The sequence below is a fragment of the Homo sapiens genome, chromosome 7, assembly GCF_000001405.40.
Source record: "Homo sapiens chromosome 7, GRCh38.p14 Primary Assembly".
Taxonomy (NCBI): Eukaryota; Metazoa; Chordata; class Mammalia; order Primates; family Hominidae; genus Homo; species Homo sapiens.
The window spans coordinates 80275453-80347541 of record NC_000007.14 but is presented as its reverse complement, the minus strand read 5'-3'; the positions used below and the strand labels follow the sequence as shown (position 1 = coordinate 80347541).

Sequence of the window (72089 nt, the reverse complement as noted above, 5' to 3'; positions counted from 1 at the left end):
TAGCAAGAGGGAACTACTCCCTAGCTAACAGTCCCCAAGGCACAGCAGATCATAGTGGCAAGCAACTTGTTAATGACAGCAATGATAAGATGCATTTTCTGGGTCATTCTGAGTCTAAGACCAATGACTCTCAGGCTGGCTTAGTGCTATAAATATTTGGCTGGAGAATCAAACCAGCAGCCAAGGAGGAGTCCAAGATAAGATTCCTTAGCTCTGTCTTTTTTTTTTTTTTTTTTTGAGACAGAGTCTGGCTCTGCCACTTATGCTGAAGTACAGTGACATGATCACAGCTCACTGCACCCTCTACCTCCTGGGCTTAAGCAATCCTCCCACCGCAAGCCATCAGACCCAGCTAACTTTTAAATTTTTTGTAGAGACGGGGTCTGGCTTTGTTGCCCAGGAAGGTCTTGAACTCTTGGGCTCAAGCAATCCTGCCAACTCAGCCACCCAAAGTGTTAGGATTACAGGCATGAGCCACCACACTCAGCCAGGACTCGTCTTCATGTATGAAGATTTCCAGGAGAACTGAGACCCAGACAAAATTTTGGGACTAACTCAGAACAAAAACTGTTAAGCAATTTGTGTTAAGCAATTCATTTGGCAGAAAAGCATTTAAGACTTCAGGTCAGCTCATAGGCAAGAGTCTGACTCAAACAAGTCTCATTTGAAAAGGAATAGGTAGATTACGTGTTTTAGGTGAAGACTTGATGACTCATTAGACTTCATGCATCCCTCTGACTCAAATCTGAATAAGTATACTAGCAGGTGGTGATACAGCTACTGGAAATGGCTAGGCTCTTGACTCTATTCCAATAGCAGTACTACGATTTCATGCCTACAGCAAACCTTTCTCCAAATTACACCCACACTATAATCAGCTGCAAAGGCCTTTTGTGACTATTTATAAAGGGCACTCTTTAATTCACCCTTATAATTTAGCTGGTAGCATTTGCTGGAAAAGTTTTAACAGCTATGCAATGCAAAGCCACTTCTATTAAGTGCACTGTCTCCGTTCTAAGTGTAGAGTACACCACACAGCCATGAAATGGTAACCAATACAACTTTCACCAAATTCTGATATGAGAGTCTAATATTCCTCTCTTCTCAGCAATAGCAAACATTTTGGAGGCGCCACAAAAAGAGTCTGGATTGCGTTGGTCTGTGCCTGCCCCAAACCAAAAAGCATAATGAAATTTGTAACCTTAAAGTCATACTCAGAGAATCCCCATTAACCAGTCTAACTTCTTATCAAAGAGGCACATGGGGTCCATCAAAGTTGCTCTAGAGCGACTACTGCTCACTATTATCTGGAGATCTTGTTAAAATGCAGATTCTGAATCAGTACGTTTGGGATAGGATGTGAGATTGTGCTTTCTAACAAGCTCCTAGGTTACCCCAGTGCAGACCGCACTTTGAGTAGCAACAGAATTGGTGGGAAGGATGGGAAGATTTAGGGAGCACTGTGGGTCTAATTGACACATATGTGAAAATTGTGTCATTGAATCTTTTTAGTGGTTATGCAATCCTAATGGAAATTGAGATCTATTGAAATCAGTAAAGCTGATCCTTACACTGTCAGTCTTTATGGTCTCATTATTTTTACCATCATCATCATCACCATAAAAACAGAGAAATAATACCCATAAATAGATTTAAAAAACAGGCCCATGAATAAGAAGAGGGTTTGCAATTGCACAGATGACATAAATGTGTATATTTTTGTAGCTCATCACTATATTAGGAACCAAAACTACTCTTCATTCAGATTTAAAATACAGGAAATCAGCTGTTGGTCTTTCAGAAAGTCACTCTTTTATTCCCCAATGTTCTCATTAATAAAGTGAAAGAACTTAATTAAACTATCTATTACTTTCTATGTGTAAAATACTGTGATTCAATAAATTTGATTTTTTAAATATCAATAGTTTTTGAGGAACAAGTGGCTTTTGATTACATAGATGAATATTATAGCAGGGAAGTCTGAGATTTGAGTGCCCCCTTCACCAAAGTAGTGTACATTATACCCAATATGTAGCTTTTTATCCCACACCCACCTCCCACCCTCCACCTTCTGAGTCTCCATAGTCCATTATACCACTCTGTAATCCTTTATATGCCCATAGCTTAGCTCCCACTTGTAAGTGAGAACATATGATATTTGGTTTTCCATTCCTGAGTTTCTTCACTTGGAATAAGGGCCTCCAGCTCCATCCAAGTTGCTGCATAAGACATTATTTCATTTTTTTAATGAGTAGCTTTCTATGGTATATGTATACCACATTTTCTTTATCGACTCTTTGGTCGATGGGAACTTAGGTGGGTTCCATATCTTTGCAATTGTGTTGCAATACACATTCATGTGTAGGTGTTTTTTTTTTTTTTTTATATAATGACGTCTTTTCCTTTGGGTAGATACCCAGTAGTGGGAAATCTGTTTTTTTAAATTCACATGTGACATCTGTCACATCTGAACTTGAATAACACGTTATACCACATACAACAAAGTTCCTTTTCACATGCCTCAAAATTGAGATGAATAATGACAAAAATAATTTCTTATCACTCTTACTAGTACATTATTCCAATCATAGTAACCATGTTATGAAATGAACAACCTCAAATACTTGAAGAGGAAAACTGCTTGGAACTGAAAACATTACTTGTCTACTAATAGGCTTTCTGGTTTATTTTGTGATATTACTTAAAATTTTTTATAGAAGCTCAATTCTGAAAATATATTTATTGCTATGAAAAATATTATATAGCTGAAATGAGCTTTGACTTTTGAAGAAATTCAATGCTATTTTCACGAAAACTTCACTAACTGTTTCAGCAGAAGTAATTCAGGATATTTATGGTAAAACACTAATTTAGCAACTATAGCTCCCCAAAACTTATACCAACTACAAGTCCTTTTTCAGACAACTTGTCTATATATTTTTTTCTAATAATTTTCTTTGACTTGCTTGCCTCTGGCTTGTGGGAAGCGGTTTGAAAAAATGCAGATAAATCAATTATTATGAAAGATCCCATGTAGTCAACTTTCAATTATGTAAATACTATCTAATGTTTAGTTTCAAGGATTCTACCTTCATTCCTTCTGCCTAACTACTTATTTACTTGCAAAGTAGGAAAAGACAAGAAGAAAGGCGAAAACTTCATTCAAAATAACCGTTCTTTTATTTCTATAATGTATGGGAGCATGTTAGGATATTAAACATAACAATTAAGTATTATTGTATTTACTTGCACAAATATTGCTTATTTTGATTTTTTCCTACTAATATTTTCATCTGGCAAAAGAGAATATTTATAATAATAATGATGATGATGGAGAAAGAGTATAAAAATGACCAATTGTAAGACACTTTAATCCTCCAAAATATCATTGTTTTATAGAAGAAAAAAAACAAATCTCCAAGTGGTTCAGTAACTTGCCTATGGTCAGGCAGCTAATAAGTGACAAAACTGATACAAACTCTGGTTTTTCTGACTCCTAAGCCCATAGTTTTTAATGTTTCATGTGCATTCCTCAAATTTGTGCCCAAAAATATTTGAATGGCTTCTTACAACATAGAATAAAAAGAGAAAAGCCCTATTTAATAGAAACTAAGAGATACAGAATGCTTAAAACTTTGGTCTATTCTGTGAAAGAAAATTTAAAAATACAACAAAAATACCCCCTTTTCTTTTTAGTTATTTGTTTATTTTTATTTTTAAGAGAAAATATTTACTTTAGAAGGGAAAGCGAAAGGAAGAATGTTAAATTACTAGATTTTCTTTCTATAAAAATTGCGGAGCTTGCAGTGAGCCGAGATCGCGCCACTTGCACTCCAGCCTGGGCGACAGAGCAAGACTCCGTCTCAAAAAAAAAAAAAAATTGCCTGACATTTCTCAAGATATTTACAAGGTAATCTCTCCAAGAGATTAATTTCAGGTTCATGTGAAAATACAAAGTGAAGAAAGTGTTTCTGCATCTGCCCCCCATGCCCTCACTCCCTCTCTCCCTCTCTCCCAGACACAATGTTGCATTCTAGGACCTGGAAAGATACTCAGCATATACTAGGGCCCTAAGAATTATATATTTCCCATGGTGTGTGCACACCCAAATAAGCCTACCCTCACCTTTAATTGCAAGGAAAACTTTTGGGTCACCAAGTGTAATGTATTCCTGTCAAGCATTTCATCATCAATGCAATTCAACAATGTCCATGGTGTGTGCATACCCAAATAAGCCTACCCTCACCTTCAATTGCAAGGAAAACTTTTGGGTCACCAAGTGTAATGTATTCCTGTCAAGCATTTCATCATCAATGCAATTCAACAATGTCCACCTCACCATCTCTTTAATGTCAATAAAATGCCTTCAGTTCAAACTTTTTCCTTCCTCTTCTTTTGAGAAATTCCAATTGTTGTATCCTCCTTTATTCTTCACTGTAAATGAACTTCATCATATTTATTGACACTCAGAGGGACAGCAAGGTAACATCTTAACTATGCAAGCTCCTATTACACTTGCTAAAGTTTTTGCAGCATCTGATGTTCCTTTCGCTATAAGAACTTTATTCTGATCCTTTCTTAGACCACAACATATGCTATATGTGATTTGGTTAATGAAGCTATACTGCCAACATCCTAAGCAATGTCTACATTGGCCCCTGGATATTGTTACTCTGTTCTCTTAACACTTAAGCCACAGCTGACTTCCGCAGTGTCTTATTGTAATCATACAAACATATTATCCTAAATAATTAAAATTTTACATAAAGACTAAATAACTCCCATGATATTCCCCAAGGACAGAAACCTAAAAAATATATACAGTTAAGCTCAGAAAGGATATATACACTGAATTTACATAATACAATTACATGTATATTTTTCACAAATTGTACTCATTTGAAATTTTTCACCAAAGGCAGTGACCATTAATCGTTAGCAGTGTGCAGAAACACCTGCTTAGTTCATATTTAACAGTTTGCCTTAGGACTTGGTTTCTAAAAACACAGTGGATTTCAGTAGAGGGAACTATTGGGTGTTTTTTACATTAAAATGGCTCTAACTTTTGATACCATTAAACTTTGACTTTTAACTGACAAATAATAATTGTATATATTTATGGAATACAATATTGGGATACATTATGGGATACCGTTATGGGATACAGTGTTTCAATTGTGAAATGATCAAATCAGGCTAATTATCATAATGATTACTTCATATATTTATCATTTATTTGTGGTAAGAACATTTAAAATCCTGTCTGTTCGCTGTTTTATTACATTTTTACCATCTCAGAATCTTCTTTCTAGTTTTGATGGAGAAATTTTTCAGCAAATTTCACATCTTTCTCTCTGTGACACACTCACACACACACACAGACACATACACACGAGCTATAATGAGATAGCTTTCCAAAAAATGATATTAAATGGGAGAACATCACCAATGAAATCATCACCACATAAATCTACCTAAGAGTCAATAGTTTTGGTTTTTACCTGCCATAATATTCTTATGGAAAGCCAATGACTGATACAGTATTTTGGGCATAGAAGTTATATAACTGAAAGGACATGATATTGAGAAAATGAGTTTAATGTATCCCTCAAGGATGACAAAAAGCATATTCATCTAGTTGAATTGAAATAAAAAATAAAACAATATATGAAAATATAGATAATCTCATAACTATTATCTCCATGTAGGCTGTAACCTACAATTTATATGGAATTATATATTTATATACAAATTAGCCCCATTGATGTGAATACCTCAATGTATTGTAATGAGTGGTGAAGCCCAGATAAGTCAATGATTGAATTAGGCAAGGGGTGTATCCACAATACCTTTACTATATATTGAGCCAGGAGAATTAAATGTACTATTTTCATTTTCTAACTATAACCATTACTTTTTCTTTCCAAATGCTCATAAAGAATCTATTAAGGGAGCTGAGTTACCATTGAAAATTATGGCAACATCCATCTCTCAGATTCACTTCTCACTTTGATATTATATTTGGATATTTTTCCTTTAGGATTTCCAGAACCTTGTCAAATACTCTGCTCTTAAACTTGCCATTTCTACAAAGTAGTTCTTAGTGGAGTTTTGAAGTGTTGTGTTTTCTCACCACTGTGTTCCTTAAAGAGAGCTGTAACTGACATTTTGAAAGCAAAATGAAACACATATATCAGTTTTATTTTAAAATTTGACAAAGCATATTTCTTTTCTTCATATAATTAATTGAGTTAGATTTTAAATGCATACATCATTTGTGCACCTGCAATAATTTTTTGTTGTACATGAAAACTCCACTCATCTCAAGATGATGTATACGGGTCAATTGCGACAATGTTAATTTATAACTTTTTCTTTCTAATCAATGGCGTTTAAAAGCTAAGAGTGCAATTTAACTGCAATAAACACCATTCCCTGATTTTTGGCTAAATATGTTTTGAGATAATGAATCTCCCAGATTTTCTTATCAGGAAGTGCTAGATTATAGTATAAGAAATTTGATACTCTGGAAAGAATATTTGTCACTGTTGACTCCTTCCAGTATTTTACCTCATATGCACTCCATCACTGTCTTAGTCTGCTTTGCATTGCTTTAACAGAAAATCACTGACTGGGTAATTTATAACAAACAGAAATGTACTTGGCTCATGATTCTGGAGGCTAGAAAGTCCAAGAGCATGGTTCCAGCATCTGGTGAGAGCCTTCATGCCCTATCATCTAATGGCAGAAGGTGGAATGCCAAAAGAGGGTGAGAAGAAGAGCAAGAGGGGCCAAACTAGATTTTGTAACAAACCTACTCTCAAGATAACCAACTCATTTCTGTGATAATGGCATTAATCCATTCATGAGTGCTCTGCCATCACAACCTAATCACCACTAATTGGCTTCTACCTCCCAACATTGTTACAGTGGGGATTAAGTTTTCAACACACAAACTTTGGGGGACACATTCAAACCACAGCAGTCACCAAATTTTTCAAAATATCTTGTGAGTACATTTGCTTTTCTCCATCACTGCTATCACCACTTTAATCCAGGCCACCAATGCCCTAAACTAAAATGCCATAAATGGTTTCCTTGCATGTCATGTGATTTACTTCCAAACCATTTCTCCATACTACAGCACAGGGAGCACTTTTAAAATGCATTTCAGATATAATGTTAGTGACTCTTTGTTGTCCTCAGTATAGAATACAGGAAACTAAGCATTAAGCCTACCTCTTAAGTTTTAATATTGGCCACATATTTACTCTCTAATAATAAAATTCAGCTGTGGCTCCCGCATACATCATAGTCTCCATGTCTTTTTTTATGCCATTGTTTGCGTCTAGAATGCTTTGTGCATGTACGGGCACACACACATGCACGCAAACACACACACCCCTCTTCAGGACATACTGTAGATGTTGTCAATACCAGAAATCTATCTTTGATTTCTTCTTCAATTCCGTTTTGGTTACACATCAAAATCACCAGGAAGTTTTTAAAGATCACATTGCCCAGGCTACAATATGATTAAATCAGGGTAGGATCCAGGCATTGGTATTCCACTGTATTCCAGGTGATTCCCCTGTATGACCAAGGGTGAGACTCACTACATAAGAGTTCCAGCTAACTATTTTTCCTAACAACAATCCAATCTATTGAATTCATCCCCTATATTTCACTGCCCAATAATTAATTCGAATCTCTGTTTCGTCTAACCTAAGCCATATTTCTCCATCTTGGCTCTAGGTTATTACAAGGGGCAATGTCAGTGCTTTGTGGAAATCCAAGGCTTTAGTTATTTGATCAGTGTTTTATTAATGTGCTGAATTCTTTCAAAATACCTATTAATCTTAAATTATATGAGATTTTTCTACATTCAGTAAAACATCTCTACAAATCAAATATTTTTTCTTTCATATTAATATTAATATAGGTATAAAATAACCTATCCAAACCATTAAGGACCTGAAAAGAAGCCTTTAAAAGTCAATGAATTTTATGTGTAAAATATATTCTTTCATGAATATGTAAATGTATGCTAATAAATTTTCCACTTCTCATCCAAAATCTCAGAAAATGACAAAATACAAAAGGACCTCCACAATATTCACATCACTTTTTAAAATTTGTTTTTTTTAATTGGCAAATAAAATTGTATATACTTATCATGTACAACATGTTCTAAAATATGTATACTTGTGAAACGGCTCAGTTAAATTAGTTAACATATGTATTACTTCATCACTTTCTAAATTATTCAGTTCACTTACAGACTCACTGTTTCCAAAATAGATAGTTTCTTTCTTATTGATTTTTTTTTTTGCATAATAATGAACATACCACACAATAGCAAAGCATTTTTCCAGATACTATTGTGCATGGGGAGATGGCTATACAAGAAGTGAAGACCCCTAAGTCCTGATTCTTATCCCTGGCTCAAGATATATTTAGTCTGTGATATTGGGCAATGTTTTAATCTTCCCAAGCCTCAATTTTACCTTAATTTTTAAACATAATATAAAATGAGAATAAGTTAAGTCTACAGGCTGGAATTTCTAACAGTATTGTAAAAATTCAATGAAATAGGTGTGTGTTCTTTCTACAGAGACAGATGCAGACTCAAGGGGTAATTGAAAAGAACTTATTGAAGGGTCTATTTACAAAAGTGTGGGCAGCATAAAGAAACTAACAAAAGATGGTAAAATACCCAAGGACTAGTCACAACAGGAAGAATTTACCACCCCTAGACCCCAGAGGACAGAGGAAGGAGCTGTTTCTAGAACCAGGTACGAGCCGAACCTGTGGAAGAGGGGCTTGCTGTAGCTATGGGTAAAGGAACACAGTCATTGCCAAAACCCCAAATAGTTCTTTGTAGATTCTGGATATTAGCCCTTTGTCAGATGGGTAGATTGAAGAAATTTTCTCCCATTCTGTGGGTTGCCTGTTCACTCTAATGGTAGTTTCTTTTGCTGTGCAGAAGCTCTTAAATTTACAAGAAAAAAACAAACAACCCCATCAAAAAGTGGGCAAAGGATATGAACAGACACTTCTCAAAAGAAGACATTTATGCAGCCAACAGACACATGAAAAAATGCTCATCATCACTGGTCATCAGAGAAATGCAAATCAAAACCACAATGAGATATCATCTCACACCAGTTAGAATGGCAATCATTAAAAAGTCAAGAAACAACAGATGCTGGAGAGGATGTGGAGAAATAGGAACACTTTTACATGGTTGGTGGGCATGTAAATTAGTTCAACCATGTAGAAGACAGTATGGCGATTCCTCAAGGATCTAGAACCAGAAATACCATTTGACCAAGCGATCCTATTACTGGGTATATACCCAAAGGATTATAAATCATGCTACTATAAAGACATGCACATACGTTATGCTTATTGTGGCACTATTCACAATAGCAAAGACTTTGAACCAACCCAAATGCTCATCAATGATAGACTGGATTAAGAAAATGTAGCACATATACACCATGGAATACTATGTAGCCACAAAAAAAGGATGAGTTCATGTCATTTGCAGGGACATAGATGTAGCTGGAAACCATCATTCTGAGCAAACTATCACAAGGAGAGAAAACCAAACACCGCATGTTCTCACTCATAGGTGGGAGTTGAACAGTGAGAATACTTTGACACAGGGTGGGGAACATCACACCCCGGGGCCTGCCACGAGGGTGGGGGACTGGGGGAGGGGTAGCATTAGGAGAAATACCTAATGTAAATGATGAGTTAATGGGTGCAGCACACCAACAAGGCACAAGTATACCTATGTAACAAACCTGCACGTTGTGCACATGTACCCTAGAACTTAAAGTACAGTAAAAAAAGAAAGAAAGAAAGAACCCAAATAGACAGGGAAGGAGCAGGGAGTAAACACCCTGACCTCCCTCTCCTCCCCTCCTCTGATCACCTGCTGATAATTTTCACTGAGTAAACTACCCAAATTCGGCAGAGTCCCAGTAATGCATTCTGTAGAGGTCACCACCAGGGGTACAGAGCAGGATGAAAGGAGATAAATGAATAATCTGGAAGAACAATTGGAGAACTTTCAGCACAACATGAAAGCTGGTTTAACCCAAAATGTGTTCAGTAAATTGTTTAAAAAATATTAAATGAAAATGCAATATAACAGTGAAAGCTATCATTCTGTATGATACTATAATGATGGATACAGGTCATTTTACATGTGTTAAAACCCATAGAATGTACAACACAAACAGTAAACTCTAGGCACATTTTGGCTTTAGTGAAAGATAACATATCAATATTAGCTCATCAACTGTAACAGATGTACCACACTAATGAAAGGTGTTAAGAACAGGGGAACTCGGTGGCAGTGCAAGGGGTGTACGGCGCTCTCTGCACTTTTTGCTCATTTTTTCCCTACAGACCTAAAACTGCTTTTGAAATCTATTAATTTTTTTAAAAGTTATTTTCATGACTAATACTCATTGAAAAATATCTAATCATACCCAAATTTCCACCAAGTTATTGCATCTATGAAGATGAGGTGATGATGTAACCACCATATAACACTGACTTACAAGAGGTTGACTCTCAGGCCTGGGAAATACATTTCCCAGATGTATTTCTGGGAAACCTCCAATTGCAGAGAATTAGTGTGACTTTCTCTTCTAAAATCTCCATTTTTATCCCTTGGTTCACTAATTTAGAAAGACAAAATCCTTCTTTGCCTCTCTCTCCATTTCTGTCCCTTGATTCACTAAGTTAGAAAGACAAAATCCTTCTTTGTCTCTCAGTGAAAAGTTCTTCTTAACATACTCTGTATGATCATTGCTCTTGAAGTGGTTAAGTTTTCACTTAAAGCTAAGCAACTTTGTTTTCATCATATTTTAAATGTGAATGTTCTTTGCCCCTTAAAGAGATTGGCAAAATAAATTTGGAAATGTTTTCATGGTTGTTATAATAACAGTAGATATATTTTGCTGATAATTTTTCACTATGGTGACAAAGGAAATAAAACATTTTAGGCAAAAAAAATACAATATGATTGAAATACACTTAGCTTAAAATCATATGTCAATTTCTCTTAAAAATCATTTATTTCAACATGATTTATCATATTCTTATGGTAGGTGCTCTAAAATGTACATTACATACCAAAATAATGAGAGTCTACATACTGATATCTAATATAAAGGTCTTAGTATTTTATATTATTTTGATATAAGACAGAACAACAAGTGTTTGTGAAATCCTGTTACTGTTCTCTTTATGTGATAATTTACACTTTAAGCGCAAAATTATAGATGTTATTTAACATCAGATTAGAAAAGAAATCAAACTATGTAAACAAGCAAACAAAAAATTAGACTCCATGTCTCAAAGCAGATACTAGATACGCAGCAATAGATTTTAGAGATTGTTCCTGATTGCACTACCAGTAGGAACAAGTGTGGTTGGAAAGAATATGTAGCCAGCTGTCTCTTCTCTAGAGCATAGGGTAGACTTATCCTTTCTCTCCTTCTCCTCCATCTCCACAGCAGTCCCCTGAAGTCCAAACACCCTGCATCCCTGTGTCAAAGGAGGGCTCTGATAAATGGCTTTCTCCAATAGGCCTGTTTTGTCCTCAAGGGTTGTCACCAGAGAGCACGGAATCCCCAATCTTTAAGGTGCTGAGGTCTAGCAGCAACAGCTGAGCTGCTTGGTGCTTCTGAGAGATTTAGCATAAATTAGGGCAGTTCACACAGTTTATTACTTTAATGATAAGACTAAGTTCTTAGTCACAGAGCAATGTTTCAAATATGTTTCTATGTCACCTTTTGTACCCTCGTGCACATAAATGCAAACATTGTAAGGATATAAACGACTCTTTCTCGTGTTATCTGTGTTGTTTGCGTGCACACCCTAATCCTAGGAAGGCTGAGGAGCAAACTGTCACACAGGGATATGAATGCTTTCCGGTTTGCAGCTGCAGCTGTTGTTTGCAGTGCCTGATGCCTTTCACAAGCTTTTTTCCTCATCCACATCTATTCAGTGACTTTGTTTGAAAAAGCTTACCCCAAATTCCGAGTTTACTTAGCCCTGTGACCTCCCAGAAATCCATAGCAGGTTAAATCTTCTACGGGATTTTATCACAGAAGAGCAATAGCTCAACAGCTGTTAAAAAAAAAAAAAAAAAAAAACTTATAGGCCCTCTTTAATTTGTTATGCAATAAATAATTTTTAAAAAGATATTTCAAAAACTCAATCCAGGATTTGCCCCTCTGGCCAAAGGGAGTCTATACAGTTGAGCCTTCTAAGAATTACTTACACAATCTCTTGTTATTTAAGGAAGAGAATGTTTTGGCCAAGAATGGACATTTTGTAAAATTAAGATGAACAATAAAATCTTAGTAGGTAATGGGTTCAGAAGCTACTTCACAATTTGTTCTTGGCAAAATTACCAAGGGTTCTGTGGCTCTGCAACACCCTGGAAAAACATTTAAGGGAAAGGATGCAACAGGAAAACAGATTACAGCTCCCTCAAGTGAGGAGTGGAATATTTCTTCTCCTGTAGCCAATGTTTGCATTTGTTCCTGCAGATCTTGGGAGAAAATGAACAAGGACATCCAGTGGAAGTTTTGGAAATATGTCAATAACTTTATTTTCCCCTGCCCAGGAAAGAGAAAAAGAAGGAGGAGAAAAATTAATTTATTCATAAAAATATATGCAAAACAAAGCAGGGAAGAAAATATGCATACCTACCATAAAATCCCTCTTTGATATTTTACAACTAAATTAGAAGGATCACCACCAGCAACAGCACACATTATATATGCAATGGTAAGGTAAGAGAGAGGAAAAAATGTCATTTGGTTAATATGCATAAATTCAGACACATACACAAGGAAAACAGGTTAGCCCCAAAATCGTAGTGAGGGTTTAAGCTTTAATAATTTCAGAAGTGGAAATGCTACAAACTTTAAAAACAACATTGTTTGAAGGCTTAATTATTTAGTTTCTTTTAGACTTATTCAGTTTTATGCAAGTCAAATAATATCTTTTTAATCTTAACTTTTTGTTTCAGTCCACATTTGCCATCATGTACATATGTAAACAAAGCAGAGTTGAAAATACACATAGCAACAAGCCATGAGGTTGGAGTTGGGTTTTACAACTTCCTTCTTCCAGTATCTAGTTCTTGCCCCTTGTCTCTCAGCTGGCATTTCTGGTCTGGTTGCAGTTCTTTACCTGGTTGGGTGACTAAATATTATTCCTAAAGTGTTCCCAGTAGTATTAGCAGCAGCAGTAGCAACAGCAGCAATAGGCATTAGTAGTAATGGCTAAGAGTGCGTAAAAGCAACCCTAGCAACCCTATTTTCCCCTAATAATCAGAATCAATCATCTCAGACCTTTAACTCTTCCCTTGTCCATTGAGTCAGTGGTATAAGGAGCTCAAGGTGGTTCCATGGAATTCTCAGTTTCCAGTTGAATAGAACCATTTTTGTGTGTGTGTGTGTGAGAATTAAACTCAATAATCCAGCAGAGTTCAAAGTTACAGAAAGAGAAAACAAAATTTTTACTGGGTGCATTGTTGAGGTAACAGGGCAGGGAATATTCCCACTCCAGCCCCTTCGTTCTCAAAGCCATGTGTCCTGACTATTGTAGAAACAGCATCATGTATTTATTAGTCATTATTGCTATCAATTGCTATTGGAATATATTGTACATCTTGTCAGAAGATACCTTGGACTTGCAAGCTTTTATGTGTATGTGTTGGCTCTTCTTGTCCTCCCAGCAGGTGACGTACTGTTTCTTCAATAGACCATCGGGCTATTTCATTAAGACAGCATCTTCAGACAATGTGGTACATGGTAGCACCAGTAAGTCTCACTGATATGAGTGACTACTTTCACTGTAAAATGAGCTCTTTGGTCCGAAGCCATATTATGTGGGATACCAAGTGAGAGAATAAGGTATTATACGCAGGTGGTGATGCTGGTGAAAGCAATGTGGGGGAAGAAATACAAATTTATATCCAAATTATCTTTTCTAAAGGCAATGTTTTCTTCCCTTCCAGAATGGCGGGGGTCCAAAGTAATTATTCTGCCACTGACTGGCTCACTTGTCACACTAGGAAATGGTTCTATATCAGGGCCTCGGTTTGGTCTACACTATTGGTTGTTTCATTCTTTGGCTGTCATGATTGCCACATGAGCTTTCTCAGAATAAAAATCTTTGTTTAGACTTCATCTTCATAATGGCCATTTTATTCATGAATCCAGTGATGAAATGACTAAGAAAAGAGGCAAACTGACTTGCACAGAATGGGTTGTGTACAACTATTATTGAAAGCCTTCTCTGGAATGTTTTTGTGAGCTTTCACATACACTTTCACTAGATATCTCTGTTACTAAGCCTCCTACTTTATATCCTGTGTGATGGTTTCCTGTAGAAACTATTGTGAGAGAGAAAGAGTTTATATAGTCCTTAGGTAAGATGATGAAGACATACTACTGTCTCTGCCAAATGAAAGCAAATTGTTTTCTGTTGTTTTTCACAAATTATATTAAAAAGTTCCAGATAAATACCCGAATATTAACTATATACTGGATAATAGGAGCTAAATTGATTTACTCCATTAAAGATACCACATCTGGAACAGCAACCAAAATTAGAGTCACCACCTGATTAATTTCATGACAATCAACAGAGATTCTGCAAGATCTGTATGTCTTCTTCACAAAACAAATAGTTGAGTTAAATAGGAATGTGATATTTAAAAATTTACTCTGCATTTTCACATATTTGATAGTGGCAGTAGTCTGCAACTGCCCTTGATTTGGCCTTAATTTTCATTTATTGCTTTGCTAGAGAGAAGCACTCCCTCGGCTTCTATTTTTCCCTTCCTATTATAGTGGCTGTCTTCTAAAGGGCAGAAACCCAATGTGGGGACTCTGTCAGTTGCTGAGTATGACTATTACAACTTAATAGACATTAGTACACATTCCAACATGATAGACATTATTGGCAGCCAAAATCTCACGTATTGCCTGATCACAATAAGACCAGTCTCGCCGTAGCAGTTTGAAGCTCCATGTTTTAGGGTCAGTTTGGGACTTACGTCCAAAAATGCCTTAGAAATCTGGCCATTTGCATTATTCAATGCATGGTGTCCCCTGGGAAATTGCCATAGTTTAGTTGATGGAAGGCTAAAAGGATTATTCGTAGTACCTACTCATGGTAATTTTGTTGGGGTTCTCCCAAAGGGAATCTGCTTGTTCTTCATTCAAAAAGTTCTGGATCTACGTACTAGATTAAATATGGCATTTCAGTGAGAGGCTGTGACTCTGCTTTGTAGTGACTCAATTCAGATCTCTAATCACTAAACCTATAGTTTTATTTTTCAATCAAATATCCAGATCAAGTATATATTATACAAAATGTTAGTAGGCTGCTTAACTATCAAGTCCTAGACCCAGCCAAGCCACTCTGCTGTACCCTTCTTCCCTTTATGGTAATTGAACCTCCTTGTGTCTGGCAGTTGGTAGTGCTACTATTCGGCTTCTGTCATTCTGAGATCTTTTATTTCTTTAAAATCAATGAGTCCATGTAAGAGGCTTAATCTGTCACAGTCTTTCCTTGCCTGCAAAGAACAGCCACCACTACCTTTGCAACAATGCTGGATCTGCCTTCCCTGGTATCTCTTAAAGCTTTGGTGAAGGAAGTGTTCTCTAAATCCTCCTCAGGGACACAATAATGGAAAATATGTGAGTTTCCCATGAAAACACCCTCCATCATTCCTATTTCCTTAAGCTTTTAGATTCATTAGTCTACATTAAACTAAGGACATTCTGGCACCTCAACCTTATTTAATTTAGGTCACTTCTATGTTCAGATTTAAATCAACAGACTGAATAAACTACGAGAACCACTCCCACCTGCTTGAGGTCACAGTCACACCAGAATCTCCGGTAAAGGTACCCATATCAGTAATCTAATGTGGTACCTGGTATGGTATTTTTGTGTGTGTGTGCTGCTTCAAAACGTTTACAGTCATTCCTCCCTACATTCCTCCCCTGGTTTGTGTGAAGGTAAATTTGAAAGATAATGTTTCTGTTTTCGTGTATGTGCTATCCCTCGGATTAGACTTTGTAGTTATTCCCAACTTGTCTTGTTTTCATCCTCTAATTATAGATCTGGAAGCAATGAGTGGTAGTAGGTATTGAATAAAATTGTCATTGCCTTACAAGAGGACACATCATTGAGGTCATTTAGAATCTTCAGGTGAAGGAAGACTGATGTTCTCAAACAGAAAAGATGGGCTGTTTCTGATGGAAATTAAGGATCAATGAGGTAGGCAGTTTGAAGTCCTCAGACTTTTTGGAATTCATCAAAAAGTTTTCATCCCAATTCCTGGAATTCTACTCTTTCTTAATCAATACCCCAACTTTTACATTGAAGCCCTGGCATAATTAAGAATTTAATTTTCCTTTTACGTTTGCAAACCACATGATCAAATCCTATTTCTGGTTTAGTATTTCGTACCTCTGTAAACACAAGTTGTTTGCCATTGTTTTCTTTCAACTACTAGTATCCTACTTTCCACTGATGATGGGGTCACTATGGCCTTCCAAGGGCAAATCACAGATTCCCATCTGCGAGAATCTGTTTTCTGAACCACATCCTTACATTATCTATCATATCAGCCAGAGTTTGGTCAGAAAAGTGAAAGACACACTAAATATAATAAGCCAGAAAAAATTAATAAAGCAAACTATAACCTTACAAAACAATTTGAAAACCTGGTTTGGAAGAGACAGCAAAGATCTGTTAGATTCAAGAAATTGGGAAGTAAGGAATTGCAAGAAACCACTACTTATTTCCTCAGCTGCCTTCAGCATCAAAGTGGGTGATTCAGCTGGATAATATTGGGAAAATGCAGGCAAAAATTTCAATCTGCTTTATTATAATCCTACAAATCTACAAATCAGCTGCTTACTCACTAATTGTGCTTCCTTCTCTTTTTTTCTGCTAGGAGACTGTTTTCCATGGGTCTCTCACATTTCTGGACATCTTGCAAATGAAGGCACTCACTGACTTTATTTCAAATTATCTTTTGAAGGATGTTTATATAGCAAATGACAGAGAAAATGTCTCTCTCTAGGGTGAAGACCAGATAGAATTACTGCTCATTTTAAAAGATTCAGGTACCCTATGTTTAGAATTCCTCTCTTGTACCCCACCCCATTATGTGTGCAGGTATTACCCAGACTTCTTTGTATTATCCTGTAGATTTGTGTCTTCCAGAACCAATGCAAATGCTGATACTCTGGTTTTTGCTGTTCTGAATAATAAAGTCATTAATATCTAGCCTAAGAGTCTCATGTCTTCTGGCAGCTTCCATGAAGCAGTGGCAGACTAACATGATAGCTTGCAAGAAGGGTAAAACTTCAGATGTTTCCAGTTCTTGATATTGAATTTCATTAGTCGTAGAAGGACCTTTGTTTTCTGCAATATAGAAAAATATCACAGAAACAGGCAAACATAAATAAATATTGGCTGCCAAGCCCGTTCTTTAAAAATCATCTAACAGCTCTTTTTATTCACGTTAACTTTACAAATGCTATTGGTTTTGTTTTTTAGATCATTCATACCTCATTCATTTTATCTTTTATATTTATTAAATCCTTACTTATAAATTCTCATTTATATATATATGGAACAATTAAATTGTTACTCTCTACTTGGCTTTAATTTAAATTAGAAGCAAAAACATACGTTGTCTCTAACTGATAGCAATTTTCTTTTATTGTTTTTTCCTAACTCCTTAAGTTGAATGGTTTGTATATTTGAAAACTAACTATAACTTTAGTCGCATTTCATAGCTTTTTCTTTGAAGTATCCTTATTTTAATAAGTTTCCAAGTAATTTGTCCTGTATAATCTTATTTCTTCTTTTTATTTTATTTTATTTTTTAAGTTCCAGGGTACATGTGCAGGATGTGCAGGTTTGTACATGTGTCATGGTGGTTTGCTGCACCTATCATCCCATCACCTAGGTATTAAGTCCAGAATGCATTAGCTCTTTTTCCTGATGCTCTCCCTGCCCCCCTGCCCTCCTACAACAGGTTCCATTGTGTGTTGTTCCCCTCCCTGTGTCCATGTGTTTTCATTGTTCAGCTCCCACTTATAAGTGAGAACGTGCGGTGTTTGGTTTTCTGTTCTTGCATTAATTTGCTGAGGTTAATGGCTTCCAGATTCATCCATGTTCCTGCAAGGGACATGATCTTGTTCCTTTTTTTTTTTTTTTTTTTTTTTTTTGAGACGGAGTCTCGCTCTGTGGCCCAGGCGGGAGTGCAGTGGCGCAATCTCGGCTCACTGCAAGCTCCGCCTCCCGGGTTCACGCCATTCTCCTGCCTCAGCCTCCCGAGTAGCTGGGACTACAGGCGCCCACCATCACGCCCGGCTAATTTTTTTTGTATTTTTAGTAGAGACGGGGTTTCACCGTGTTAGCCAGGATGGTCTCGATCTCCTGACCTCGTGATCCGCCCGCCTCGGCCTCCCAAAGTGCTGGGATTACAAGCGTGAGCCACCGCGCCCGGCCGATCTTGTTCCTTTTTATGGCTGCATAGTATTCCATGGTGTGTATGTACCACATCTTCTTTATCCAGTCTATCATTGATGGGCATTCAGGTTGATTCTATGTCATTTTTATTGGGAATAGTGCTGCAATGAACATACACATGCATGTATCTTTATAATAGAAGATTTATATTCCTTTGGGTATATACCCAGTAATGGGATTGCTGGGTCAAATGGTATTTTGGTTCTAAAATATTGAGGAATCACCACACCGTCTTCCACAATAGTTGAACTAATTTATATTCCCACCAACACTGTAAAAGTGTTCCTATTTCTCCTCAACCTTTCCAGCATCTGTTGTTTCTTTACTTTTTAATAATTGGCATTCTGACTGGAGTGAAATGGTATCTTACTGTGGTTTTGATTAGCATTTCTCTAATGACCAGTGATGTTAAAATTTTTTTCATGTGTTTGTTGGCCACATTTATGTCTTCCTTTGAAAAGTGTCTGTTCATGTCCTTTGCCCACTTTTTAATGAGGTTGTTTATTTTTTTCTTGTAAATTTGCTTAAGCTCCTTGTAGATTCTGGATATTAGACCTTTGTCTGATGGACAAATTACAAAAATATTCTCTCATTCTGTAGATTATCTGTTCGTTCTGTTGATAGTTTCTTTTGCTTTGCAGAAGCTCTTTAGTTTACTTAGATTCCATTTGTCAATTTTTGCTTTTGTTGCAATTGCTTTTGGTGATTTCATAATAAAATCTTTCCCCATGTCTATGTCCTGAGTGGTATTGCCTAGATTTTTTTCTAGGGTTTTTATAGTTTTGGGTTTTACATTTAAGTCTTTGATCCACCTTGAGTTCATTTTTGTATAAGGTATAAGGAAGGAGTCCAGTTTCAATTTTCTGCAGATGGCTAGCCACTTTTCCCAGCACCATTTGTTAAATAGGGATTCCTTTTCCCACTGCTTGTTTTTGTCAGGTTTGTAGAAGATCAGATGGTTGTAGATGTGTGGTTTTATTTTTGAGTTCTCTATTCTGTTCCATTGGTCTATGTGCCTGTTTTTGTACCAGCACCATGCTGTTTTGGTTACTTTAGCACTGTAGTATAGTTTGAAGTTGGGTAGTGTGATGTCTCCAGCTTTGTTCTTTTTTCTTAGGATTGTCCTGGCTATATGAATCTTTTTTTGGTTCCATATGAATTAGTAAATAGTTTTTTTCTAATTCTGTGGAGAATGTCAGTGTTAATTTAATGGGAATAGCATTGAATCTATAAATTGCTTTGGGAAGTATGGCCATTTTCAAAGTATTAATTCTTCCTATCCATGAGCATGGAATGTTTTTCCATCTGCTGTGTTTTATCTGATTTCCTTGAGCAGCACCTTGTAGTTCTCCTTGGAAAGGCCTTCACTTCCCTTGTTAGCTGTATTCCTCTGTATTTTATTGTCTTTGAGGCAATTGTAAATTGGAGTTTATTCATGATTTGGCTCTCTGCTTGTCTGTTGTCGTGTAAAGGAATGCTTGTGATTTCTGCACATTGATTTTATATCCTGAGAATTTGCTGAAGTTGCTTATCAGCTTAAGAAGCTTTTGCGCTGAGACAATGGGGTTCTTTAGATATAGGATCATGTCGTCTGTAAACAAAGACAATTTGACTTCCTCTCTTCCTATTTGAATACCCTTTATTTCTTTCTCTTGCCTGATTGCCCTAGCCAGAACTTCCAATAATATGTTGAATAAGAGTAGTGAGAGAGGGCATCCTTGTCTTGTGCCAGTTTTCAAGGGGAATGCTTTTGGCTTTTGCCCATTCGATATGATATTGGCTGTGGGTTTGTCATAAATAGCTTTCATTATTTTGAAGTATGTTCCTTCAATACCTGGTTTATTGAGAGTTTTAAACATGAAGAGATGTTGAATTTTATTGAAGGCCTTTCTGTGACTATTGAGATAATCACATGGTTTTTGTCTTTAGTTCTATGTATGTGATGATTTATATTTATCGATTGGCTTATGTTGAACCAGCCTGGCAGCCCGGGTTGAAGCCAACTTGATCGTGGTAGATGAGCTTTTGATGTGCTGGTGGATTCTGTTTGCCAGTATTTTATTGAGGATTTTCACATCAATGATCATTAGGGATATTGGCCTGAAGTTTCATTGTATCCCTGCCAGGTTTTGGTATTAGGATAATGCTGGCCTCAAAATGTTAGGGAGGAGTCCACCCTTTTTAATTGTTTAGAGTAGTTTCAAAAGAAATGATACCAGCTCCTCTTTGTACCTCTGGTAGAATTCAGCTGTAAATCCATCTGGTCCTGGGCTTCTTTTGGTTGGTAGGCTATTTAGTACTGCCTCAATTTCAGAACTTGTTATTGGTCTATTCAGGGATTCGACTTCTTCCTGGTTCAGTCTTGGAAGGGTGTATGTGTCCAGGAATTTATCCATTTCTTCTAGATTTTCCAGTTTATTTGCATAGAGGTGTTTATAGTATTCTCTTATGATTGTATTTCTGTGGGGTTGATTTCTTCTTCGAAGTAATGGTTTTTAGAAAGCATATTTGTGATTCTTCCCTTTCATTCAAAATTTGAAGAGTATTTGCACAAAGTACTTGTTATGCCAAATGTTGAAGAGGAGAGAGCAGTTTATCTGAAAGAACTGTAAATTTTTGCATGTTTGAATTAAAAAAAGTTGATTTAATGTACAGTACACATCAAAATGCATAATGTTTTGCAAAGAGATAGTTCTTTTAGATCTTCGTACTTGCCCTAGATCTGTAAGATGTTTTATGTCGTTTCCCCCAACATTCTTTAGAATTGAAGTCGGTACAAAATTTCTAAAAGGTAATTTCATAGCATAAACAAAAAAACGTTTAAAATTTGATCAAAAAATTCTACTTCTAGTACTATATCATAAGGAAATAATTGCACATGTTGGCAAGGATATATTCAAGAGAATAGTCATTGTAGAGTTCTTTCATTAGTGAAAAATTAAGAACAACTCTAATATTCATTAATAGATGCTTAAGTGAAAAAAGTAATAAATCCACTATTTGAATTCTGTGTATTACTGAGAATGAAGACTTACATATCAAAAAGGAATGGAAATGTGTTCATGATAAAGGATTGAGTTATATGAAAGCAGATTTTGTTCCAACTTACAATTAAAATATGTGCATATTTTGTAGTTATGTATGTATGAGAAGTATGAAGACTCCACATCAAAAAGGTATTAGTTACTTGTCTCAGTGTTTTGATTATAGATGAGTTTTCTTCTTTTGCTTTATTTTCTAATTTTTTCTAATGAATGTATATTATTTGTGCAATATATATAACGTTAACAACAAAAGTTTTCCCTTTCTTTCTTTCTTTCTTTCTTTCTTTCTTTTCTTTTTCAATGCAGGATCTCACTCTATCACCCAGATTGGAGTGCAGTGGCACAATAATGATGCACTACCTTGATCTCCCAGGCTCAAGTGATCCTCCAGCCTCAGCCTCTCAAGTAGGTGCCACCATGCCCAGCTAATTTTTTTTTTTTTTGAGACAGGATCTCACTCTATTGTCCAGAATGGAGTGCAGTGGCATGATCATGGCTCACTGAAGCCTTGACCTTCCAGGCCCAGGTGACCCTCTCACTTCAGCCTCTCTGGTAGCTGGGACTACAGGCATGCACCACCACACCTGGCTTATTATTATTTATTTATTTATTTGGTAAAGATGGGGTTTGGCTGTATTGCCCAGACTGGTCTTGAACTCCTGTGTTCAAGTGATCTGCTCACCTCAGCCTCCCAAAATGCTGGCATTACAGGCATGAGCCACCATGCCCGGCCCTGATTTTTTAAAAAATTTTTGTAGAGACAGGGGTCTCACTATATTGCCCAGGTTGGTTTCAAACCCCTGGGCTCAAGCAATCCAAAGTGCTGGGATTACAGGCACGAGCCACTGCACCCAGCCCCTTTTCTGTGTTTTCAGTGTGTAAAAAGTTGCCAGCTGCTACAGATGTTTACAGAAGGTAGTTAAAAGAGACAAACTGTATGAATTAGAAATGTTCATTAAAACCTGCCGAGGCCTCACAAGATGAAGATTAAAAAAAAAAAATTTGTCCAAGCAAACTGCAAGATCACAAGCAAGATCCATGTCTTACCATTAGTATTACAAGCAAGATCTATGTCTTACCGTTAGTGTTAAGTAATCTGAAATGCCTTAAGGGTACTAAGGCAATCATATTAAAGAATGCTTTACTTTTTACTTAATTAGAGCCAGATTTTAATTATGGGGAAAAAGTAGGGTCATGGCTTTTCTCAGTACCAAGCTTCAGGAGGAGGGTTACATAATTTGGAAAACAGAATCTAAATGTTCTCTGTTTTCATTTATATAAGAAATTATAAAAATAAATAAATCAATAACCCAAAGAGGCCTCCATTGCTAAATAGATGCTGCTAACCTAAGATATACAACATAAAATCCTCATGGATGTTGCCCTTCTTGAAAAGTAGCTTTCCTGTTTTCCTGCAAATTTAGGAAATATCTGAAAGTCCCCATTGTGAATGAGGGTGCCTAATTGTCTGGGGCTTTTACCTTTGCAATTTCATCCTCCTAAGACATCATTTCCTTGAATCGTAGTCTTGGTTCCTACTGGGCCAAATTCCACTGGCATCAATCCAAATGCCACGAACATTAGAAACATTCACATGGATCCAACATTGTCTACATACTTTCTTAATTGGATAATTGTCATTCTGTACCTGGACTTTGATGTTGGCAAATTGCCATTGAATTTTTCTATAAGTATGTGTCCTCTGCTACCCATCTGTAAACTAGCTTCTGTGTTTCCATTGCGGTTATATTAATCACAGAACTCTATCACCAAGATCTAGCTCAATGCCATTACCATCTCACCATCTTACTAATATATTGGCTCAATGACCATTTTTCAGTGCCTCAAAAAACATTTAATCCATTTACATTGTTTCTCCTGCACAGAGACAATAGTTGAATCAATTTTAACAAATAAATTCAGAAGCAAAAAATTACATGGCATATCTTATTTCTAGTTTAAAACAACCAATACCAAAGTTATCAACCAAATACAAGACAGCAGACTACCTAATAGAAAATATATATTCTAAAGTCAGAAATTTTTTTTTCTAAAACAGAAACACAAGATTTCCCACTCTTCACCCCACTTTACTTTTACATAACAAAATTATTTCTTCCAAAGAGTCCTAAAGAATCTCTCTCCTTAGACTCTCTGTACAGCTGGTTCCCTTTGTCAAAGAAAAATGAGACCCTAACAATAGTTAAGGTGGTAAAAACAGGATTTACTTGGAAACTACTTCAACAGGGGAAAAGATATCTCAGTATAGAATTGGGCAAAATTATGAATACAAGGAAAAGTGGGAATTTATGGTTAAAGAGCGTGTAGTTGGTAGATGGAAAATTATTAAGAGGAACACATCAGAGGTAAAGATAGATTTTGGCTGAACCCACCTATTATGATTCTTGCTGAAGGCAGGCCAGGGGATCAGACATCAACTCAGGGATGGTATGGACGAAGAGTTTGGTCAGATTAGAGGGTAACTAGATATCAAGGGTGGGGGGTTCTGGTGAACTTACTTAGCAGAATTCTTGCTAAAATTAGGCTCTTGGAGGATATTCCCAAGGACAAGGCCTAGTGGGGCTCACAGCAGCCGACTAAAATTTGGTCCAGGGAAAAATCAATGTCAGTTCTTCCTCTTGTTAAAGGGAAGAAGATACATTCTTCTTTCCTTGGAACAATGTAAGTGCATTTCTTTTTTGGTTGCCTTTTATTCATTAAGGATTAGCTGAACCATCTCTTGGAAGCTGCTAGTAGAGGATATTTGCTGAATAGTGCTAACAGTCAGGAATACAATGAAAGGAATTTCTATGAAAATTAAAGTAAAACAAGGATAAGTAGTTGGAAACTTCGTTTGAGTCCAGGGACCAGCCAATTGAGAAAATTTCTAAATGTTTTTCTCAAGGACGAAAGTGGCAGTCCCACAGATGTCCTTGTCTGTGTTTTGAATGTCTTTGGTGATGGCATCAGGAGTTCTGATGAACTTTCTGAGTGGCTCACACAGAAGCAGGCACAAGGTTTGCCCGTACATGATCTATTGCAGTGATTTCTTCAAAGTTTATATTAAATCACCCAGCTTCAGAAAAGAGCAGTTTTATTTCTTAGTAACTCCAAGTCAGGAGGCTGGGAGAAAAATTGGAAACTTTAGTTTTCAGAATTGTAGCCACGTCAGAGGAAACCAGAAGAATTGAGAACCCACAAGGGTACACTATAGGTTTTTATCAATACATAAAATTTATCTCTACAGTTACTTCCATTTTGATTCTTGTTGACAAAATATGCCTAGTCTCATTAGATTTGGCCTGATTAATTACATATGTGCAGCAAAAATGGTACCTGATCACACATGCCTTTTTGAGTTTGTTTTGCTGAAAGTTTCATCAGGAATCTCAGATTAGACTTTTAGAAGTCTCTTGAGGCTAAGAAGCCAAGCCAAGAACTCACCAACAGACTTAACTTTGGACCTATAGATTTGGGTGAATTCCTCTCTTCTTGAGGTCCCCAAGATATTTCAATATTCCTGGTGCTGCCAGTAAATGACTTTCCTTATTCACCTCTGATGCTGGGAATCTTGTAACCCAGGTACCAGGGTAGCTTTTCAAAGAGACCATTGTAAATCTTGGCTTCATAAAGTCAACTTTAGTTCCTTAAACCAGATTCCATGCACATAATTCTCAAATATGGCATTCCAGTTAAAACCTTGGTAACATAACCAATGTTCCCAATTATGTCCTATTACAAGAAGAACAGATTCTTATTAAACTTATGCCAATAACGAATGGCCATGAAAATAAGAAAATTCAATGAGTTTCCAAATTCTGGAGGCATCAGTAGGGAGAAAGATAACTGTTCCATTTCTATTTACAAAAGTGTAGCAAGAGAAAAGGGTTCCTTAAATATGGAAAATAAAACATTTAAAAACAGCTATGTTCCAAAACAAAAACCATTCTGCTTGATCTTAGGTTTGCAGTTTCATTAAAACCTATCAATTTCTCCACTAATGTTTGGCAAATCCTTACTCAGTCCAGTGAAATGGTCTCAAAGTTGTTTAAGCAATGACATCAGGAATCATTCTGGGCAATAGCTGGTTACAAATGCTTTCAGAGAAGAATCAGAGTGAAACAAAAACTATACGGATGAGAAATATTTTATATGACCATGATTAAAGATTTTATAGGAATTAATTTGACAACTGGGTGCAGTGGCTCAGGCCTGTAATCCCAGCACTTTGGGAGACTGAGGAGGTGGGTATTGCTTGAGCTCAGGAATTGGAGACCAGCTTGGCCAACATGGCAAAACCCCATCTCTACAAAAAATACAAAAATTAGCCAGGCATGGTGGTGGACGCCTGTAATCCCAGCTACTCGGGAGGCTGAGTGGGAGGATTGCTTGAGCATGGGTGGTAAATGCTGCAGTGAGCTGAGATCACGCCACTGCACTCCAGCCTTGGCAACAAAGCGAGACTTCATCTCACAAAAAAAAAAAAAAGAAAAGAAAAGAAAAAAAGGAATTAATTTGAGAAGGAAATTTGGTTATTTCTGTTACATACAACATTTTTAAAAATAACGAATTATGACTGATGATAACATTATACCAGGAAATATGAATGGCAAAGGTAGTGACAAATTTCTATGAACTTTATAGAATTTCTGAAATATGTATATTAATAGTATTTACCCATATACATATAACATAGGAAAAGTGAAACATCGCTTCTTGTTTTACAATGTTCCCCATGCAATTTAACATATTAAATAAACCTAATTATTTTTAACATTTCTCTTTACAAGGGACCCACAAGTAAATCTCAGTCAGTTCTACAACAAGATTTCGTTTAGGATTTGATTTTGGGAAGGCAAAATTGTAAAAATGTAAAAAACCTTAACTCTTTTAAAACTGAGACATGTCAGTTCTCTTAATTAAAAGGCATGAGGGGCTTAACACCTGGGTGATGGGTTGATAAGTGCAGCAAACCACCATGGTACACGTTTACCTATGTAACAAACCTGCATGTCCTGCAAGTGTATTCCAGAACTTAGAATTAAATTAAATTAAAAAACAAAGAAAACATGATAATGGCCAAGCAAAGCGGCTCACATCTGTAATTCCAGCACTTAGGGAGGCAGAGGCGAGCAGATCACATGAGGCCAGGAGCTTGACACCAGCCTGACCAACATAGGGAAATCCCGTCTCTAATAAAAATACAAAAATTAGTCAGGCATGATGGTGCACGTCCTAGCTACTCGGCTACCTGGGAGGCTGAGGCACGAGAATTGTTTGAACCTGGGAGGCGGAGGTTGCAGTGAGCCGAGATCCAGCCACTGCACTCAAGCCTGGGCAACAGAGCAAGACTGTCTCAAAAAAAAAAAAAAAAAAAAAAAAAGACGTCATAAGACATAAAGCACAGCAATTCCGCACCACCCCCCAAAAAAAGCCTTTAACAATCTGTTACTAAGAACAGACCAATAATCCAAGAAAACTTTGTCATTTTAATTTTTCATCAATATGCTTTTGGTATTAAAGTTTTTTTAAAAAAACAAACTTATAAATAAATCCATTCAAATCTTTAGCCAATTTGACCACACATAAAATTCCTTTTTAAAAATTCCTTTACCACAAAACTTCTACAATTTTTATATCCATTAAAGATTTGCTTTCTCCTACATTTTCTTCTTTCTCATTCTGGAACAACGAGCCATTCTATTTTAGAATAAAAAACTTGTGTTTCATTTAACAAAAACACATTCTGCTTACTTCATACCTTTTTTAATCAAAAACACATCCCATTTTTCTTGCATATTTTGCATACCAAATTGTTTCTCTTCACCTTTATTGTTTCTGGTAGCTTTATTTCCAAATATTGATTATAATTTTTAACCATTAGTAACCTCCTTTTACAGAGAAAACTAGGAAGGATACATTGTGAATTGTCTGTCACATACAAGTATTCTGTAGCAGGCTAGCAAATTTATTAACATATTATTTCACTATTTTTGAAGGCATATGCTTTCTGATAGTATAATTTTTCATTAACAGACTCAGATGTATTTGATCTCTCTATATCATATAAAGATAAAAAGCTAAAAGCATATGGACTCAAACTTATGCTTAGTAGTGTGTGTTTCAGTACTTTATCCTACTTAGAAATTCTCAATGAATATCTATTGCATAACTCTAAGGCTGCAAGCCACCAAAAGGATTTTGGCAACTGTTTTTAGGCCGTCATACTATAAGAATAAACATAACTAGCCATCATTTCGAGTTGTTTCTCTGTTATTTTTACATTATTTGACTACTAAACCTAAGTAGAATAAAAATGTTTACTCACATATAATACTGAAAACTCAAAAGACTGTTCTTATTAAATCAACATATTAAACTAATCTTATTTACCAAAGATTTACTCAAGTCATGTGAATTTGAATTAGTTTCTATATTTCTAGGAGTTTAATGAGTATTCAATTTATACAAGTGCTCATTCATCTCTATGCCAAATTGAATAGAACTCCTTTAACAGATTTTATAAATTAATTTGGTAATACCATCCAGAGGTAAGAAAATGTTATGTGTATATAACATACATGTTTAGACATACATAAACATACAGACAGACAGACACAAAACAAAAATCTTATAGCTTTCATTCTAAAATTTTAGCCATGAGTTAAAGATACCAAGACAAAACTCACTGGTTTAAATGAATACTTTGCCCCTCTTTACTCCACTTTGTATTTTTATCTGAAATGTGTTTCTGACAGATGGAGCAATTTAACTTCACCTACTCAACATGAGGCCTAATGCTTTTTACCAATATCTGTAGGGGAGACATTTAAGATTTTTCATTTGCCCTAATATATAATCTGATGGAGGCTGTGGACTCAATTTTCTTTTTCCAATTATTAATAGCCCTTTTTCTGTCTTTCTCTTTCCAACCTCAGAAATTTGCTTTTGGAGGTCCAGAGACCCTTCAAAGTTCCCACTGAGGGCAGAGGGACTGAAGTTCAAGTGACTGGGGGGCTGAAGTGGGAAGTCAAAAGTCTGGCAGCGTGGACAGCGGGGATAGGGAAGGCAAAGATTTGAAGTGGACACACTGAAGGATTCAAGGGAGCTGATGGGATGGTCAAGGGTGGTACAAGGATAAAGGAGTTGTGAATGCAATGGGAGGGGTAGAGGGCTTAGAGAAGCCACCAGTGTCAGGAGAACTTAAGTTTCCCAAAGAGGCCACTGAAGCTCCATATTATCCTTAGTACAATCATGCTAACAAGAAAGAAAGCAGAGAGAGTTGGTGGAGCACAATTCAGCAGGGGTTCTAGAAGGGAGTTTCCAGTCAACTGAGAAGCTCCCATGTTCTTAAGTAATGGTACCTCTACACTTATGAATAGAGAAGACTGCAACTCTGATCTGGCTTCTGTTCTTGATCACAGGAGTTTTAACCAGTTCCATTTCTGAACTTGGCCAGTTCACCTCTCCTTAGGCAACCTGGTAGTCCCTGGCTCCTGAGAGGTCACCATATTGATGCCAAACTTAGTGCGGCACCCGATGAGCACAGCTCACTACAGCCCAGAACTCCTGGGCTCAAGCCCTCCTCCCACTTTAGCCTCCTGAATAGCTGGGATTCCAGGCATGCCCCACCACACACAGCCCAGGTTCTGTTTCTTGCAGAGACAAGTCTAGGATTCTAATTCAACTTCACTTTGCCCAGGACTCTAATACAGCTTCTTACAAACAGAAAAATCAAGGGCTCTACCCACAGCTTCTGAAGTATACTCACGATGTTAAGAATAGAAATCTGTCCTAACTGTGTGCTTCAAGGGACATCTGGAGCACTGGTTCAGAAGTCAGACTCATCAATGGATCCCTGGTTGGTCAGTCAGGAGTGAAAACAAAGACTTCAAATGTGCACATTTGGGTCCCAAGTGAGAAGTTCAGGAGTCCAAAGATGAATCTGATACTATCCAAGTTGTTTTACCATAAATGTTAAAGAAAAAACCAGAGACTGGTGGGAGTTAAAGCAGATAAAACAGATTTTACTCAAACACTATTGCAATAAGGAAAAAGACACCTCAGTATAGAAGTAGACTCAATTCAAAATACAAGGAAAAGTGAGAATTTATAGCCAAGGAGCAGGATGGAGCTCAGTGGATGGAAAACTATTAAGAGAAAACATCAGGGACAGGAGGACATTCTGGATATAGTGACCTAACAGGATTCTTGCTGAAGATAGGCCAGTGTGATCAGATATCACCTGCGGGATGATGGGGGATGAGGAATTTGGTCAGATATCAAGGGGAATTAGACATCAAGGATGGGGTATTTTGACTAAACCTACTTAGAGAGATTCTTGCTAAATTTGAGCTCTGGGAGGTTCCACACAAGGAGAGGCCCCACTGGGCTCAGAGGACCCGGTTTAAAAGTTGGTCAGGAATCTCTGTCACTTTCTTATCATTGGGCAAGTTTCCTAACTGAATTTGCCTCTCTGCTTATCAAAGATTCTCTTTGGGATCTCTTAAATGTTGATAAATGTGGGGAATGTGGCATGGTAAAGAATAACAGTGTTTATTGGGATTAATTTCAGGACCCTGATCTGATATATATCAAATATGGGAACTGGGTTCATCAAGTCCTCCAGAAAATAAGAGACAAAAGCCATTTTGAGATTAGTTTTATCTCTGTTTTGCTTTTTGGGTCTTTTCCTTTGGTATATGCTGCTTTACTTCTTTCTGTAGTCTAGCTTTCTCTTCTTCCTAATAAATCTCTGCTTGATCCAAAGTAGCAGCCTCAGTCTCTTTGTTAACTTACTTCAAAGTCTTTATCTCAACTCACATTATTGGGAGAGTTTATGACTAGTCTGGCCAAACAATGAATTAGTCAGTTATTTTTCCAATCACCTGTGGCTGACTGAGTGTTCCTAAGATCAGGAAATACAATGCATTTTATCTTAAGGGAGCTTTGCATACAGATCACAGCATTATGTGTCTCCTAAAAAGAAAATACGCATAATTTTCAATGAATGGACAATTATTCTAATTAGACATAAATACTGTATTCACTGATTTGGTCCCAGGACTGTGAACTTGCACGTGATACCCTTTTATTTTTACTTAAAAATTATTTATTTTTATAACATGATACATACACACAAAGGCAAATAGTATTATTATATAGGATGGTTCCCTGTCCTATGACTCCCAACTTCTCCTACTTTGCCTCCCCTGAGCCAACCAAATTTGACCTTCTAAATGTTTCTTTTGCATTTGTGTCTCTCAAGTGAAATGTGTGCAGACTGCTATTAATTTTACATATTAGCCACCGAGTACCTTTTATGACAAACAAGGATTTAATTTTCTTACATCAACAACATCTCCATTTCTCCTCTTTCTTGTACCCAGTGTGTATGTCTAATTAATTATCTCATAATTTTGGGTAAAATCAGTATTTGACGTTTCCATTATTATGCCTGTGAAAGTGTTCTTCAAAGCCGAGAATTGTAGTGCACTATGATTATATTTCCCTTCCTGGTTTTTCCTTTTCCTTGAGTAAATAATGACTTTGATTCTGTTTTCTATTGCTTCAGTTTCTTTTTATCCACTCCAAATTCTTGCCACAGTTTCCAATAATCTCTATAAGCAAATTTTCAAAAAGTCAACCTCATCAGGCTCTCTCATGATACTATTTTTTTTTCTTGGAGATATCCCTTCTGGAGACCACCATTTTAATGCTTTTAGACTGACCATTCTCTAGACCAAAGACACACGTGTCATATGGAAATAATTTTGCTGATATCCTTGGAATTTTCTTCACATTTCTCCTGGATTGGATTTCTGTTTCCTTAACCTCATAACATTGTTTTTCATAGATTTACTTTCAGTGATACATATGCTACAGTTACTATATCAGGTTAAAAAGGAGAGCACATTGAAAGAATGAAAAATAGTAGAACCACTTTAAGAAACAAGTTTGGCAGATTCCTATAAAGATATAATATATATATATATTTACCATACAACCTAGCAATTCTACTCCAAAATATTTACCCAAAAGAAATATATCCACAGAAAGACCAGCGTGTAAATGTTTTTAACAATTTTGTTCCTAACAACCAAAAACATGAAACCACCCAAATGTCCATCTCCAAGTGAATGAATAAACAAATTGTGAGGTGCCCATACAATGGAATACGGCTCAGCAAAAAGTAGAAATGAACTACTAACACCTGCAATAAAACCGATGAATTTCAAAAGCATTATACTAAGTGAAAGAAGCCAAACACAAAAGGCTATGTACTGTATGCTTCCATTTATATGACATTCTGATAAAAGCAAAACTACAGGGACAGAAATCCGAGTAGCTGTTGCCAAGGGGCTTAAGGTGGGCAAAAAAGACTGACTACTAAATGGCTTGAGAGAAGATTTTTGGATGATGGAAATGTTTTACATTATGATTGGGTGGTAGTTATATAATTGCCCAAACTCGTCTCACTGCACACCTTAAAAGGATGAATTTTACTGTATGTAAATTATACCTCAATAAACCTGACTATAACAAATAATAATAATAATGGTACAGGGCATATTCCAGGGACATGGCAACAATAGCAGCATAGCTTTTTAAATTGTTTTGAATTCCTACATAAAAACAAACAAATCAAAACCCTATGGGAAAGATTTACTACAAAATTCAGGGACAATGTGCCCCTTGAATCCCCAAACAGAAGCAGGTGGGGACAAATTTCTAACAATGTCAAGATCGGCATGGGACTGGTGTTTCCACGGAAACAAGAAGAGGGGAACAGCCTCTGACTTACCTGAAAAGAATACCCCACAAAATAGCCAACACCTACTCATTATAAAGCTTAGCAGGCAAGTTCGAGAACAGGAAGGGCTATGCCCTCCACAATTTTGGGGAGAGTGGAAAGGAGAAATTGAAGGGGCTTGAGCAGTCTCGCCTTATGCACTCTAAAAATTGACCTGGCAGAACGTCCTCCTAGAACAGAGTTCTGCACTCAGAGGAACTGCTCTGAAGAGGAATAAAAACTGATCAGGACTGAGTCAAAAGAGATGAAAGAAGGAGACAGCCTAAAATCTGAGTGGAAACATTGAGTTTGAGTGTTGGGGTTTTGAACACTGCAGAAAGATGGCTGGTGGATGAACCATATGGGTTAGTGTCTTTAGTTTTTTTCCCTTAAGTTGGTCAGATTTCCTAGAATGTTCTCCGCCAGTCTTCTGCCAGGTGGCTAAAGGTTTGGCTGTAAGTATTCTCAGAGTTCAGTGGAGAAAGAAGCCTGGAGATTTCAGCCCAACCTATAATGTACATCTGGTCACTGTATCCCCTATTTTCTGTGGGATAGCAGCACTATCATCAGTGTTGATTGATCCCCATGCCAAAGACCCTCAGTCATACTTTCTCCAGGAAATAAATCCCTTGTCCTCTGACCAGTGGGATAGTGGAGAAGTGGAACTAGAGATCAAACTGCTTTGCAAACAGTTTCTCTCAGTTTTCCATTTTAGCTTCTTGCCCTTGTCTCCTAGCTCACAGACACATGGTGTTGCCTATTGCTGACTATTTCGATGGTTCTCTGCTTTAAATCTAGGGGATTCTCAAATCTCTCCACTGCTGCCTGAGTAGTCTTCTTTCTCAGCTCTGTTCAGCAAGTTACCACAGGTTCATCTGTTTTCCAGCTTCCGTTGACTTTGTATATGTATATTGCCAGGACAATCAATCTCAGTTCCTTTATCCCAATTACAGTGCTTAATATTTACATCTTTCCCTGGGATTCTCTCTTGGTTATTTGAGTTGACACTCGTAGAAGTGTATTCCTGATCTACCCAATTTGTATGCAGCACATAGTGATCTGCTATAAGAGGGTTCAAGATGTGACACACTACACAAATCACTTAAATCCTCAGGGTGGGGTCTGGAATAGTCTCTAGAGCCTCAAGTCTTTCTTCCTCAGTGCGTCAGACAGTGGCACTTTTGAGTGCCACTTGACAGTGTGTCCAAAGTCTCTGCAAGCAGTGAACTGGAGAAACATCCAGCACTTACTGCTCTACTATAAGGAAAGAAATACTCTTATCAACTGGACATCCATATAGTAGCCACTGTGGATGTTCCATGTGCCCAAAGAGTATGGTGTGCAGATCAAAGTCAAGGGCAAAACTGTCTGCACGTATATCTGAGGGTTCTGTCCATTTTACAATTCAGGTGCATTTTAGAGTCATCCAAGCTAGTAGCTGCGTCATAGCCCTAGCAATGTTATGTGTGTTCTACAAATGAAAGATTTACCATTATTTGAAATTCTTCATTTCAAAAAGTTTAAATGGATTTGAAATCTATTATAACTATCACAAGAAATGCTATCATTAGATTATTAATGAAAGAAAGATCTGTAGGATTCTTTCTATGTATATAACTTCAATAGTCCCTGCAGGGAGCCGAAGGCCCGTAGGATGTGACCAACTCAGTAGTCCACTGGAGGATATGATTAAACAGCAAACTGTTTATCATGAATGCAGGATGTGGGCAAACTCACACTGCCCTGCCACCAAAAGGTTTGCTGAGGGACATCACTCCCTGGCACCCGGCTCCTTGAAGTTATCTACTGAGAAATCTAGCACCTATTATCCAAAGGATGCAGTCTTGCCTGCTGTGAACCAAATTGCTGACTGACAATTACCCAACAATCACACCCCCCACCCCGATCTCTTTTGCCTAATAAATATGGAGGGCTGTGTAAATCTCAGGGCCCTTGTGCACTAGAGGCAAGGTGCCCCCCGACCCCTTCTTACAAATATACTCTTGTCTCTTGCCTTTGATTCCTGTGTTCGCCCCCCTTTGTTCAGTCCACCAGGTCTGTACAGGTTACAAGTCCCAAATTTTTGAATGGTTGTAAAATGTGTTTAAATGATTTGTCCATGTCTGTATAAGCAGATTTTTATTGATGGTGACTATTAAGAATTTGAAAATGTAATTAAAAAGTCTTGATAAGGAGCTGTGTGTAGCCCTTTCAAGCATAAAATCCAATTTTTAAACAGATATAAGCTCAAGTTTCTCATTAAAGGTTTTCAACAATTCTTTTTTGCAAATTTTACATGTATTTAGTATCTAAATTTCCTTCTAAACTTTGTGCTGTATTACCTTGCATATGAAAACTGTTTCAAATTTTCCCCAGGCTCCATATGAAAGCACTTGAATCCCTCCAGTTTATCTCAGTGCCTTAGACTGGATCTTCTAGAAACAGAGAATTCCAGGTAGAAGGTTTATTGGAGAATGCCCTCAGGAAATATACCTAAAGGAAGTGAAGATGGAGGCAAGACTGGACAGAGGGAGAAGCTGACTCACATTGCAGTTACAAGTGAGGCCTCAGCTTATCCTACTTGGAGCCCTAGAGCTGAATGAACTTCTAGAGTTGTTTTAAATTGAGGTGAGGGACTGAGCCTGTGTATTTATTCCCCATCAGCCATTCATTATGCTTGCTGGCAGAGGGCATAACCTTGAGTGAGGCACACTATGAAATGTCAGAAGCCTATTTCCGCAACAGCTTGGAGATGGGTAAGTCAGCCCTGGGCAGAACACCACAGAATCTGCAGCACGGACTGCTCAGGAAGTGCTGCCGAGTTACCATAGGAATTGAATCAACATTCACGGGGATTGTTTACATTGGCCTGCTTTTTCTGAAATACTCTGTACCTCCTGAGTATTGTTTGACGTTGTGGGTAACAACACTATATATTTTCATAGCACCTATTATTCCATAATATTATAACTTAATTTGTATGCTGTCACATGTTTTGTGACTGTTATGATGTAAAAATGTGAGGGGATGTTGACAGTGTAATTAATTATTTTATCACCAGCACCTAGATCACACTGACTGGCATATAGTAGCACTCAATAAGTGTCTACTAAGTGAGTGATAAAATGAATGAATGAATGCACTATTTTTCTTTTTTCTTATTTTTTTTCTTTAAGCTGTGCTTCTCAGCATCTTATTCTGCAATAAAATGTGTTTGAATGGAAATGCCACAAAGCCAATCTCAATAACTCCCTTGGACCTCAAAGGAGTTCACAGATTCGTGAAAGATCATCTGATGAGGTGTCCTGTCCAGGAATTTACTGTTCACATTTTATGGAAAATTATTTCCTTAATTTTAACCTAAAATTGCCTTAAATTTTTTAAAGTGCTTTTTAAAATTACTAGTCATCTTTTAGAATAGAGTTGTCAGTTCTACAGAAAATGAAGTTCCCCATATATGTACATTTTTCAATGTACTGTACTCTTTTCAACAGTAATTGTTACCTACTAGAGTAAATTTAGAACTAAGGAACATAGACTCGTATATATTTTCCACCTCTTATCTCTTTCAGGATGTTGTCTTACTCTGATAATTATCTGATTCTCTTAGTAGAGTTATAAATTTCCCTTCTGAGTCTTGATAACTTATCTGAAAACTCTGTAGCACAATATATATCTTCTGAGTGGACTTTTTGCTAACAATCTGTTCAGAAATTATTCCATCTACTTCTGCCGTGTCACTAGGGATAAATGGCCACAGCAGTGTTTTTCTTCTGGGTTTTAATCAGATTATCAGAGCTAGCTTCTTTCTTGGGTTTTAAAATATGTTTTAATTTTTCCACTTATCTCTCCTAATCATCTGATTGGTTATTACTTTCAGATCTTTTTGTTTCTTTCATAGTCCATAATACATGCTGAGCTATGGGACTTGTGACACATTTTTTGAATAATTTTTAAATAATGTAGCTTTTAGACATTCCCAGTGTGGAAAACATATTTCTTCAAATTAACTGAAGATATTTTTGTTGGCAGTTGAATTACTTTTTCTTCTTAATTTTTCTTTAAGCCTTAATCTTCTTGGCTGTACATCTAAAATCATCACTTATGTATAATTCTCCTTGGCTTCCTTCAATACAATTAATGATCTTTCATATGTACTCCTTTGGTTGCTATTATTTTCAGGGCCTTTTGTTTCAAAAATAATCAGCCACATTGCCACTGTTGAAACAGTTTAATTTAGTCAAAGGTCCAGATAGTGGAGGACCATTTATAAGACTCCTTTACAGGACTCTTGGTGTTTTAATGGTGGTCTGTCTATAAGTATATGAATAGAGTTCTTAGAAGGAGCAGCTAGGTTTGTCTCTGTCCTGATTATAGTTATATCTTCCCTTTAGTGTCTGGGAGCTCTTCTGTAATTTTTACATTGGACAATGGTAGTTTGCTTACTTCCAAGTGTTAGGGAGAGTTTTCATTCTTAAAACTTGCCCAGTAATCATACTACATAATAATTATTAACATTTATTACTACTACATTTTAAGCATCATTCCTACTTTGTAAATCATTCCATTATTTCCTTTAGTCTTTTTTACATTCCTTACAAAACATTATTACTATCAATTTTACAAATGAGAAAACCAAAATTAGCTTGATTAAGCAATTGTCCATCATGAAACCACCAGTACATAAGGGAACTGGGCTTTCAAATCTTAGCTTATCTGTGATATTTCACTATCTCATATACAGGTCCTTTCTTGAAATGACAACTTCCTTCCTCCATTTAATCTCTTAAACCATAATTACATTGGTCTTGTAATTCTTATAACTCTGTTTAAATCTGTGAATAAGAAAATGAAGCACAGTAGTTACTGGAATTTGCTAGTAACTTTAACCAGCGCAAATCTTTTCTACGATGTGAGTGTGATTTCGTGGGGGCGGGGTAGGAAGTGGTTTGGCAGAGAACATTCTAGGGTAGAATGCTTTTTGAGAAATGTTCCTACATTACTTTTTCATATTCAAAGCAAATTTCCCAAGGTAAATAAATTGTTTATTCTTGAGGCTGAGATTACTGCAGTTTACTAATGTAAATTAACTTTTCAGTTAAACATCTTATGTTGTCTCTGCATGAGTTATCGATTCTTTATTGCTACCACTATCACCACCCTGCTTTAAAAAAATTCTGTATTCAATGTCCAAACTTGCATCTATTCAAGAGTGACTTCCCCAGTGTCTTCCAAATAAAGAGATTAAGTTAACTTTTATTCATTCACAGTGCCCTGTGCGAAAAAAAAAAAAAAATCTGTAAGTTCTGCTCTCAATACTCAATATTTTTGATAAAACAATGACTTCTTTGAAGCTTAAGATAAACATTAACTACAAGACTGATACAGTTTGTATATTTGTCCCACCCAGATCTCATGTTTTCACCCCAATGTTGGAGGTGAGGCCTGGTAGGAGGTGACTGAATCATAGGAACAGATTTCTCATGAAATAGTTTAACACCTTCTTCTTGGTACTGTCCTAGTGAGAGTGAGTGAGTTCTCACAAGATGTGGTCGCTTAAAAGTGTGTGGTACATTCCCCCTCTCTTTTTTGCTCTGTTCTCATCCTACATGTGCTTGACCCCGCTTCACCTTCTGCCATGAGTAAAAGCTCCCTGAGGCCACCCCAGAAGCAGATGCCGCTATGCTTCCTGTACAGCCTGCAGAACTGTGAACCAATTAAACCTCTTTTCTTATAAGTTACCCAGTCTCAGGTATTTCTTTATAAAAATACAAGAATGGCCTAAGACAAAGGCAGAGTAAATAAATCAAATGAAATGAAACAGAAAAGAAAGAGCGTTGAGAATTTTGATTGGGAGTAAGGACTTATTAGATTTACCTGGAAAATTAAACAAATGAGAATTGCAAATCATGTTCAAAAGTGAATTATGTTATCAGATAATCAACATTTATTTTAACATTATAAAATTAACACAATGTGGTGGTGGCTTAAGAATCTAGGGAAAGATAAGGGATAGCTCTGGAACCAATGTTAGAATCTTAATATAAGATTTAAAATATCATAAATCCATAGGAAAGGATGTATTATTTCTAACGTTGTGTTTGGAAAATTATTTATTTTGAAAAAAGCCCAATTATCAGTTTGTGTTACATTCAAAATATATAGAAACTTGATGGAAAGTTTAAAGTAACAACTGAAACTATGAAATGCATATGAATATGTACTGTATGCAGTTGGGAGACTTTCTAAGCATAAGATCATTGTAATACATCATGAAGATGATAGATTTGCCTACTACATAAAAATTTAAAATTTTCATATATCAAACCCATTAATACTTTCTACACTATTTAAAAGTTTATTTCCTTTTACATATAAGTAATATAAATCATTAAGCAAAATGACCAAATTTATGAATAAATATTTTATGGAAGTTATATAAATAACTAATGAGCATATGGAAAAAATCCCACTTGTGATTAATTAGTTAAATTCAAATAAAGGAATACCAGCAGGTCATAATAACCTATAAATTGGCAGCAAGAAAAATATATAGACTGTTGCCATTTCAAATATATAGTCCTCACAAGGTGGTAAGTAAGATATCTGGCAAAAAAATTAGGTTTTATGTATTTGCCAAAGAATAGTGAAAACAGGAGGAAGTAAGTACTTCTGGTTTATATAATTATTGAATCTAAATCTCCACTATTTCTTTGGATGGAACAAGGGCAATTTCAAGACAGTTGAGTCCCATTTGGGACACAGAGACCCTGTATTCAAAATATGAAATATGAAACTTTGGAATATAGGTGGCAACTATTTACAGATACTATGTACATTTTATATATATATATATACATACACATATATGTATATATACACACATATATACATATTATATATTTATATATACACGTATAAAATAGATAATTGATAAATCTAAAAGTAATGACTGCTTTTTTAAGATTCATTAATGCCTATGAGTGCTAATATTTCACAAAATAATGCAAAGGTTAAATGTATAGTGTTGGTCAAAACTGACATAGTAAATATCTTTATTATTAGAATAAAATTATTATACTTGAACTCATGCATTATTTTTCTTTGCAATTATCATATAAACATAATCCTACCTCATGAATTTAGTTTTTCTTTTTTAGCTTCTTTTCACATTTTGTTTGAGCCACAGAAATACGAAATGAACACTATGCATATATGTTTTAATTTATTATTTTCCCAGGTCATATTTTCACTAGAATCTTTTGTTCCAAGTCATTTAATGAATTTCATAAGGATGAGTCTGTTCAAAATGAGATGTCTTGGATTATAAACATAGTGTGCTTGTGCTTGGGGAAAAAAAGAAAAAGAAGAAAGAGAGAAATATTTTTCAAAAAAACAGATGAGTAAGTTAGCATAGCCAAAGGGCAGCAACATCTGATGTGGTGACAGGCTTTGCAAGCTTCATGTATTAATGCAGTTTCCATAGCAGCCACTACCTCACATGATAGTTCAAAATAATTTGTAATTGCCAAGAACTTTTAAAGGGAAACACACCCAACTCTGATATATTTTCAAAAATCAACTAAATGTTTCTGAATCTAGATCCTTGACACAGGTTGAACAATGAAATTTTATAGAGGACACAACCTCTAAATCTGTACTTCCTCATTTATAAAATAGGGGTAAAAACACATGCCATGCCTGCCTCACAGGATCAGTGAGTGATGTATGTCAGCATGCTTTGGAAAGTGAAAAATGCCGTACAAATGCAGAGTATGATTAACTTACAGAATCATCCACTATTATAACCAGAAGAAATGTTAGAGACCGCCAGGTCTCAGCCTGTCATTTCACAAATGAAGCAAAATTCATTAAACTTGTCCACAGGACCACGTCAGGAGAGTGGCAAGGTCATTATGAGAGCTTGGGTCATGTACCTGTATGTCTAGTCCCCTTTGTCCCCTTTCTATTTTTTTTTTTTTTTTTTTTTTTAAGACACAGTCTCGCTCTGTCACCCAGGCTGGAGTGCAGTGGTGTGATCTTGGCTCACTGCAACCTCCGCCTCCCAGGTTCAAGAGATTCTCCTGCTTCAGCCTCCTGAGTAGCTGAGACTACAGTCGGGTGCCACCATGCCCGGCTAATTTTTTGTATTTTTTTAGTAGAGACGGGGTTTCACCGTGTTAGCCAGGATGGTCTTGATCTCCTGACCTTGTGATCTGCCCGCCTCGGCCTCCCAAAGTGCTGGGATTACAGGTGTGAGCCACTGTGCCCAGCCCCTTTGTCTCCTTTCTATGCCTGCAGTCAGTTACTGTTCTGTGAGATCCACCACACCCTTTCCTCTGATCCACCACAATAGTACCCTGATTGCTCCAGTCTTCAGAGGTCACAGAAATGCACCGATCAGACTCTCTACCAGTGGGCCACATAGAACTTCAAGTTCATCTTTTTCACAGCTGTGAGTCTTACTATTAATCCCACATTGAGTCCCAAGCATACTCTTCTTCTAAGCTCTCTCAGGCTTTTCAGTGTTTGAGAAAAATCTCTGATATAACTAGAATTTTTAATAGGAATCTCAAGAGTCTAAAAGTGTCTAGGCATTATGTAAATCAAATATGGGAGAAAATCTGTCTTCTGAAAGAATTATTATCTGAGTACTCTTAATTGAAATAATGTCACATTAATAGTCAATTTTAAATGTATATGGTATATTTGGGGAGGCTCTTTACTGTACAGATCTAACTTAATCATCAAATAAAGGTCTCTTCAAGGAGGTGGTGTTATCCCCATTTTGCTGATGAAAAGAACTGATTTTCAGAGATACTAATTAACCTTTCTATTGTGACATTAATATTGGAGCCACAATTTGGAGTTAGGTTTTGTTTTTGCTCTTTTTAATTAGCTGTTTTTTCCGTTATTCAATGATGTCTACACGTCAGAAAGTGACTTTGATCAGTCCTGATTACAGGTCTAGTGTCATGTGTGTACGTGGACTAGAATGGAAGAATCCTGACACAGAGATTGAATTCTTAGAGATACTCCTGAGACCCATTGGAACTTGGCTTCTCTGCCCATTTCAGCTGACTTGAGTTGCTAACTTCAGTTCCTGTCTTCATCTTCTCTCCTAAATTTGACTCAGTTGCTTAACTCTTGGCTGTAACACTGATTCCTGGTGGCCATCTTGTTTTGATTCTACCAGCCCCATGGACAGACCTCACCTAGTCTGTCCAGATCTGGTTGAATAAATGCCACTAAATCCCTGCCTCCAACAGCTCACCCTTGATCAAGCATTGTCTAATCCTAGTTAATAAATTCACCAAGAATAGAAGAGCCACTATAGATTTTCTGTTATTTTTTTGTTTTTCTGGAGCCACCACGACTTTTGAGGGAGAGACACCTATTACGTCTCTTTTTCTAGGGTTCTTTACTCATAGGATGATTTAACAATAGGGTAAACTCAGAAAGCTATCTGGATCACCTGGAGCAAGCCCTTTGCTGACTGTGAAGCAGCCTAGGGGATGATTAGGAGGGACACAGAAATGCAAAAGTGAAGAGCTGAATGCAGAGGCTAGTTGATTTACATGTCGTATGTATCAGTTAAAAGACCACTATCTTTTTACTTGTTCACGTTTGTTCTTCCCTCTAGTATGTAAACTCCAGAAAGAAGTGATCTATTTCATCACTAAGGTATACCTATTACCTAGCACTGCCTAGCTTTGAGGCAATGTTCGATGATATATATTCTGAATGAATAAACAAATAAATACTGCAAGAAAATATATGAAAGATAATTAAAAGTAGACTTGCTGGTTTAGAAATACAACTTTAGTTAATTACATTCAGTTTCTGCTTCTTTATATGATGCCACCTGTCTCTTCTTATCCCTGCCCATTTGGAATTAATTTTACTTGTTTGTTGAAAAGAAAATAAAAGAGAATTGGGATTTCTGATTTAAGGAAGAGAGCCTGCTAAAGATAGGGTTCAAATGAAATAAGAACACCAGACATCTCAAATTATTGGCTTGTCCATGGCACAAAACTAGCAAATGAATCTATTTAACAGTAATAGTTTCAATTTAGGCAGAACATTTGAAAACCAATAAATGTCTACAGTTCCAGGCAGTAATATGGCTTTACAATAATTTATTTTAATTTCTAATTTGTTTAAATTAGAAATTGAGAGAAATTATTTCAATGTCTTTTTGTTCTTGGTAAAGTGAACTAAAATTAAAATGAGTACATCAACACTACTAGGTATGACAAAGTTTAGAAATTTAATAAAGTTAGTGGTTCACAACTGTAATCCCAGCACCGTGGGAGGCCCAGGTGGGTGGATCACATGAGGTCAGGAGTTCGAGACCAGGGTGACCAATATGGTGAAACCCCATCTATACTAAAAATACAAAAATTAGCCAGGTGTGGTGGTGTGCACCTGTAGTCCCAGCTACTCGGGAGACTGAGACAGGAGAATTGCTTGAACCCAGGAGGCAGAGGTTGCGGTGGGCCAAGATCAGGCCACTGTACTCCAGCCTGGGAGACAGAGCGAGACTCCATCTCAAAAAAAAAAAAAAAATGTAATAAAGTTGAAAATAACTTAAACAGCAGCAAAGGACATCTGAAGACATTCACCCACCTCCTGATATGAATGCTGCTAAGTCAGACTTTGTAAGATCTTTGGATGGGAGATGCTGCAAGATTTCTAGGTTATTAACTCTAGATTATTAATTACAGTATCTGGAGCCTGTCTAGAAGATAGATAGATAGAAAGATAGATAGATATTAATCCATTCCTGTTGCAAAATAAGAACGGTTTGCTCTGTTTTATACTTAAAAAGCAAACAAAGAATTGGATACCACTCTATGTAACTATTCATATGCTAATGTTTTACGCATGGTAGAAATCAATAGTGATTTATCCTCACAAGCATTTTAATTTCTTGCAATTTATGAAACTTCTAATAGTAGGTAATACTCTGATATTTATAGAATATAGTACAAATATTGGCATCACTAAACTATAAAATATTATGATGACCTTGTCTACTTTGTAAATTACTTTTTCATTATATGTCTGCATCCACAAACTACTACCACCTCCCCACCTTACCTCCCCCATAATCTATCCATTCTTTTACCACTGTTACCAACCCTTGTCAGGAAGATCTTGAACTAGACTACCTCTTATAAGAAGTATTAGTACTTAAATTTTAGAAATGGAAACATCTTCTCGAGATCATCAACCTCATCATTTTATATGTAATGTTTCTGGGTCCTAGAAGACATCAGATCACCCAGCTGGTTTTGTGGAAAAGTTGTGACAACTAGTTCTCAATCTAATTCTTTTTTATTCTAATTTTTAAATTAATTACACTCATACGAATCAGTTTTTAATTTGTTCACTCTTGTTGTTAGCATTTTCTCTTTCTACGAAGAATATATCAAGAATACCAATGTTGAACAAAGTTCACAAGTAAATCATACTGTGTCTAGTTAGCCTGATGCCATCTTGCCCAAAAGTATAATCACTGAAAGAAATCACATCAACCCTGTCAATCAATAAAGACAGGAATAGTTATTTAAATAAGCTTGGCATGTCTTGGCAAATCACTCAAATGTTATGAATACATCCAAGAATGCTTTGGCACAGAGAGCAGGATTTAAATCCTCAGCCATTTCAGAGTACATTGCAAACAGTAATCATCTGATATTCAAATTTCTTGAACTTTAAATAGTCTTATCTAATGCTGTTGCCTGGACTCCATTCTTCACGCTATCAAACTACATTCTTCAGACAATAACATATCCCAAGGGTGAAATAGATGCTTGTCAGTCTCTGAACCTCATAAGTGTTCATTAAATGTTGATAATTGACTAAACCATTAAACAGGAAGAGTAGTGGTAAAGGGGTATGAGCCCTGGAGTTGACCTGAATCCTGTCTCCCTTTTACTAGCTCTATAAATTGGACAAGTAATTTTTTGATCTTTAGTTTCTTTATCTTTAAAACAGAGCTAATTATACCACAGAGGACTGTTGCAAGGATTAAATGAGATACTGCAGGCAAAGTGCTTCGCTAACACCTGGCACAGAGGGAGTGCTCAATAGATGTTAGCTATTGTACTTAATTTATTTATTTTTTTCATAGATGTGAAATGAACTGCAGATTCTGAGCGCAGTTTTACAAGCACAACTTGAGTCTGAGTTCTAGCTACTGCCCAGTTGTGTGACCTTGGCCAAGTAAGTTAACATTCCTGTTTCTGTTTCCCCATATTGAAAATAATCTTGTATACCTTATGGTGTGTTGTGAGGTTTAGATGAGTCAGTATGTATAAAGCGCTAAGAACAGTAATTGACCTAAACATAGCATATTGTAAACATTTGTTATTATTCTGGATCCTATGTATAAAAGAAGTAGTCAGAAATATTCCATTCCACAGACTTACTTGAATGAGAAATAAGAAGTTTTGACAGCCATTTGTAGTATTCTTTGAATCAAAATATTTTATAATCTTCCTGTACCCATTAGCTATGATTCTCTTTGACAGGAAATGTTATGATATGAGAATATCTATAAATCACACATTTTTTTCAAAGTGGACAGTTGAATTACTGTTTTGGCTTTTCCAGCACTGTGTTAGATTAATGGAATCCTCACCGAAGTCCTCCGTCGATTTGTGAGTTTGTAAGTAGAAGAGAATTAATTAAATAACGAAAGAGTACAGATGTCAAAATTTGTATTGTATAAGCAACAGTTCTGCTAGGTAGAATGTATCAGGCATCTTGCTTAACAAATCCTTACAACAAAGGTTAAGATACTCCGGGCCACTAAAAGCAACAGGGAGCTGTTGATGCAATGCAGATTGGAATAAGAATGAGAAAAGAAAACAACATCCCTCAGAAGTCTAGTTTTCACCTTTCCCTTAACCTTCTCTGCCAGGATACCTTGATTTTTTTTTGTTTTTTAGGCTGTATCAGATAAAATGTACATGTGTGTATAGGTGTGTGTACAAGGAACAAATTATTTTAAAAATATCTAAAAGGAAAGTTTAAAAGGAAAAGATATAGCCCTGCTCTTTTTGTTGACAAAAAGATTTTTTTTCTTCTCTTTGTTTTCCCATTTGCCTACGTGCAGTTTGTTATAATATTAAAATTAAAGTGTATATACAACGATGTATCACGGTTTTTATTCTTAAAATATCAAATTTTTATATAATGTAATTTGACAAATACCAATAATGCCATCCCTTGCCTTTGTGTAAAGCATGGCTCTTTTCGGTTATTTTATGAATTTTCTGATGTAACTATTTCTGAAAGGGAGGGGAGGTACTTATTTAAATATATTGAGTCCCTAACACCTTGGAGATTATTCAAACTTTTTCTTCAGGAATGACAGGGAAGCTGAGACCTTATGTTCACACTGTATTACAGGCAGGCAAGAGAGAAAAAAATTGAAAGAAAGAAAACAAGACCAGTAATAAGGGAATAGGAATTATAAATATTTTCTACTGTCATTGCTGCCCAGTCTGTCTTACCCAAAATATTTTCCTCCTAGTCCAAAGTAATAGGAACTTTACTTTGTCTTTCAAAGTAGAGGTAAAACATGCTCATTGTTTAGAGTAACTAGTAATTAGTTACACAGTCTATACCCATCCTGCTCCACTGCCTGTGTGTTTCTCTGCCACATAGTGACTTAACATTAGGGTTGCCTCTATTCATAACATTTTTTTTTCTAGAGCAGTGTAGTAAAAGAATCATTACATCTATGGTGAATCAAGAAACTATAACTATCTATAACTCTATCTATCTATCTATATTATTTCTACAAGCTACTATTCTAAGAAAAGAGAATCTGTCATGAAATACTAAGCCCCATTTGGCGACACAGTGTTACCTGTGGACAATGATGAATTAGTGCTAATGGGAATGTGGGCATGAGTTTAATTCTCTTGAGGATTCCTTTTATTCCGTAGTTGTTCTAACCTTGCCTGGGTGGTCAGCTTTCTAAAAGAAAATAAGCATCACAGGTTCTTTCATACTTCCATAATAAGTGGATAGTTACTAGACCTAGGCTCTCAAAGATCTCAGGATGAATGGGACTCAAGGCATCCTTTTGGGATATCCAGAGCTGCCCAGCCCAGAAACAGGGAAAGCTTCTCAGAAGTAAGAACATCTCAGCTGCCATCTGAAAGACACCCTCCAGGTCAGCTTATCATTGGATCTGGAGTGTGACTACCTTCGGGAACACACAGGTCTGTTGCTTCTTCTCAACAGGGAAGTCATAGTAGAATTTGTGCAGGCTCTGTGGAAACAGCAACTTCTGCTACTTTCTTTGAGTCAAAGGGTCCACAGCACTTTGATCTTCTCCAAGGACTTTTCAAGGCATCTTTTCCCTTTCTCTTTCTTGACATAAGTTTTAGAAGTTTTTGTAGTATACAGATAGTTCTTCTTCTCCTTGCAAGGTAAGACCCATGGGCTCTTTCCAGCAGGAAGAAGAGATCAGAGGCTCTACTGGAGGAGATCATCAAATATCAAGATATTCTGAGAATGACCAGGTAGTGACTTTCTCCTGCAGATAGCATTTACTCTCCAACAGCTTGGAATATTGACGTACCTTCTGGGAGTCAGTGTAGTGCAGGAAGCACAAAAGCCCTCTTTCTTCATCACTGTATAGAGCTCTACATCTTTAACGCCCAATTTTCCTACATCATGGTATAATAATCTCCCCTGTTCTTTATTGGGAGATGTGAGGAAACTTACATTTTGCTGGATGAAGAATTTAAAATTGATAATGAAAGTAAAAGTATACATGAGGTCAAATACTAACAGTAATAAATTACATCAAAGGAAATAGTTATTATTTACAGACAGGCATATTCTGTAAGGAGTTTTCTCTATGGAGAAATAATTTTACCAAACTTGTATATCCATTCTTTTATGAGTAAAGGGAGTAGCGATTAAAATTGAGAGAAGCCTCAAAGAATGCAAAACTATAGCCACAGGTTGTCAAGTAATTATCATTGAATATTTTATGCTGTGTGATCCAGATGCAGCCAAATATTCCAGTATAGGTATGTGTGCGTGCACACATGCTCATGAATAGAACGAGACATGCACACACTCTGATCAGCTCCTTGAGACAACCTGTGACAGAGCCTGACCCAAGATAAACTGAGTGAAGTTAGTAATTATCTCCTACTACATATGTTTCCAGGGCAGTCTTTAAACCATTTGTAGATTAGATACTATTTACTGTGGCTATCCCACTCTTAAAGACATAGAACAAGTGATATGCTAACCTGGAATATGTGCCCATAGACTCCAAATTGTCTATCATTTAACTCTGTTTATTATAGCTAAAATGATTTGGAGAAATAACTGAGATCTCTAAACTTTCACTCCCCAAGTTGGCCGTGGCCTTAGATGAAAAGGAAAATGGCTATGTATTGAAAGATAAGACCGTGACACGAAAGGTTTAAAATGTCCATCTGACCTATTTATACTATTCTGTATTAGTTAGAGTTCTTCAGAGAAACTGAACATAATATGTATATACAAAGGGAGAGAGAGAGAGGTTTATATAGATACTTATTAGAAGGATTGTCTTATGCAATTATGGAGGCTGAGAAGTCCCATGGTCTACTCCCTACAAGCTGGAAAACTAGGGAAACTGGTGGCATAATTCAGTCCTAGTCAAAAGACTAGGACTACCCTACCTGAGAACTAGGGTAGCTAATGCTAATGGTGTAAGTCCTGGTTGAGTCCTAAAGCCCTAAAACCAGGAGCACCAATGCCCAAGGGCAGGAGAACATGAATGTCCTAGCTCAAATAGAGAAAATGAATTAACCTATCCTATACCATTTTGTTCTATTTTAGTTCTCAATAGATTGGATGATGCCCACCCACGTTGGTAGGGACAATCTTCCATATTCAGTCTACTGATATAAATGCTAATCTCTTTTGGAAGCATCCTCACAGATATATCCCAAAATGATGTTTTGTCAGCTATCTAGGAATCCCTTAGCCCAATCAAGTTGAGACATTATCACCGCACTTTGCAAATCATACAAAGTAGGTACAGCAGAAGATCCCAGCCCCAGGATATATTCAAACAAAATCGACGAGAAATAAATAAACAGTTTAATTAAGTGGTTTAAAAAAAGTAATCTTGAACACAGGGTGTGGTGGGTAGACACATAATGGAAACTTGTCAAAAATTTTATTTCTGCAAGAAAAAAGTTAAATTAATAATTTAGAGTTAAAAAATTTAAAAGACAAATTGATAAATAGACTTTTAAATTAAATGTATTTTAATTTCAGAACTGAATATGACAGTTCCAGTCTCTTCAGATAATTTACATCAGCCAATGTCCAAAGAAGTGAAATAACTTATTCAAGATAACACTGCAGGTATAGCTAAATCTTAAACTCATCCTTTTGGACTTCTTGTCAGTGTCCTTTCCATTACCTTCTAGTAACAATAAAAAAACAGCAGTGTATTATGACTTGTGGAAAGTATCTTATGAAGTCTTGGGTGCAGTAAACCTGTAATACATTTTCATATTTGTCTATCTTGGGGACTGGATCCAATTACTAACCAGTATGTGCTTTCCTATGCCTCCAAAATGTCTTGTTAGAAGACAATACACTTTCAAACATGATATTATCACCAGACAATAACAAAGGCCTAAGTAGCTTTTTCTCACCAAGATTTTGCAACAGATGTGACTAAGTGACTAATGTAAACATGCATAAAACTCTCCAGCAGAAAATGGTAATATGTAATTTTCTAGTGAATGTTTCATGAAGAGGGAATATGAAAAATTAAAAAGATAATTAGGATAGACATTGAAGAAAGATGGTTTGATATAAACATTGTATTTATATCTTTGTGATGTACTGTTTTCATATTTCTGTATAATATGATTGATAACAGTAAAGTAACATCGCAGTCCATAGTGAATACAGAATACCCCCTAATGAAAATTTGTTCTGTTTAAACTAGATTGGTTTCAGTCATATATCTAATTTATTCTGTTTTATGGCATGGGGAAAGGGCTAGAGCTGTGCTACTAGTGTTTGGTTCTATAACTGGGCAGCAATTTTTTCAAATAACTAAAGATTTTTATTTCTTATTAAAGAATTAAATGAGAGCTATATTTAAAACATGTAGTTTTATGTTTTATTTTTTAGAATAGGTTTATGTTACATTTATACTACATATTTCCCATATTTTTTTTTCCTGAATGTTCTTCCCTAAACAAAGAAACTATTCATTTTACTTCTATAGGGAGTCATTCTGCAGACGAGGAGATGTGAAAATCCAAGGACCTTGGGGTCAATTTCACTCAGGCAACAGCCTGGAGAATATGAGCCATAATTTATGGAGATTTAAGAATTAATAACAAAAACATATCAAATGCTAATGACAAATTCAGAGCTGAAATGAAACACAAAACCAAGAATCGGTGCTTAGCAGAATTTGGTATGAAGCAGAAAGAGAAAAGTAAAATTAGCAGATCAAGGCTTCCAGAAAGGTGGATGCGTATGAGGTCCCTAGCCCCAGTACCCTCACAGAAACACAGTTTAGCAACTATTCATAGAAAAGAATGCCTTTGTGAGAATTCCAAAAGTTGAGCACCCTGGTAGAGTGAAAAAAATTGCATTAAAAAAGATAAAAATAACCCTTCTTTGTCAGAAGCAATCCTGCCCAATCCAGCACAACACAGAGCCAAGAAAGATCCTGTTGACCCGTGATTTCTTCAGTGGAGTAAAGAGAGATCATGGTGGATGTTGAACTTCCCCAGCATTTCAGGGCATTGCTCTAGAGACCCACTTATGCCTCACCTCATATCACACACTGGGGAAATTGGCATGGCTAGACCACCTGGGAACAATCAGGAATAACAGAAAGAGGCAGGGGCTCTCAGCAGCCAGTGCATACAGATCTCAGAGGCAGTCCCACAGCCCCTGTGAGCAGCCTTGCCTGACTGTGGCCCTAACCAACAACTCCATCAAACCAAAGAGTCAAGTCGGCTGGCTCCACCCAACTATAGAGCTCAGAGAGCAGGCTCACATAACCTTAGAGCCCAGGCAACCAGCCCCACCCACCTGTGAAGCCCTACCAGACAACCATGCTCAAAAGTAAAACTTTGGTAACAGGCTCCATTTAACCAAGAATTCAACAGGCCCTGTTTCAACTTTGAACCCAATGGACCTCACTCACAGGCCTCACTTGCCCACAGATAACTGCCATCTGGCCCACCCAGAGTCCTAAGCTAGGCTGACTAGTGAAAGTCTTTCCCTGCTAAGAACAGACTATAAAGACTGGAAGAGAGAACCACTTCTTCAAATGTGCAGACATAAATGTAAGAATATAAGGATCATGAGAAATTAAGGAAACTTGATAACACCATAGGAAACTAAAAAAGTTTCAATAATTGACCCCAAATAAATGATGATCTACGAAGTGCCTTACAAAGAAAAATAATAATCGTCTTAAAGAAGCTTAGTGAACTATTAGGCAGACAACTAAACAAAATTAGAGAGGCAATACATAAACAAAATGAGAAGTTCAAAAAGAAATGAAAACCATAAAACCAAAGAAACAGAAATCCTGGATTTGAAGAATACAATAACTAAACTGAAAAAAAATTAATAGAGGGCTTCAACAAATGACCCAATTAAGCAGAAGAAAGAAGTAGTTACCTTGAAGACAGGTCATTTAAATTATGTAGTCAGAGAAGCTAAAAGGATAAAGAATGAAAAACACCGAAGAACCCCTACAGGACATATGAGACACCATCAAGTAGTTCAATATACACATTATGAGAGTCTCTGAAGGAGAAAAGAAAGAGAAGGGGAGAAAAAAGTGTTTTCAAGGTTATGAAGAAATTGGAATTCTTGTACACTGTTGGTGAGAATGTAAAATGGTATAGCCACTAAGAAAAACCAGTATGTAGGTCCCTCAAAGAAATAAAAATAAAACTTCCGTATGATCCAGTAATCCCACTTCTAGGTGTATATCTGAAAGAATTGAAATCAGGAACTTGAAATGATATCTGTACTCCCATGTTCCTTCCAGCATTATTCACAATAGTTAAGGTATGGAGTTGTTACTATTATAAATGGATATAAAGTTACAGTTATACAGTATGAGTAAGTTCCAGAATTCTGCTGTACAACATAATGCCTGTAGTTAACAATAAGGTATTGTGCACTTTAAAAGGTAGTACAAGGATAGAGCTCATGTTAAGTGTTCTCATCACAAATTTTAAAAAAAGAAACAAAAAATAAAGTGGCACATGGAAACTTTTGGATGTGATGAATATATTGATTACCTTGATTGTGGCAAGGTAACACTGGTATATGCATATGTTTGAACTCACCAAATTGTACACACTATGTGCAGTTTTGTGCACCAAATATACCTCAATAACTTTGGGGAAAATTAAATTTATTTTTTAAAAAAGTTTAGATCAGGTCATGTACAATTGCCCTAACTGGGAGATGATTTGTCCATAAGCCATTTTTAATATCTCATGACTCAACATACAGCAACAGCTAAGATTGGCTTAATGGTTCACCACACACTCCTTTAGATGGTCACAGAATTGGAAGGAACCAGAATGAACTATGAATATGAAAATCCATCAATAATTTACAAAATAGCCTTTAAATTCTTTATTGCTGATTTTATAACTATTTTACTTTTTATTTTATTTATAAGAGAAAATTGTGTTGATACATGAGGAACGTTCCTCACTATTTGACTATGGCTTCATCATAGCATATGTTAGTCTGCTAGTATCAGAAAATTTGTGTGACACCTGCAAACTAATCAGAGTTTCTAGGTTAAAGGGTGTGTCAGACACTCTGGATAAAGTTCTTTCTCTGGATTAAACTAGAAATCTCAGGACCTGTATATTCTAACATCTTGTTCAGTAGGGAAAAATGGTATGGGTGGTGGGAAGAGGCCATTGAGTACAACTAGTCTCATACAACTAGAGCCAGGTTTCCTAATGAAAATTGCAATGTTAGGATGTTCTCCACTTTACTAAAAGTCATAAGTTTTAGAAAGTTATTTCTTTTTCGGAGTCATATCTTCCTCCCTGAGAGTTCCATTCCATTATCCTAAAGTTTCTCTGGAACCACTCAAAGTAGCTTCACTCTCTCTGAGAGAAAACTCTTTAATATTTGACAGTTTTTATCATTGCCTTCAGTGTCTTCTGTTCTCCAAAGAAGACACATATAACAATGAGGCTAAACTAACCAGCTTCAACAGAAAGGTCTTAGAAATGATGCCAGTATATTTATTGGCTTAATATAGACACAATTATCCATTCTGAGCAGAGATGACAAAATTACATCTTTGACAGAGCAAAGTTCTTCATAAGGGGACCACTTGTGGGCAAATTTTGGGATGTATGTACCCTTGTTTATTTTTACTTCACTTTTATCATATTTTCAGATGGACTTTATTACTCAAAAAGACTAAGAATAATTGACTTGTTGAAGACTTTATTATAAACATATTGCACAGTTCTCCTTGGTCACATTATAAGAACATTTGGGTATGTCTGTGACTCATCAGTGATTATCAGTGGGCAAATGTGAACAACTACTGTGGTATCTTCAGCAAAGTCCTGCAGCCTCACATAAATAAATGAAAGGAAAAACTGGGGAAGGAAAGAAGAGAAAGCAAAGGAAAAAAGGAAGGAAGGAAGGAGGGAAGGAAGGAAGGAAAGAAAGAAGGAAGGGAGGAAGGAAGGAAGGAAAGAGGGAGTGGGGAGGGAGGAAGGAAGGAAGGGGAAACATGTAGGAAAATAGAAAGAGAAAGAAAAAATGATTAAAGACTTTCACCAGGCTGGGCACAGTGACTCAAGCCTGTAATCTCAGCATTTTAGGAGGCCAGGGCAGGTGGGTTGCTCGAGCCCAGGAGCTGGAGACCAGCCTGGGTAACATGGTGAAACCCTGTATCTAACAACAACAACAACAACAACAGCAACAAAAATCCACACGCACACATGCACACAAAAAATTTCCCAGGCATAGTGACATGCACCTGTAGTTCCAGCTACTGGAGAGGCTGCAGTGGGAGGATCACTTGGGCCCGGGAAGAAAAGGTTGCAGTGAGTCGAGATTGTGTCACCACTGACATAGTTTGGCTGTGTCCCCACCCAAATCTCATCTTGAATTATAACTCCCACAATTCCCACATGTTGTGGCAGGAACCAGTGGCAGGTGATTGAATTATGGGGACAGGTCTTTCCTGCACTGTTCTTGTGATAGTAAATGAGTCTCAAGAGATCTGATGGTTTTAAAAATGAGAGTTTCCCTGAACAAGCTCTCTCTTTGCCTGCTGCCATCATGTAAGATGTGACTCGCTCCCACTTGTCTTCCACCATGATTGTGAGGCCTCCCCAGACATGTGGAACTGTAAGTCCAATAAACCTCTTTCTTTTGTAAATTGCCCAGTCTCAGGTATGTCTTTATCAGCAGCATGAAAATTGACTCATACAGTAAATTGGTACCAGTAGAGTGGGTCACTGCTGTAGATACCAGAAAATGTGGCAGTGACTTTGGACCTGGGTAACAGGCAGGGATTGGAACAGTTTGGAGGGCTCAGAAGAAGACAGAAAAGTGTGGGAAAGTTTGGAACTTCCTAGAGACTTGTTGAATGGCTTTGCCCAAAATGCTGATAGCAATACGGACAATAAAGTCCAGACTGAGGTGGCCTCAGATGGAAATGAGGAACTTGTTGGGAACTGGAGCAAAGATGAATCTTCTTATGTTTTAGCAAAGAGACTGGCAGCATTTTGCCCCTGCTCTAGAGACTTGTGGAACTTTGAGGTTGAGAGAGATGATTTAGGGTTTCTGGCAGAAGAAATTTCTAAGGAGCAAAGCATTTGAGAGGATGCTGACCTCTCAAAGCATTTGAGAGACATGACCTGGATGTGAGAGGTGCCTTGGGTGCTGTTAAAGGCATTTAGTTTTATAAGGGAAGCAGAGCACAAAAGTTTGGAAAATTTGCAGCCTGACAATGTGATAGAAAAGAAAATCCCATTTTCTGAGGAGAAAGTCAAGCAGAAATTTGCATAAGTAAGGGGGAGACAAAAGTTAATCCCCAAGACAATGGGGAAAATGTCTCCAGAGCATGTCAGTGGTCTTCACGGCAGCCCCTCTCATCACAAGCCTGGAGGCCTAGGAGGAAGAAGTGGTTTTATGGGTCGGGCCCAGGGTCCCCATGCTGTGTGCAGCCTAGGTTCTTGGTGCCCTTTGTCCCAGCCACTCCAGCCATGGCTGAAAGGGGCCAATGTAGAGCTTGGGCTGTGGCTTCAGAGGGTGCAAACCCCAAGTCTTGGCAGCTTCCACATGGTGTTGAGTCTGCCAGTGCCCAGAAGTCAAGAATTGGGGTTTGGGAACCTCTGCCTAGATTTCAGAGGATGTATGGAAAGGCCCAGATGTCCGTGCAGAAGTTTGCTTTGGGGCAGCAAACTCATGAAGAACCTCTGCTAGGGCAGTGTGGAAGGAAAATGTGGAGTTAGGGCCCTCAGACACAGTCCCTACTAGGGCGCTACCAAGTAGAGCTGTGAGAAGAGGGCCACCATCCTTCAGACCCCAGAATGGTAGGTCCACTAAAGCTTGCACCATGCACCTGGAAAAGCTGCAGACACTTAACACCAGCCCATGAAAGCAGCCAGGAGGGATGCTGTACCCTGCAAAGCCACAGGGGCAGAGCTGCCCAAGACCATGGGAACCTACCTCTTGCATCAGCATGACCTGGATGTGAGACATGGAGTCAAAGGAGATGATTTTGATGCTTTAAGATTTGACTACCTCACTGGATTTCAGACTTGCATGGGGCCTGTAGCCCCTTTGTTTTTGCCAATTTCTCCCATTTGGAATGGCTGTATTTACCCAATGCCGATAACTCTGCTGTATCTAGTAAGTAACTAACTTGCTTTTAATTTTACAGACTCATAAGTGGAATGGACTTGCCTTGTCTCAGATGAGATGTTGGTCTGTGGACTTTTGAGTTAATGCTGAAATGAGTTAAGACTTTGGGGAACTGTTGGGAAGACATGACTGGTTTTGAAATGTGAGGACATGAGATTTGGGAGGGGCCAGGGGCAGAATGATATAGTTTGGCTGTGTCCCCACCCAAATCTCATCTGGAATCGTAACTCCCACAATTCCCATGTGTCGTGGGAGGAACCTGGTGGGAGGTGATTGAATTATGGGAGTGGGTCTTTCCTACACTGTTCTCACGATAGTGAATGAGTCTCATGAGATCTGATGGTTTTAAAAATACGAGTTTCCCAGCATAAGCTTTCTCTTTGCCTGCTGCCACCATGTAAGATGTGACTTGCTCCCTCTTGCCTTCCACCATGATTGTGAGGCCTCCCCAGCCATGTGGAATTTTGTAAGTCCAATAAACCTCTTTCTTCTGTAAATTGCTCAGTCTCAGATATGTCTTTATTAGCAGTGTAAAAATAGACTAATACAACCACACTCCAGCCTGAATGACAGCAAGATCCTAATTAAAAACAAACAAACAAAGAAAAACACCCACCTGCCACAGGTGAAAAGGGCATTATTCCACATCTCTTCACTTCACATAAATAAGAAGTGTGAGAAAAACTGAGTTTGTTTGTTATTTATCTTGGCTTTTTGATTGTTTGTATAATTTGAAGGGCACAAATCCAGGTGTCCCAACACCAATCTTTTAAACTGACAAATATAGTAGGCAATATGCATAAAAAGAAAACATTTTAACCATCATCTACTCCTGAGGTAGCCCACTTGGTTCATTATAGATGAACCTAACCAGCAGGAGTTAGGCCCCAGGAAAAGCTTCTGAATCCCAAACTCACTCAATCCTGACTTATGACTGAAAACTAACATAATCATTTAAATTATAAACCCATCATTTTGAAGACAAAATTAAGCACAATTTCTCATGATTCAATTCCTTATAAGCAGTGAGAGGTCCAAATTTCTTCACTAGATTTGCCTTTCTTATTTGTATCAGGAATAAAACCCCAATTATGTGCTAATCTCTCTTGTAAATATCTATTAGGTCCATTTGTTCTGTAGTGAAAATTAAGTCTGATGTTTCTTTGTTGATTTTCTATTTGGATGATCTGTTCAATGCTGAAAGTAGGGTGTTGAAGTCTCCAGTAATTTTTGTATTGCAGCCTATCTCTCTCTGTCGCACTAATATTTGCTTTCTATATCTGGGTGCTCCAGTGTTGGGTGCATGTATACTTAAAATTGTTATATTCTTGTTGAATGGACCTTTATTTAATGACCTTCTTTGTCTTTTTTTATAGTTTTTGTCTTAAAATCTATTTTGTCTGATTTCCACTCCTGCTATTTTTTGCTTTCCATTGGCATGGAATATCTTTTTTTCATCCCTTTATTTTCATTCCATGTGTTTCTTTATAGGCAATGTGTGTTTCTTGTGGGCAACAGATCATTGAGTCTTGCTTTTTATCCATTCAACCATTTTGTGTCTTTTGATTGGAGAGTTTAGCCCACTTACATTCAATGTTATTATTGATAAGTAAGGACTAACTTCTGCCATTTTGTTATTTGTTTTCTGGTTGTTTTTTTCTGGTTTTCTCTTCCTTTTTTCCTTTGTTCTGGTCTTCATTTTAGTGAAGGTGATTTTCTCTGGTGGTCTGTTTTAATTTCTTGCTTTTTATTTTTTGTGTATCTGTTAAAAGATTTCTTTTATTCAAAATTACCATGAAGCTTGCAAATAATATCTATAACCCTTTATTTTAAATTGATGACAACTGAACAGTAATTGCATAAAAACCGAACTCACTAAGAAGAAAAGAGAAAAACAAAAAACTCTACACTTTGATGTCATCTAACTGCTTTTTAATTCTACTTATGTGTTTTATTTCTCTTTATGTCTTATTCTACTGCCTATGTCTTGAAAAGTTGTTGTAGTTATTCTTTTTGATCAATTTATCTTTTAATCTTTCTACTCAAGATATGAGTAGTTTACACACCACAGTTACAGTGTTATGATATTCATGTATTTATTATTACCAGTGAATTTTGTACCTTCAGATGATTTCTTCTTGCTCATTAACATTTTCTTCTTTCAGATTGAAGAACTCCCTTTAGCATTTCTTGTAGGACAGGTGTGTAGTGTTGATGAAATCTCTCAGCTTTTTTTTTGTCTGGGAATGCCTTTATTTCTCCTTCATGTTTGGAGGTTATTTTCACTGGATATACTATTCTAGGATAAAAGGTCTTTTCTTTCAGTTCTTTAAATATGTTATACTACTCTCTCCTGGCCTGTAAGGTTCCCACTGAGAAGTCTGCTGTCAGGCATATGGGAAGTCCATTATATATTTACATATATATTTTTTTCTCTTGCTGCTTTTAGAATCCTTTCTTTATTCTTGACCTTTAGGAGTTTGATTATTAAATGCCTTGAGGTAGTCTTCTTCAGGTTAAGTTTGCTTGGTGTTCCATAACTTTCTTATATTCAGATATTACTATCTTTCTCTAGGTATGGGAAGTCCTCTGTTATTGTCCCTTTGAATAAACTTTCTACCCCATCCTTCTCTCTACCTCCTCTTTAAGGCCAATAACTATTAGATTTGCCCCTTTGAGGCTATTTTCTAGACCTTGTTAGGCATGCTTCATTTTTTTTTTATTCTTTTTTTGTCTCCTCTGTGTATTTTCAAATAGCTATTTTTCAGCTAATTCTTTCTTCTCCTTGATCAATTCTGATATTAAAAGAATTCTCATGCATTTAGTATGTTCATTGCAGTTTTCAACTCCAGAATTTCTATTTGATTCTTTTTAATTATTTCAATCTATTTTTTAAATTTATCTGATAGGATTCTGAATTCCTGCTGTGTGTTATCTTTAATTTCATTGAGTTTCCTATTTTGAATTTTCTGTCTGAAAGTGATTTGTCCCTGGTGCCTTTTTTAGTTCATTTGGTGAAGTCATGTTTTCCTGGAAGGTCTTGATGCTTGTGGATGTTCATCAGTTTTCTGGGAATTGAAGGGTTCGGTATTTATTGTAGACTTTGCAGTCTGGGCTTGTTTGTACCCATTCTTCTTGGTAAGGCTTTCCAGGTATTTGAAGGGACTTGGGTGTTGTGATCTAAGTTTTTGGTCACTGTAGCCATATCTGCATTAGGGGGCACCCCAAGCCCAGTAATGCTGTGGCCCTTGCAGACTCATAGAGGTACCACCTTGGTGGTCTTGTGTAAAAATCCAGAAGAATTCTCTGGATAACCAGACAGATTTGTTATTGTATCTTTCCTTACTTTCTCCAAAGTACACAGAATTTCTCTCTGTGTGTGCTGGGCTGCTTGGAGCTGGAGGAGGGATGACACAAGCACCCCTGTGACCACCACCTCTGGGAATGTGCTGCGTCAGACCTGAGGCCAGAACAGAACGGGGTCTCACCTAAGGCCCACTGTAACCAATGCCTGGCTACTGCCTATGTTTACTCAAGGCCACAGGGCTCTACAATCAGCAGGGGGTAGACTCAGCCAGTTATGTGTCATCTCCTTCAGAGCAGTGAGTTTTCCACAGTCTCAGGTGGTCTAAAGATGCTATTTGGGAGCCAGGGCCTATAGTCAGAAACCTGAGGAACCTATCTGGTGCTCTATTCTACTGCAGCTGAGCTGGCACTCAAACCACAAGACAAAGTCCTTCCCACTCTTCCTTCCCCTTTCCACAAGCAGAGCAGTCTCTCCCCATGGCTACCACTGCCTGATGTCCACAATGAGTACTGCCAGGCTGCCAATGTTCACTCAAGGACCAAGGGCTCTTCATTCAGCTTGTGGTGAATGCTCCCAGGCCTGGGACTTTCCCTTTAAGGGAGTGGGCTCCTCTCTGGCCGAGAGCAGTTTCAAAAATGCTGTCCAAGTGCCAAGGCCTGGAATTAGGGACCTCAAGATCCCACATGATACTCTACCCCACTGTAGCCAAGCTGGTGCTCAAGTTGCAAGACATCATCCCCTTACTCTTCTCTCTCCTTTCCTCAAGCAGAAGGAGTTCCTCCCTCTCTGTAGCCACCAAGCTGAGAATGTGCTGGGTCACACCTGAAGCCAGCACATTTCTGAGTGTTACCCAAGTCCCATGGCATGTACTGCCTGGGTACTGCTGCTGATTATTCAGGGCCCAAGGGCTCTTAATCAGCAGGTGATGAATCCTGCCAGAACTGGGTCCTTCACTTCAAGGCAGTGGGTTCCATTCTGGCTCAGGGTGTGTATAGAAAGGTCAACTGGGATCTAGGGCCTGGAACGGGAGCTCCAGGACTCTGCCTGGTGCCCTATCCTATGTGGCTGAGCTGATATCCAAGTTGAAATATAAAGTCCTCTTCATTCTTTCTTCTCCTCCCTTTAAGTGGAAGGAAGGCGTCTCTGCTGGAGCTGCAAGCTGGGCTGCCTGGGGTTGGCAGAAGGGTGGCCCAACCACTTCCTTGGCTGCCCTAGCTGGTGTCTCTCCAGGTCATGTGCCCCCCTGCCCCAAGTCCACTGGCCCCAAGCCCAGCACAATGCTAGGACTTGCCCAGGAATTGCAGTCCTTGTGGCTTATACTGCCTTTCAAGTTTATTTAGGATGTAAGAGCACTTTAGCCCACAGTGGCAAGGCTTGCTGGAACTCAATTTCTGTCTGCTGGCATGGATGATTTCCCTCTGGCTAGAGTTGGTCTAAATGCTCCCTCTGTGGCACCAGCTGAATTCTTATCCTGTTGCTTTCCACTGTGACAGGACAGCACTAAGTTCCAATGCAAAGTCCTACAATCACTGTTCTCTCCACCCGTGAAATGCACAGATTCTCCCTTCATGCCATGCAGCCACTGCCAGGGGAAGGCATTATCAATTCAAGGCTGTCATTCCTACCCTCTTCTGTGCCTCTTTCAGTGATATGAAGTTAAAACCAGGTACTGTGATTAGTGTCATGACTTTTGGTCCTTTTGAGGGTGATTTTTGTGTAGAGATCAGTGGAGGCTTCTATTCAGCCATCTTGCTCCATCTCCTCTCTCCCCTAACTTTTACTAGTATAAAATCATAGGTCAGATATTACAGTTTGATTTAATGATTGAATGTCTTTATATAGGCTTATTAAATTGTTAACAAATATTTAATGAACATTTGTTACATGCAAGAAACATGGCTGCAATTTATGTTTTCTCACTACCAATAAGAAAAGAGAAAGTTCATATAATTCTAATATTAATCCTAAGTATCATAGTTAATAAGATAAATATAATTAAAAATAATCCTCGAATCAATTTTTATTGCTGACTGGTCAAGTTCCTACTACCATTACTCTTGATTTTTCCCAATGATCAAGTTGCTAGTATTAGAGTCCTTTTTCTATTCTTTTATCTTGGTTCAAAATATATTCCATGATGTTTATTGTAATTATAAAATTTTAAGCTGGGAAAATCTAGAATCTTGATATCTGAAGGACTTTTGCTTTTGAGCGTGTATTAGCTCATTCTTGCACTGTTATAAATAAATACCTAAAACTGGGTAATTTATAAAGAAAAGAGATTTAATTGGCTCATAGTTCTACAGGCTGCATAGAAAGCATGACGCTGGCACCTGCTTGGGGATGCCTCAAGAAACTTACCATAATGGCAGAAAGTGAAGGAAAAGAAGGTGCATCTTACACGACCGAAGCAGGAGGAAGAGAGTAAGGGGGGAGTACCAAACACTTTTAAACAACCAGATATCATGAGAACTCTATCATGAGAACAGCACCAAAAGAGGAAATCCACCCCCATGATTCAATGACCTCCCACAAGGCCCCACCTCCAACACTGGGAACTACAACTGAACATAAAATTTGGGTGGGGACACAGATCCAAACCATATTAAGCATTTCAAAAAAGTATCAATCTTATGTTTTAAAACAATTTTAATAAATATTGTATTATGATTCTTCAAATAGTATATGCTTATGGAAAAACAAAAATGAAAAGAATTAATACAGAGAAAATTAAAAGGCTTCACCTAACCAATTCCTTTCTCTCCAATTGTATTTACTGCTAAATCTTCCATATGTACCTTCAAGAAAAATTCAATTCCTTTCTCTCCAATTATATCTACTGCTAACTCTTCCATATGTACCCTTCAAGAAAATTTCAATTCTTTTCTTTCCCGTTATATCTACTGCTAACTCTTCCATATGCACCCTTCAAGAAAGTTTCTGTGAACATACAAGCACATACATATGAGTACATATGCATACTTTATTTTCATCATGGTCACCACATAAATATCTATTTCATTAGCTGGCTTTTACAAAAAGTAGTTTACTTAACCATTCTCCTACAAATGAACATTTCTTTTCATTGTTTTGTTAAAACCAACAATACTGCAGTAAATATCCTTGTATCTTTTAATACTTGTGTAAATTCATCCATGAGATAAATTCCTAGTGGTGGATTTTCTGGGCCAAATTTTATGTGCATGTTGAAATTTGGTAGATATTGCTAAATTAGTATCTAAAAAGGTTGAAAAATTTACATTTCTGCCATGACTGTATTAAAATGTCAGTTTATCCACACTCTCATCAGTATTGTATAAAAAAGGATTCTGCACTGGTTTGACATTCTTTTTCCTCCATATATGCCTCTACATTTCTTCAGCAAAGGTTAAATAACTAAAATCAATGTTCACATGTTTGATAAGTAAATGAAAGTAACCCCGATGCTTTCCTTTAATGTTAATCTTTTAGAGAGAAAAAGTAAGGGGAGGCAGGAAAAACACCCTATTGCATTTACTATGCATAGGTCAGAAAATATTCATGGCACACAGAATGTGAAAACAAAATCTAAAAACATAAGCTTGTCTTTTGTTCCATAAATGTACTGTAATATGCACTAGTTAAAATAAAATCTGTCTTGCAGAGCACTGAATTTTTCAGCAGCAATAATTATCTCTGTTTATTTCATTTTCTACTTTGGGAAAAGCTTATGATGCATGCAGAGTATACATATGAGTTTCACAGATGTGGTCTAAATTACTCATATGCTAAGCCCTTTTATCTGGCTACTGCTGGGTCAATTGCCTAACATAGAACAGAACAGGGTGACATGAGTTTGCAAAGAATTTGAAGTTGAATTTCAGCTTACAGCCTGGTTTTGCCATCAAATACACTATTTAATGTAGTGAAGCTCTACTTAAAGTACAAGGGTTATTGTTTTCTACTTTTTATTCTGTGTTCTAGCCAAAGAAAATAAACTGAAAAAATGTTCTAGTAGACATTAAGTCCAATTAATCAAGGTAATTTACTCAACCTCACTATCTAAATAATGAAAGAATGCACACACGCACACACACACACACACACACAGTTGTTCCTACATAAAAAGAGAGGAGCAACAATAAAAGAAGCTTTAAAGTTCTTTATAAAAATGCAGTTATTGGTGTGTGGGTATTCTACACAAGAATGTTTAAGATACAAGGAAGCTTCAGAATTCAAGTAATAATTTTGTTCAAAAATTTTTCAGTGTAGTTGACATATCAATAACTAATTCTATTATTTTGGTTCTATAACTATCACATTAACTTAACTACTAAATAGCTGTACATTTCCTTATTTTATATGTGTGTGTGTGTATATATATATATATATATATATATATATATATATATATATATATATATATGTATATTACTCTGTCCCCGTGGAGCTGCATGGTACAGTCCCCTAGCTGCTTTCACAGGCTGATGTTAAGTGTCTGCAGTTTTTCCAGGCCCACGGTGTAAGCTGTTGGTGGATCTACCACTCTGGGGCCTGTAGGACAGTGGCCCTCTTCTCTTAGGTCCACTAGGCAGTGCTCCAGTGGGGACTCTGTGTGGGGGCTCCAACCCCACATTTACCTTCCACGTTGTCCTAGCAGAGGTTCTCTACAAGGGCTCTGCCCCTGCAGCAGACATCTGCCTGGACATACAGGTGTTTCCATACATCCTCTGAAATCTAGGCAGAGTTTCCCAAACCTCCATTATTGCCTTCTGCATAGCTGCAGGCCAAATACCACATGGAAGTTGCCAAGGCTTGGCGCTTGCACCCACTAAAGCAATGGCCTGAACTGTACCTTAGCCCCCTTTTAGCCATGGCTGGAGCTGGAGCTGCTGGGACTCAGGGTGCCATGTCCCCAGGCAGCACAGAGCAGTAGGGCCCTGGGCCTCGCCCATGAAACCATTTTTCCATCCTAGGCCTCCATGTCTGTAATGGGAGGGGCTGCTACGAAGATCTCTGACATGCCCTGGAGACATTTTCCCCATTGTCTTGGCTATTAACATTTGGCTCCTCATTACTTATGCAAATTTCTGTAGCCAGCTTGAATTTCTCCATAGAAAATTGATTTTTCTTTTCTACTGCATGGTCAGGCTACAAATTTTCCAAATTTTTATGCTCTGCTTCCCTTTTAAACGAAAGTTCCAATCCCGAATCATCTCTTTGAACATAAATGGCTGTACACTTTCATAAAAATCCAGGTCACATTTTGAATGCTTTGCTGCTTAGCGCTTTATTCTGCCAGATACCCTAAATCATCTGCCAGTCTCTTTGCCAAAGCATAGCAAGCGTGACCTTTGTTCCAGTTGCCAATATGTTCCTCATCTCAGCCTTAGACCACCTCACCCTGGGCTTCATTGTCCATATCAATATCAGCATTTTGATCAAACCATTCAATATATCTCTAGGAAGTTCCAAACTTTTCCACAACTTCCTGTCTTCTCCCAATGCCTCCAAACTGTTCTGACCTCTGCCTGTTAGCCAGTTCCAAAGTGGCTTCCAAATTTTCAGGTTATCTTTATAGCAGTGCCCCACTCTTGCTACCAGTCTTCTGTATTAGCCAGTTTTCATGCTGCTATTAAGATATTACCTGAAACTGGGTAATATATAAACAAGAGGTTTGATTGACTCACAGCTCCACATGGCTGGAGAGACCTCAGGAAACTTTCAATCATGGCAGAAGGTGAAGGGGATGCAAGGCATGTCGTACATGGTGATGGGAGAGAGAGAGAGACAGAGACAGAGAGAGACGGGAAGTGTCACACGTTAAAACCATCAGCCCTCATGAGAAGTCACTCACTATAAGGAGAACAGCAGGGGGAAACTGCCCCCAAGATCCAATCACTTCCCACTAGATCCCTCCCTCAACACGTGGGGATTACAATTCAAGATGAGATTTGGGTGGGGACACAGAGCCAAGCCATATCATCATGGTTATACATGCTATATATAGAACAGGAAGAAAAATAGCAAAAAACATAGTGCTCCTACTCTTTATATCCTAGTGCCTTTAAGAATGTAATGCAATGAATGGCTAGATGCATATTACACCATGAGATATGTTTGAGGATAGAAAGCATGTGTGCAGAACAGAAAAAGAAAAGAAATCATGATCTCTGATGATTTCATGGAACATTAATTTAAGCCATAATTCCAACCAGATTCTATCACAGCTTCTAAACTTTTTTCACTTGAGAACATAAACTCTTTTTGTGTTTAAGCTTGTGTATTTGAGTCTCCAAAAGTAGTAAACAAACCTCAAATTTCCTGATATCTATTTTTCAAAGTGCGTCTCAGATTTAATTTCGTCCAGATGATACTCCTGTGGTCTCCCGGTGATCCCTGACTACTTTGTTCTTATGTGATCTCTAGGTGCTCTGAATAACTAATGGATCTATCCATTACATTCATTAGCAGTTTTCACATGCTCTCTTGCATTGTTAGTTGTCTTTTAATGTGTAGGTTTTAGCTATACTATATATAGCTTTAACTATACTGTAAATAAGGACAGGTGAAATGTCTATTTATTCTTGGTATTCCTTAGGGAAAAATTCAGTACCCTATGGTAAATATTTGATAAACAAGTAAATGAATAACTATTTCCTTATTACTTGATTTAGTACCATATAGTAGGTGGATATTGATCTAAGAAGAATTCTCTCTGGGGTTTCTGGTCATAATTTATCCAAGATAGTCTGGGTAAGATTGGTCTAATCTAATCAGTATCCTTTCAATTCATTCAAATAAAGTATTAGCATTTACTTCACAGTAAGCAGAGAATACAGTACTAGCATGTATTTCACAGCAAACAAGGATCCCCCTCAGAGATCTTGCAAATCAAAAGGGGAGGCTCATATGTAATGAATATTCACAATAAAGGATAAAAATATTATGTTAGATGGAGTCAGAAAGCAGTGGGAAAGGAGAGCTGGGAACCACATTGAGTGTAAGGTGAGAAAAGACCTCCTTGAAGATGTGATATTTAAGCTGAAATTCAATAGTGCGTGTTTTTATTATTTTGATTCTGATCTGTTGTCGCACAACACAAGATGCAACACAGTTCATATGGCTGCAGAAATCCAAGAACCACAGGCATGTCCATAGGCAATGCTTATTATGCTGAGCATAAATGCAGAAAAGAATGGAAAAGAAAAAGACCCTAATGGGATGTAAGAGAAACTAAGTTGGAAGTTTTTTAGATTAAGAAGGAAAAGAGCAGGAACAGGAGATAAAGGAGGCAAGGGAGGAGAAAAGACGAGTCAGAGAAAGCGAAGAACAGGAGAAGATAAAAAAGAAAGAAAAGAAAGAGGAGGAGTTTAGGAAGATACCTCTAAAATAGTCTTGATACAAATTGAACTGAGGATAAAGTTCAAACATGGCAGCCTCTGATCTCTTACAGATTCTTTATTGTCTAGATGTGTTTATTAATAAATTACTAAACAAAGAAGGTCACATAAAAGCTTCATTGAGATATAATTGACATACAATAACTTGGGCACATGTAAATATACAATTTGATTAGTTTTGACACACTACATATCTATATGTATGTACCCATAAAAATATCATAACAATGAAGTTAATGAGCATGTATATTATTCTCAAAAGTTTCTTAGTATTCCTTTGAAGTCGCTCATCCATGTCACCAGGCAATTAATAATCTTTCTGTAGATATGTTTGTATTTTCTAGAATTTTATGTAAACAGAATCATACTGTAACACTATTGTCTCTGGGAAAACACTGTCATATTTTTCACTTGGAATAATTATTCTGAAATTAATCCAAGTTGTTGCAGTATCAGTAGTTCTTTTTTTATTGCTGAGTAATATTCAATTCTATAGATATCGTATAATTTGTTTATCCATTCACTTATTGATGGACCTTTGGGTTGTTTCCAATTTGAGACAATTACAAATCAAGCTGCTTTGAACATTCATATACAAGTATTTGTATAGACATAAGCTTTCACTTCTCTTGGACTGAATACCGAAGAGTGGAATTATTAAATCTTACAGTAGGTGTAGGTATAATATTTTGAAGAAACCGACAAACTGTTTTGCAAAGTGGTTGTACTATTTTACATTCCCTCCCAGCAATATACATGTGTTCCACTTCCTTCACACTCTCTCCAATACTTGGTTGGTCAAACTTTTCAGTTGTAAACATTCTAATAAATACCTAGTGTATCTCATTGTGGTTTTAACCTACACTTCCCAAATGGCTAATGAAATTGGGCATATTTTCATGTGTATATTTACCTTCTTTGGTGAAGTGTCCTTTCAAATCTTTTGACTGTTTTTACGGAGTTGTTTTTCTTACTATTGAGTTTTGAGAGCTCTCTATATATTCTGAATACAAGATGTTTATCAGATATGTGATTCTTAACAGAGTACATTTCAACAAATATTTGCTTCAAATGTAAAAAGGAATATGTAAGCTGTTTTATGGTTATTTAAAGTAATATAAAACACAAGGAAACAACACAATAAATTTAGAAGTATTTATTAGAAATAAACATTTCTATTTAACTATAAATATATAAGCACATATATAAATATATAAATAAATAAATAAAGAGAAAAGTAAATGAGCCAGTGAATTATGTTTATCATTGGAATAACAAATATATTAGGCAGGAAGTGAGAAGTTGCTGCAGTAAAAGCTGCCACCCTCCCTTTCCTTGATCTGGCCTTTGTCTCCTCTTACTCCTATGACTGACGGTGGATAGTTGCCTACAGTTCACATCATTAGCTATTAATGACTTGGTTAAAATTTCCTGTTGTTCAATCCACAGGGCCCTCTACAAATCCATTTTAAGCTCCTATTAAAGACTACACAGGAAAAAGATTTACTATTTATGGAGCAACCTTGAACATAGTTTCTGGCAGGCATCTTCACAGGCAAGCGCTGCGTCAGCTGTGGTTCCACAATTTCAGTCCTTAAGCTCACTAGCTAGTCTAGACGATAACTCCTCAACAAGCATTTGATAAACACACATAGGTCAAGGCTATTCGAATCATTTTAATAGAAAAACAAAGAAAAAAATGACTGGAGAGGAGTTTGTTTCCTCACTAAAGGACAAAACAATTATTTAAGAGGCATCAATAATATGGTTCCAAAGGGCAATGTATTAATTTAGATAGTTTTACAATCATTTCCTTCCTAAGATAAAAATTAAAAGGGCAAGGAAAGCTTTTATTAGAAAACAAAGTCAACTTGGCACTGTGATGTACATCACAATAATGAGGTCTATAAAATTACATATCTGTGTAAGGGAATTGAAAATTCCATAAAGTTATATGTGAAAAATGTGGATAAAGAGACCTAACATTGACTAATTAGTCCGAGGTTCTCATTATTAAAATTAAGAGATTCCAGATCTGAATTTTATGGTTTTATGACTCTAGTTTACATTCCACTTTGCATGTTTATGCAAAATAATGGGCACATATCAAAGAAACAAATGAAAGGCACATAAGACAATTTTACAGTGCCATTCACTCCTTCAGTGTTACAGTTATCACTAGTGCTCGGCATGTTCAGTTCTGTCTGGCATTTCTCTAGCCAAGATTCTGCTTGCAGTCCTCTCTTTTTAGTTTTGACCATGTAAATAAATAAATAAATAAATAAATTTTTCTAACTCCTGAATTATCTGTATTTCATTTTTATTAAAATCCTGATAACAAAAAAATTTGCAGTGTCATTCTGATATTATCATCTGGCCAAGCAGACGAGTAAATAAACTGAATGCACATTTCTAAAAAATAATATTCATTTTTTAGAATACCCTGAAATCGCATTCTTAGAGCAGTCTCAACAACAGCAATAAATCATGACTAAAAGAGCACATTCTGTCACACAATCCAAATACAGTTCACTCTTCAGAAAAGGGTGACAGTTAATTTCAGAGAAATACATTTAACCTGCTTTGTGGTTTGTTGTTGTTGTTGTTTGAACTAAGAAAATGTGCTTTCATTTTTGACATCAGAATTTTCAAACATAAAACCTGGAACCAAAGTTGGAGTTGTTTAATCTAACAATTGAATCATAAAAGCCAGAATACAGAGTTTAAGTAAGAAATGAAGACACATAGAAACTAAAGAGTATTGTTCAATATTATGAAATCATATTTCTTTAGTTGGAGAAACCGAAGTGAACATAAATCAATTTTGGAAGATACTGTATTAGATTTTGGGCCCAAGCTCTGACCCCCATCTTTATAAATGAGAGCTCTATGTAATACATACCTTTGTTTACTCTAATAATTAAGCTCTTTTGTAATATGGTCCAAGAACAGCCAATCTCATACTGCAAGTTATTTCACAGGAATCAGTGTGTTCTAGAAAAAGAGAGTGTGCTGCTCCTTTTCAATAAAACCACCTTTTTATCTAGCAATAATTTCTATGAAGTTAAAAACTGTTACACATACCAATCTGTGGTATTTACATACACACACCAATCTGTGGTATGTATACACACATTTATAGTCTTACCCGAAGATAAAAGTTTTATAAGTGTGTTTTGTTAAGGGAAGAGCAAGTTTGCTGTTTATAGTAACACCCTGTACACAGTTCATAAATATTAGTTGAAAGGATGACTCATTAAGAAACAAATTCAAGTGAAACGATGAAAATCTAAATTAACCTTTAAGGTATTTGTGCCAGGATCAAACAAGCACATAAACTGAAGTTTAAATGGCCTCTGAAGGCTTAGTCATTAAATAATAGAGTGGCTTGAGTGAGTGAATAAATAGGATAAAACACATGTCAGCTCTGAAATATGAGAGTGTGAAGACTGTTTTATCACAACGGGAGACTGAGTTTCTGGCAGAGTAGTTGGGAAAGTTTGCTCCTGAATGATCAAGTCTTGGCATGCAATGGTTACCCCAAACTTGTCCATCTTTCTTATGCCTTCTATCTTTTGCTCTTTCTACTCCAGTACAATATATTTATACAGCAATTTTATTGTGCCCAATTTTGTTGTTCTCCTGACTATACATGCATAAAAATAGATAACTTATTACATTAAAATGTTTTTAAAATTCACTCTTTAACCTTTGGCTATATAAGTAAGAGCTATTTATTGCTACTTTTTAAGTGAGAAAGAATGTTAATTTACGTCAAGGATAGTCACGTGGACCCCACCTCTTTTGTTTCTTAAGGAAATGATTTTCCCTGTGTCTGGTGAACATTAACAAGGAACTTCCTGGGTTCTGCCTGCGGTATTACTCTGTATCCAGCTTTTCTTTCTCTCCCACTACTACTCAGAGTCAGATTTCCAAAACTATCTGAGTTCAGACAGCTTTCTCATGGTATTAAATGCTTTATCTGTAAAAGCATCCAATATTTTTTCCCAAAAATCTTCATTTCCAGCCTCACTAGTCTCCTTAGTTGACCTGCATCTCACATGCATTTGCCATTATTTCTAGACTGATAGAAATGTAAATGTTTTTGTACTCTATCTAAAAAAAAAGTTTGAATATTACTTCCAACCTAACCAGAAATAGTTTACTCCAGGAACTCACACAAGTTGAGAAAGAGCTTTTTTAAAAAAAAAAAAAAAAAAAAACAAATTGTACCTTTCTGAAGTTCAAACTCTGTAGCTTAACACAACAGTTCTCCAGCTGCAGTTTGGGGATCTTGGCTGTCTCTGAGACCCTTTTAGGGTGTCTGCCAGTCAAAGTCAAAGATCCAATCAAAGTTTACATGCTTTGGATAGATCAATTGATTTTATGTTGCAAAGTATGAAATGTTCATTGAAATGGATTCAGATTCTCCATTGCAACTAACCTTTAAGAAGGTTTTTTGACAGATTTATTCACAGATATAATTAATAAACAATATAATCCAAACATTCAAAGTTCACAATTCGATAATTTTTAATATATTCACAGACATGTACAACCATGTCCACAGTCAATTTGAGAACATTTTCATCACCACAAAGAAATCCTATAAACTTCAGCTATTATTCCTCATTGGTCCATCCTCTCAGCCATATCATTCCCTCAGCCATAAATAACCAGTAATCTATAAAACTTTATATCTCAGTAGATTTGCCTGTTCTGAACATGTCATATAAGTGGAACTAAACAATATGTGACCTTTTGTGTCTGGCTTTTTTCACTTTACATAATGTTTTCAAGATTGATCCATGTAGCATGCATCACTGCTTCATTCCCTCTAATGACCAAGTAATATTCCATTGTATGGGTTTACCATAATGTGTTTATCTGCGAGTTTAAATAAAGTTAAACTAGCTTAACTAAACAAATTATTTTCTAAAGTATGAAATTATAAGTAGTAGCTTAATTAATTTAATGCTACTGAATTGTTTGCTTAGCATATGGGAATATAGTCATTGCCTTTTTTTTTTTTGAGACCGAGTCTCACTCTGTCACCCAGACTGTAGTGCAATGGCACGATCTCAGCTCACTGCATGCTCCGCCTCTCAGATCCAAGCAATTCTCCTACCTCTGCCTCCCAAGTAGCTAGGATTACAGGCGCGTGCCACTACGCCTGGCTATTTTTTTGCATTTTTAATAGAGATGAGGTTTCACCATGTTGGCCAAGCTGGTCTTGAACTCCTGACCTCAGGTTATCCCCCTGCCTTGGTCTCCCAAAGTGCTGGGATTACAGGCATGAGCCACCACGCCTGGCCCATTGCCTTCCTAGCTGCAGCTTCACTTTCCAGTTTCAGCCTGAAGATAAGCGATTACAGTACAATAAGATATTTTGAGAGACAAAGACCACATTTACATACTTTTTATGACAGTATGTTGTGTTAGTTCCCCTATTTTATTATTAATTGTTGTTGTTAATCTCTTACTGTGCCTAATTTATAAACTAAACTTTATTATAGGTGTGTATAAGAAAGAACATAGCATATATAGGGTTCTGTACTACCTGCAGTTTCAGGCATCCACTGGAGGTCTTGGAACACATCCCTCCTGGATAAGACTGGACTACTGTAGAGTGGACTGATAGCAACCTCTCCTTTAACAAAACATATATTTTGCTATACTTATTTTTCAGGGAAATTATACCTCTTTATAGCCATAAAACTTTCTTTATACATATAACTTTTAAATTTCCTAATATTCTGTTAAAATAAAACAAAATTCACTGTTTAGCTACATTGTATTTTGTCACTAAGTTCAGTGAACCAAAATAAATACTAAAGATTCCATTACAGTATGGCTTGTAATTATAGATTCAGATGTCTTATTTTGAATTTATGATTGCAAAAACATATGCAGTAATGTATACTCATCTATATATAGACTACCATGTGGTTTTTATATCTCTCTTTGGCATGATAATTAGATTTGATGTGTTTCCTCTTTTATAAATTCCT

At 36.8% G+C, this 72089-nt stretch overlaps 2 long non-coding RNA genes and 1 pseudogene across 3 annotated transcripts, besides 1 other annotated feature; 2 read left to right on the top strand and 1 right to left on the bottom strand.

Moving 5' to 3' along the window:
* The first annotated feature begins 12588 nt into the window (after nt 1-12588).
* LOC105375373 (uncharacterized) lies at nt 12589-17349 on the top strand. 2 transcript variants are annotated; one of them, XR_007060401.1, is made up of 5 exons: nt 12589-12819; nt 13778-13859; nt 15875-15956; nt 16174-16332; nt 17015-17349. It is a non-coding gene; the product is annotated as an uncharacterized LOC105375373 (long non-coding RNA). The 2 variants fall into 2 exon arrangements; XR_001745251.2 differs by lacking the exon at nt 12589-12819 and having other exon boundaries at nt 13421-13859.
* RN7SL35P (RNA, 7SL, cytoplasmic 35, pseudogene) lies at nt 28998-29289 on the bottom strand (annotated as a pseudogene).
* Nucleotides 35086-45284, top strand: LOC107986744 (uncharacterized). The gene is made up of 3 exons (XR_001745026.2): nt 35086-35195; nt 44579-44670; nt 45061-45284. It is a non-coding gene; the product is annotated as an uncharacterized LOC107986744 (long non-coding RNA).
* Nucleotides 63570-64071: an enhancer, noted in NCBI's record as "H3K4me1 hESC enhancer chr7:79912787-79913288 (GRCh37/hg19 assembly coordinates)". NCBI's record gives its function as "activates a minimal SCP1, AML or CMV promoter by ChIP-STARR-seq in naive H9 embryonic stem cells {active_cell/tissue: H9 hESC(naive)}" and the evidence as "EXISTENCE:reporter gene assay evidence [ECO:0000049][PMID:30033119]".